The sequence below is a fragment of the Antechinus flavipes genome, chromosome 3, assembly GCF_016432865.1.
Source record: "Antechinus flavipes isolate AdamAnt ecotype Samford, QLD, Australia chromosome 3, AdamAnt_v2, whole genome shotgun sequence".
NCBI classification, from domain to species: Eukaryota; Metazoa; Chordata; class Mammalia; order Dasyuromorphia; family Dasyuridae; genus Antechinus; species Antechinus flavipes.
This window is the reverse complement of record NC_067400.1, coordinates 314230360-314302448: the sequence shown is the minus strand read 5'-3', so window position 1 is coordinate 314302448 and position 72089 is coordinate 314230360. Positions and strand designations below refer to the sequence as shown.

The 72089-nt window shown below is 35.1% G+C and overlaps 1 protein-coding gene across 1 annotated transcript; it reads right to left on the bottom strand.

Moving 5' to 3' along the window:
• Positions 1 to 12981: 12981 nt before the first annotated feature.
• Positions 12982 to 66647, bottom strand: PLA1A (phospholipase A1 member A). The gene is made up of 11 exons (XM_051985334.1): positions 66400 to 66647; positions 58027 to 58228; positions 45521 to 45698; positions 45195 to 45303; positions 43404 to 43505; positions 37197 to 37286; positions 33039 to 33206; positions 27312 to 27401; positions 25385 to 25493; positions 15743 to 15907; positions 12982 to 13459 (listed from the first exon to the last, which is right to left on the bottom strand). Exons 1-11 carry the CDS (start codon positions 66485 to 66487, stop codon positions 13375 to 13377), a joined length of 1386 nt encoding a protein of 461 aa, XP_051841294.1. The 5' UTR covers positions 66488 to 66647; the 3' UTR covers positions 12982 to 13374.
• Between the last annotated feature and the right edge of the window lie 5442 nt (positions 66648 to 72089).

The window sequence follows — 72089 nt, the reverse complement described above, 5'->3', positions numbered from 1 at the left end:
TTCCTCTCTTTAATATTCATTGTATAATAAATTTAACCTAAATATATGTCTGCCTATATTTGTCTGCTAATTATCACTATTATAAAAAAAAAAAAAGAGGCAGTGTCATGACTGCCTCTAGTCTCTGCCATCCCTTTTACTCTCTAGGCATCTAGCTGGTATTGTTTATAGAGAGCCAGATTTAGAGTTAGGAAGATAAAAGTTCAAGCCTTGTATCAGATAGAGTACTAGCTATGTGGTTTCTCAGTGCTTCAGTTTTCTCATCTACTAAATGGAGATGATTATAATAATACCTACCTCCCAGGGTTATTGTGAGGATCAAATGTGATATCTATGTAAAGTATTTTGCCAATTTTTAACTCCATATGTTAGGTATTACTATTACTGTCTGAAACCTTTGCTATCAACTTAAAAGACTTTTACTGCTCTCATCTTTCCTTTCCTCTTCTTTTATTCTTTTCTCCTTTCTTGTTCCTAGTGTCTTCTCTCCTTTCTCTGTCATTTTTTCCACATTTCTTGGTTTTGGCCCTACCTTTTAGAGCAAACAGAAGCTAACAATAGCATTTTTCTCAACCTGGTCAGCAAAATTACATCACTTCTCCCATAATTTTATGCATCTTGTACTTTTCTCCATTTCCCCATCACTCCTATTTTGTGGTCATGCAGTGGTTTGTAGGGTTATTTCCAGTTTCCAGATGGTCAAGGGTCTGATCATCTTTTGATTCACAGTTTCTACTAATTTCTCTTGTTTTCTTGGTTTTCCATCTTCACAAAGGAGATATATGTTTCCCTTCAGTCTGTTATTCCCTGAGATCTCCACAGTCCATTACTTTTTTGGAAGTATGTTGGAATTATGGAAATATGTTTAAAAGGATTACTCATGTTTAACCTATATCAGACTGCTTGCTGTCTTGAGGAGGAAGAAGATAAACCCCAAAACCCCAGATTCTGGAATAAGAACAAACTATCTGACAAAAATTGCTCTGGAAATTGGAAAATAGTATGGCAGAAACTAGGCATTGACCAACTCCTAACACCCTAAACCAAGATAATGCTTGATGCATAGTATGTATTTAATAAATGCTTATTAATTGATATGAAGAAGAAAAAAGTAATGGACTATGAAGATCCCAGGGAGTAATAGACTAAAAGGAAGTATACATCTCTTTTGTGGAAGAGGAAAACTGAGAAAACAAGAGAAGTTAGTAGAAACTGTAAATCAAAAGAAGATGCTCAGACCCTTGACCATCTAGAACCTGGAAATAACCATACAAACCACTGTATGATCATAGAGTAGGAGTGGTGGGGGAAATAGTGGAGAAAAGCCCAAGATGCGTAAAATTATGGGAGAAGTAATGTAATTTTGCTAACCAGGTGGGAAAAATGGTATTGTTAGTTTCTGTTTGCTCTAAAAGGCAGTGCCTTAATAAGTGATGTTATGGAATATTATTGTTCTATAAGAAACTATCAGCAGGATGATTTCAAAGAGGCCTGGAGAGACTTACATGGATTGATGCTAAGTGAAATGAATAGAACCAAGAGATCACTGAACAGTGCAACAAGATTATATGAAGATCAATTCTGATAGACGTGGCTCTTTTCAACAATGAGATGATTCAGGCCAGTTCCAATGATTTTGTGATGTAGAGAGCCATCTACACCCAGAGAAAGGATTGTGGGAACTGAGTGTGGATCACAACATAGCATTTTGTTTTCTTTCTCATTTTTTTTCCTTTTTGATCAGATTTTTCTTGTACAGCATGATAATTGTATAGATATAATATTATAAATAAATTGTATACATATATTGGATTTAATTATATATTTTAACATTTTTTAAAAAAAGATACAGTAGTCAATGACCATAGTAATCTAGTATTTGATAAAATTTGGAACAAAAACTCACAAAAAATGAATGTTGAAATAAAATAAGGGGTTTGAAATGAAAAATAAAAGAACAGGATCAGAAAGAGTTAAGCCCAGAAAACAGAGAGTTGTGAAAAATTTATAGGTAGTTACGGTTTCCTATTGTAATATGAGTTCAAAAGCCCATTGGACTCTTCACACTGGCGGAAATCAATGCTCACATTGCTGTAAGGGGAGAGTTGGAGTTAGCAGGCATGGGAGAGAGGAGATGTTCAGTCTCTTTGACTTTTTTGGAGTCTCTGGAGTCTCTTTGATTTGTTCACCTGCTTTTAGTACTTCTGGATTCCATTTTCTTTCCTCTCCTCCCTCCCTTTACAGTATTTTACTTACAGTAAATTATTTTAAATATTTTATTTTTCTAATTATATGTAAGGATAGTTTTCAACATTTACTTTTATAAAATTTTTATTTCCATTTTTTCCTCCTTTCCCTCCCCCTCAAGACTGTAAGCAATCTAATATAGGTATACATGTGTCCATATTAGTCATGTTGTGAAAGAAGAATCAGAACAAAAGGGGAAAACCAAGAGAAAGAAAAAAAGCAACAAAAAAGTGAAAATAAAGTGCTTCAATCAGCATTTAGACTTCATAGTTTTTTCTCCAGATGTGGATACCATTTTCCATTATGAGTCTTAAATCATTGTGTTGCTAAGAAAAATAAAGTGTATCAACGTTGATCATCACACAATGTTACTTTTACTGTGTACAATGTTCTATTGATTCTGCTTACTTCACTCAGCATCATATCATGTAATGTTTTTAGATTTTTCTGAAATTGGCCTGTTTCTCATTTCTTTTCTTAAAAAAAAACCCAACAGTATTTTATTTTTCCAAATATATGCAAAGATAGTTTTCAACATTTGCCTTTGCAAAACCTTATGTTCCAAAATTTTCTTCCCCTTTTCCCCCTCTCCAATTCCCAAGACAGCAAACAATCTGATATAGATTTAATGTGCTATTCTTCTAAATATATATCCATATTTGTCATGTTGAGCAAAAAAAAAAAAAATCAGATCAAAAGAGGAAAAAACATGAGAAAGGAAAAACCCAAGAAAACAAATAACAAAAAGTGAAAATACTGGGCTTTGATCCACATTCAATCTCCATAGTCCTCTCTTAGGATGTGGATGACTCTTTCCATTACATTTGTTGAAATTGCCTTAAATCACCTCATTGTTGAAAAGAGCCAAGTCCATCACAGCTGAATATCACATAACATTGTACAATATTCTCTTGGTTCTAGTCACTTCATTAGTACCATTTTCATCTTAGTTTTCCCAGGCTTTTCAGAAATCAGACTGTTCATCATTTCTTATAGAATAATAATATTCCATTACCTTCATATACCATAACTTATTCAGCCATTCTCCAACTAATGATATCCACTTAATTTCCAGTTCCCTGCCACCACAAAAAGAGCCGTACAAACATTTTTGAACAGGTGGGTCCTTTTCCCTCCTTTACAATTTGTCTGGGATACAAATTGTAGTGAGACTGCTGGATCAAAGGGTATGCACAATTTGATAACCCTTTAGGTATAGTTCCAAACCGCTTCAGAATGGTTGGATCATTTCACAACTCCACCAATAATCTATTAGCGTCCCAATTTTCCCACACCCCCTACAACATTGATCATTATCTTTTTCAGACATTTAAATTAATCTGATAGTTATGTAGTAGTACTTCAGAATTATCTTAATTTGCATTTCCCTGATCAATAGTGATTTAGAGCGTGTTTTATATGATTAGAAATGGCTTAATAGCTTCATCTGAAAATTGTCTGTTAATATCTTTTGACCATTTATCAATTGGAAAATGCCTTGTATTCTTATAAATTTGAGTCAACTCTATATATTTTAGAAATGAGTCCTTTATCAAAACCCTTGGATGTAAAATTTCCTCCCCAGTTTTTTGCTTCCCTTCTAATCTTGTCTACATTGATTTTGTTTGTATAAAAACTTTTTAACTTGATATTATCAAAGTTATCCATTTTGCATTTCATAATGTATTCTATTTCTTCTTTGGCCTTAAATTCCTATTCACCACAGAATTGAGAGATAGACTATCCTTTGTTCTTCTAATTTGCTTATAGTATCACCCTTTATATGTAGTCATGAACCCATTTCAACCTTATCTTGGTATATGGTGTTAGGTGAGTCCATTCCTATTATCTGCCATATTAATTTCTAATTTTCCCAGCAGTTTTTGTCAAATAGATAGTTCTTATCCAAAAATCTGGGATCTTTGGGTTTGTCAAATACTAGATTTCTATAGTCATTGACTATTTCATCTGTGAACCTAACCTATTCCACTGTTCGACTACTCTGTTTCTTAGCCTGTACTAAATGGTTCTGATGACCACTGCTTTATAATATAATTTTAAGTCTAGCATAGCTAGGCAACTTTCATTTGCATTTTTTTCATTAATTCCCTTGAAATTCTTGACCATTTGTACTTCCAGATGAACTTTATTATTATTATTTTCTAGATCTGTAAAATAATTTCTAGGGAGTTTGATTTGTATGTCACTGAATAAGTAGATTAATTTAGGTGGTATTGTCATTTTATTATATTAGTTCAGCCTCCCCATGAGCACATGATATTTTTCTAGTTGATTAGATCTGACTTTATTTGAGTATAAAGTGTTTTGTAATAGTGTTTATATAATTCTTGACTTTGTCTTGGCAGGTAGATTCCCAAATATGTTATATTATTAATGGTTATTTTAAATGGAATTTCTCTTTGTATCTCTTGATGCTGGATTTTGTTGGTAATGTATAAAAATGCTGATGATTTATGTGGATTTATTTTATATCCTGCAACTTTGTTAAAGTTGTGAATTGTTTCAAGTAGTTTTTAGTTGATTCTCTAGGATTTTTGTCAGTATACCATCATATCATCTGCAAAGAGTAATAATTTGGTTTCCTCATGTCCTACTCTAATTTCTTTCATTTCTTTTTCTTCTCTTATGCTAAAGCTAACATTTTTAATACTATATTGAATATTAATAGTGATAGTGGGCAACCTTGTTTCACCCCTGATCTTGTTGGGAATGGTTCTAGTTTGTCCCCATTACATATGATGCTTGTTGATGGTTTTTAAAAGATGCTACTGATCAGTTTAAGGAAAACTCTATTTGTTCCTATGTTCTCTAGTATTTTTAATAGTAATGAGTGTTGGAATTTTTCAAATGCTTTTTCTGCATCTTTTGAGATAATCTTATGATTTCTGTTTAGTTTGATTATTGACATAGTCAATTATGCTAATTTTTTTCTTAATATTGGATCAGCCCAGCATTTCTGATATAAATACTACTTGGTCATTGTCTATTATCCTGGTGGTAAATTGCTGTAATCTCTTTGCTAATATTTTAAGATTTTTTGCATCAATGTTCATTAGGGAAATTGGTTTATAATTTTCTTTCTCTTTTTTTGACCCTATCTAGTTTAGGTATTAGCATCATATCTATGTCATAAAACGAATTTGGTAGGACTCCTTTCCCAATGTTTTCAAATAGTTTGCATAGTATTGGAATTAATTGTTCTTTAAATGTTTGGTAGAATTCACATGTAAATCCATCTGACTCTAGATATTTTTTCTTAGGAGGTTGATTAGTAATTTGTTCAATTTCTTTGTCTAAAATGGGACTATTTAAGTAATTTATCTCTTCTGTTAATCTGGGCAATCTCTATTTTTGTAAGTATTTATCCATTTCATGTAGATTATCAGATTTATTGGCACAGAACTGGTCAAAATAGCTCTTAATTATTGCTCTAATTTCCTCTTCATTGGTCAAAAATTCATCCTTTTCATTTTTGATACTAACAATTTTATTTATTTAGCTTATTTCCTTTTCCCAATCAAATTAACTAAAGGTTTATCTATTTCCCCACCATAAAACCAACTTTTGTTTATTAATTCAATAGTTTTCTTACTTTCAATTTTATTAATCTCCCCTTTTATTTTCAGAATTCCAAATTATATATATATATATTGTATTGATATTACTTCATTACCTATGGTATCCTTTAGCAAAATGTAGTTTCCTTCCTTATTTCTTTTGGTTAGACCTATTTTTGCTTTTGCTTGATCTGAGATCAGGATCACTAACACTAATTTTTTAATTTCAGCTAAAGCATAATAGTTTCTGCTCCAGCCTTTTACCTTTACTCTGTACACATCACTTTAAATTTCTTTTAAACAACATATTGTAGAAATTTGGATTTTAATCCAATCTGCTATCTGCTTCTATTTTATGGGAGAATTCATCCCATTCACATTCACAGTTAAAATTGCTAACTTTCTATTTCCCACCATCTTATTTTTCCAAAGTTATACTTTTTCCTTTCCTTTTCCCCTTTCCCTGAAATGAGACTTTTTTCAGAAACACTAGCTGTAAAGATTTTTTCCTCAGCTTTCTGCTTCCCTTCTAATCTTGGCTGCATTGGTTTGGTTTGTATAAAAACCTTTTTAACTGAATAGTATAAAAATTATCCATTTTACATTTCATAATATACTCTATTTCTTCTTTGGCCATAAATTCCTTCCTTCTCCACAGATCTGAGAAGCAGACTATCCCTTATTCTTTGAATTTGCTTACAGAATCACCTTTTATGTTTAAATCATGGAATCATTTCAACCTTATCTTAATATAAGATATTATATTTTGATCAACACCTAGTTTCTGCCACACTATTTTCCAGTTTTCCCAGCAATTTTTGCCAAATAGTGAGTTCTTATTCTAAAAGCTGAAATCTGCATTTATCAGGCACTAAATTACTATAGTTATTGACCTTGTGTCTTGTGAACTTAACCTATTCCACTGATAACTATTCTATTTCTTAGCTATTACCAAATGATTTTGATAACTGCTGTTTTATAATATAGTTTAAGGTGATAATTTAAATCTGGTACTTCTAGGACCCCTTCCTTTGAAATTTTTTCATTTCTTCCCTTGACATTCTCGATCTTTTGTTCTTTCAGATGAATTTTGTTATTGTTTTTTCTAGCCCTATAAAATAATCTTTAGCAGTTTGGTTGGCATGGTACTAAATTAACAAATTGATTTAGGTAAAATTGTCATTTTTATTATATTAGCTTGGCCTACTTATAAGCAATTGAGAATTTTTCCCCAATTATTTAAGTCTCATTTTATTTGTGTGAAAATTATTTTGTAATTGTGCTTATGTAATTCCTGAAATTGTCTTGGTAGATAGATCCCCAAATATTTTATATTGTCTATAGTTATTTTAAATGGAATTTCTCTTTCTTTCTCTTACTGCTGAACTTGTCAGTAACATATAGAAATGCTCATGATTTATGTGAATTTATTGTATATTCTGAAACTTTGTTAAAGTTGTTAATTATTTCAAATAGTTTTTTAGTTGATTCTCTAAAATTCTCTAAGTATATTATCATGTCATCTGCAAAAATTTTATTTCCTCATTGCCTAGTCAAATTCCATTTTCTTTTCATATTAAAGCTAACATTTCTAATATTTCATTGAATAATAGTGGTGATAATGAGAATTCTTGCTTCACCCCTTATCTTACTAGGAAGATACTAGCTTATCCCCTTTATATATAAAAGAAGAGGAAATATAAACCATTTGGAAAAAATAGGTGAAGGAGCCTTGCCAAATTATATTATTACACAAATATAGTGCTGATACCTATACCAGGAAAAGCCAAAATATAAAAATAAAATTACATACAAATCTCTCTAATGAATATTGATAAAAATTGTAAATAAAATACTATCAAAGAGATTATCCTTAAGAACTGCTTTGGCTCTCATAGATTTTGATATGTCATCTCATTGTTGTTATTCTCTTGGATGAAATTGTTGATTGTTTGTGATTTGTTGTTTGACACACTCATTCTTTAGGATTAGATTGTTTAATTTTGCTTTTTTTTCATAATAGTTTTTCATCTTCAAAACACATGCAAAGACAGTTTTCAATACCCACCCCTGCAAAACCCTGTGCTCCAAATTTCTTTTCCCTCTACTTCCCTCATCTCTTCCCCCAGACAGTAATCAATCTGATACATGCCAAACACATGCAACTTCTCCACACATACCTCCATGTCTCCCACATATAAAAACAAACAAACAAATAGACCAAAAATCCCAGACCAAAAAGGAAAAAATGAGAGAGTGGAAAAAAAAATCAAGCAAACAACAAAATAGGTGAAAATGCTACACTATAATTCACATTCAGTCCCTACAGTCCTCCTTCTGGATGCAGATGGCTCTCTCCATCACAAGTCAATAATCTAGAATCACCTCATTGTTGAAAAGAACCATGTTCATCAGAGTTGATCATTACATATAGATTAATTTTCAAATAGTTTTTAATCTATCATTACATATAGATTAATTTTTAAATAGTTTTTAGTTTATCTTTCTATAGCCCTTTATTGCATGTAATTTTTATTTAACAAGCCATCAAAGTTTCTTTTTTAAAAAAAGTTATTTAAATATTTTATTTCCTCTTCTATTAATCTGAGTGATTTGTAGTTTTGTAATATGTAAATATTATTTCTATTCATCTATTTTGCTTAGGTTGTCAGATTTGTTGGCATTCAATTGGGAAAAATAGCTCCTAATTATTGTTTTAATTTTTTCTTCATTGGTGATGAAATCACTCTTTTCATTTGTGGTATTGATAATTTGAGTTTTCTTCTTTCTTTTTAAAATCTAATTAACCAAAGGTATATTTATTTTATTGACGTTGTTGGTTTTTTTTCTTATAAAACCAGCTTGGTTTCTTAAAAATATTATTAATTCAATAGTTTTCTTACTTTCAATTTTATTAATTTCCTCTAATTTTCAGAATTTCTAATTAGATATTTAATTAGGGGTTTTTAATTTCTTTTTTCCCCTAGCTTTTTATAGTTGTATACCCAATTTATTTATTTCCTTCTCTGTTTTGTTCATATAAGCATTTAACGATATAAGATTTCCCCTAAGAACAGCTTTGACTGTTTTTGCTACATTGTTTTATTATTATCATTCTCTTGAATGAAATTTTTGATTGTTTCTGATTTGTTACTTGACCCACTCATTCTTTAAGATTCTGTTTTAAAATTTCCAATTAGCTTTTATTATCTCTCCCTGACCCTTTATTACATGTAATTTTTATTGCATTAGGATCTGAAAAGAAAGCATTTAATATTTCTGCCTTTCTGCATTTTATAATGACATTTTTCTACCCTAATAATGGCCAATTTTTGTGTAGATACTATGTATTGAGAAAAGATATATTCTTTTGTATGACATTCAATTTTCTCAAGTCCATCATATCTAACTTTTCAAAAAATTCTATTTACCTCCTTAACTTCAGTTTTGTTTATTTTGATTTATCTAGTTCTGAGACAGGGGAATTGAAGTCTCCCATTAGTATAATTCTGCTGTCTTATTTCTTCCTATAATGCTTAACTTCTCTAAAAATTTGGATGCCATATCATTTTGTGCATATATGTTTATTGATATTAATTGTATTGCTATTAATTCATCTATGGTAATTTCCTTCCTCTCTTTTAATTAGATCTATTTTTGCTTCTCCTTTGCCTGAGATCAGGATTGCTATCCCTGCATTTTTTTTTTTAACTTCAGCTGAAGCATAATATATTCTGCTCCAGTCTTTTACCTTTAGTCTGTATGTAGAATCATTCTGTTTCAAATGTGGACAGTTCATCCCATTCACATCACAGTTATGGTTACCAATTGTGTATTTCCCTCCATCCTATTTTTGCCACTGTTTATACTTTTTTCTCTTTTCATCTTGTTCTTTCTCACCAGTATTTTGCTTTCTGACTCACCCCACCCTGAGTCTGCCCTCCTTACTACCACCTTCTTTTCTCCCCCCCTTTCCCCTACTCCTTCTTCTCTCTCTTGTACCTATCCACTTCCTTTTCTTTCCCCTTTCCCCTCTTACTTTCCTATAGGATAAAATGAATTTCTATAGCTACCTGAGTGAAATTGATGTGTCCTGAAGTCCTTGCAAGCTATCTTAAGCTGGAAAATTGTTTCACTCTGTTTCTTTCTAGGTTCTGCTACTTCAGAATCTGTTTAGGGGCTTAATTTAAGGTTGTTTCTGAGGGAAAATTGGGGAGAGGTCAGGCAGCTTCCTGATTTTTCTCCACCATCTTAGATCTCTCTCTAGTATCCACTTTCAAGAGGGAATGCTAATTCCTCTTCAGGTTGCTGAAGAGAGAATAAGACTCTGGGAAGAAGCTGATATGACAGAAGCAGGCAGTATCTATCATCTTACTATTCCCAGATTGCTACACTTGAGACTTTGGGGAATTTTCCTTTTCATGTGATCTGGGATTCTCTTTTGAATGGGATGTGACTCAATTCAAATCACTCCTAATGGTAGAGCTCCTTCACTGAATTGTCTGATATATATTTTCCTTTGTATACTTTCTCTCATTTTTATTTCACTTTTGAATTGACTTCCCCTTAGAAAGGTTTCTGCTGAATAACAGGTATAATTTTAGGTAGAATCCCGAAGAGATGGAGTCATGTGGATTTTTGTTACTTACTTTGTGTGTTCATTACAAAATCAGTATTTGGAGGGAAGGGAGTCAGACCTTAGCTATAAAGTCTGGGACCCTCATGTCCCATAGATGAATAGTAAGCAGCTGGTGAGTAGCATGACAGAGTGGGAGATCTATCCTTTTTGTGTCATGAAACCCTTTGACAATTATGATCCCCTTCTTATAATGATGTTTTTAAATGCATAAAATACTCAGCAATACCACTACTAGTTCTAATTCCAAAGATGATTAGGGAAAAAAGAAAGGAAGCTATATGTTCTAAAATATTTATAGGAGATCTTTTTGTAGTGACAACTGGAAATTGTGGGGATGATCATCAATTAGGGAATTCCTGAACAAGTTATGGTATACAATCATGATGCAATGCTAGTGTGCTATAAGAACTGATGAGCTCAGTAAAGCATAAGGCTGAAGCTGGATGGCTTCCTCTTCTTGAGTTCAAATCTGATCTCAGACATTAGCTATATGCCCCTGGATAAGTCACTTAAATTTGTTTGACTTCGTTTCCTCATTTGTAAAGTGAGCTGGAGAAGGACATGGCAAATCACTTCAGGATCTTTGCCAAGAAAACCTTAAACTGGTTCACAAAGAGTCAGATACAACTGAAAAACAACTTAATAAGAACAAAATGAAATGTAATGGGGATAAATTATAATTAGTTTCAAAAATTCAACTATAATAATACAGGGATGAAGGAAACAGGACTTTTCATGAGGAAGAGACATAAGAATTTTAGTTAATCAAAAGTTTAATGAAGAACTGGGTAATATAGAAAACACTATAGAATCAGAAGAGCTGAGTTCAAATTCTAGCTTTCCCATTTGTCTACCTGTGTAATCTAGAACATGTCACTTAACTCCTCTGTGTCTCTGTTTCCATATTGGTAAAAGGAAGAATTTTAACTAGATGATCTGTCTAGCTCTAAATTTTGTAAGCCAATAAAATTTAATAGCATGATATAGCTGCAACAATAAATGCCATCTCAGGTTTCACTAATTGAAATTAGCATTCAGTTCAACAAATTACATATGTAATATTATAAGTATGTATATGTATATATTCAAATATTATTTGAGGTCTAAATAGAACATTCTGAAAGGAATAATAGCAAATTACAGTGTATCTGGAGGAGTACATATGAGGAACAGTAGAAGGAACTGGGGATTTTTATCATGGAGAAAAGACATAGAAGGAATATGAGAGCTGTCTTCAACCATTTGAAAGAATGACAACTAAAAGCAAGCTAACTTATTCTTTGTAACTCTAGAGGGCAAAACTAAGATCATGAGAGGAAGGCACTGGACAGCAAATTTCTACTTGATAGGAAAGAGAATTTTTTTTTTAACAATTAGAACTATTGAAAAATGGAGAAGGTGCTGTTATGAGGCAATGAGTTTACAATTCATGAAAACATTTGAAAGCAAATGCCAGTTCATGGGATTTTAGAAGTGGAAGAAAACTGTCATTTAGTCCAATACCCTTACTTTTCTTTAATTTTTCTTTATTGATACATTTTAATTTTCATTGACAAGTATATTTATATACATAAACAATAACAAAAGAAATAAAATGCAAAAATGTATGAAATAAAAAATTGATTGCAAATGATTGTACATGTAACTATACTCTTCTGTTATTAACTGATTTCAATTCCCTTTTATGTGTTGTCTTCCCTCATCAGAATGTAAGATCCTGGAGGGTAGGAACTATCTTTCTTTTTGCTTGTATTCATACCCCCAGGGCTTAGTATAGTGCCTGGCATATAATGTGCATATGAACTTTTATATGGGAGCAACAAAGTCATCCTCTATCTTTAACATGAATTTGCCCTTTTCAATTTATATGCTTTTAGTTCTGCTTTTGTCATTACGCATCACTTCATATACCTTCCCATGTTTCTTTGAAATTTTTATATTTGTCCTTTTTTTTCTCTGTATACTCAGGGTAACACAATTTCATTAAAACAAAACAATCTGACTATTCTGTGGAATTTGTGAACTTCCCCTTAGAAATGTTTCTGCTGAATAACAGATATAATTCTAGGTAGAAGACCGAAGAGATGGGGTCATATCTGCCTAAAATATTAATAAGAAAAAGATAACGCTAGAAAACATACTAATTCAATGCTGATTGAACAGTGCATTGGTACAACTATTCTGAAAACTTTTTTTAAAGAATTATACAAGTTTCTAAATTGTTCATACCCTTTAATCCAATCTGTCAACAAGCATGTATTAAGCTTTGACTATGGGTCAAAAGCTGTAATCTCATTACTGAAATTTATATCCCACATAACAATAGTAACAGAAAGAACAATGCCCAACCTATCAAAATATTCATAGCAGCATTATTTAAAATAGTTAAAAGCTGGGAACAAATTGTGTTCAATGACTTAGAAATGGTTGGAAATGAGAATTACTGTCTGACTGTAAATAATGATGAATATAAAAAAAATTAGAGAAACAGATACAGAATGAGGAAAGCAAAACCAATGGAACAAAATACATAATGACTTTAATAATTCAAATAAAGATAACCTAAAAGGCAAAGAAATTCGAGTCAATTGCAGTGGTCAGTGTTGGTCCCAGATGATATGTTTCCTTTCAATTAAGAAGGAGGAAAGCTTGAAAAATTGTGTGTACTATTAAGCACAACAACTCTTAGATGGCTTTGTTTAATTACTGCTTTTTAATAAAAAAGATCCAGGGCAGGAGAGGGCATTGTTATTGGTAACTAATTGGCACATATGTCTAGACAAAACGCATTAATAAAAATCTGCTGACAGTTTTGTGCTACTTAGTAGATGACAAAGAGATATTATACTTAGTCTGATAAAAACAATCTGGATCAAATCACTTGTTCCCCTCCAAATTTCAGGGATTATGCTATGCACATGGTATTTCCAGGTTTACAAAAGCATTTACATTTCTTTTCAAGCTCATTGGTTCGAAACGGCACCACATCTTCGTACTACAAGGGAAGAACAGCAAGAAGTTAAGAGTGCTAATTGTGTCCTACCGTAGGTGATCAACTGGGCAAAATGGGTAATAGTGAGCCAAGCAAGATTAGAGATATGTAGGATTGTGCTGTGCCTGTTTTAATGCAATTTTGAGATTAAAATTTATAATCTCAAGAGTTAAAAGAGGGTTATGGGGCAGCTATGTGGCACAGTGGATAGAGCACCAGCCTTGAAGTCAGGAGGACCTGAGTTCAAATCTGTCCTCAGACACTTAACACATCCCAGCTATGTGACCCTGGGAAGTCTCTTAATCCCAGTTGCCTCAGGGGGAAAAAAAGGAGGGTGGGTGGGTTTACAAGATCAGTTCTTTAACATGTAAACTATTAAATCCTTACAATAGCATGGCAACATGGACAGAGTGCTGAACTTGGAGTGAAAGAGACTAGAATTCAAATCTTGCTTTTGATGTTTCCCAGGTGTGATCGCATATAAATCACCTCATTTCTCTAAAGCCTCAGCGTTCTCATCTGGAAAATAGAACAGCTGCATTTATAAGTCTCTAAGGTCCCTTCCAGTTCTCAATCTTTACCTCACAGGTAAAATTTTGAAGCTCAGATGAAATAAAGTAGGCAAAGTAATTTGCCTACTTTACAATACCATTCTGACTGTGTTTTTGTTACTATTGCTATTTTTATTATTCAGACCATTGAAAACCAATCACTAGGGAAACTAGATGAGAGGTAATGGAGATTAAATTCTGAATTTGAAGACTTAATTCCATCTTTGACACATTATCTGTATGACCTTGAAAAAATCATTTTACTTTTCAAAATTTCCATTTCCTCTTATGTTTTTAGTTTTAGTTATTGTTTAACCATTGGAATGGCACTCTAAAGAATATTACCTGCCATCTAAGACAGGAATGGGGGGAAGGAAAGAGAAAAAAAAATCAACATAAGGTTTTGCAAGGGTGAAAACTATGCATATATTTTGAAAATTAAAATTAAAGATTTATACAAAGTAAAAAAAAAAAAACACTTTCTCTTTTTAGCAATGGTTTCTGGCCATCTGAGATCAGGAGTAGTGCTTCATTTAGGAATGAATCCCTCACCATGAGGTTCTTATTCCCAAGTCAATAACAATAATCATAATAGCTCATAATTACCTGGATAGCACTTTATGATTATATGTCATCTCATTCAAGCTTCAAAACAACCCAGGGAGGATGTTGCTATTTTTAATTCCCATTATGATTATATGTCATCTCATTCAAGCTTCAAAACAACCCAGGGAGGATGTTGCTATTTTTAATTCCCATTTTACAGGTGAGAAAACTGAGGCAAGAGCTGAACTTCCCCAAGAAAGCTATTCTAAGGCCAGGTTTGAACTGAGGTTTTCTCTGACTCTAGTTTGCCATTACATCCACTCTTCCAAGCTTTACATGTTCTCAATGCAAAAAAATCCCATAAGATCTTCTTCTGTCACAATGCCCATGTTGTTGGTCTATCTTTGATCAGTCTCATTTTTGGAAAGGGAAGGATAACAATGAAAGTCAACATGCCTGAAAGTGATAAGCCTCCTAGCATCAATGGGTCACTAGAACCTTAGAAGTCCTCTGCCTCTTGGACAGGAACAAACATGTCTCTAGCCTACTCATCAGAGATTCAGTGCTATTCCATGTGTCTTATAGGATGTTCTATTTTCAGTAGGACTAAAGTATTTGTTTGATGAACAGTCAGTAGCTTCCTACCTCAAATTAGCTACTTTTTCCTTTTTTCTCTTTCTTCCTTCCTAATTGGCAATCATTAATTCAGAAGCAGCCTCCATGCTACTAAAATGTCAGCTTAACAATTATTTCTAACCCAGTATGAAACAAACAAATATTAGAGAAATGTAAATAGAGTATAAAGAGGAACGACTACAGGGCTGACTCAGAGGAATACTTCCAGCTTTGAGTGGCAAGCTACGAGAACCTAGTAACAAACAGGGCAGGGAAGTCCTAATCACCACTTACTCATACAAATATATTTCCATATGGGAAAGTGGTGACTGAATGGTATCTTGTCATATCAAATTTCACGAGACTGTATTGGTTCCATGACTCAGAAGTCTTAAAAGTTCAGGATGGCATGCCAGGGCAGACCCAGCTAGTCAAAATTAAAATAGGTTTTGGCCAGGACAAGTCCATTTGTTGGCCCTGGTTTGTTTTGGAGAGATTTTGATATTAGGAGTGCTATAGTCAGGTAGAATAGATAGATGACTGTGCTTGACAATGGCCACTGAAGGGTGTTTACCTGTGGTTAGCAGGCAAAGGGATGACGCAGAATGTCCCAGTGATGGAACTCATGTCTTTTTTCCAAATTTGGTTGGAGGAAAGAACCTTCAGGATCACTTGATTTATATGGCAATGTGGGGTCGAGTGGGCTATCAGTCCTTTGCCAATCAACTGGTTTTTCGGTCTGTAAGGAGACACAAGAGTTTAGTCCTAGAGAATTTATTGTCCAGGCTACTTGTTGGGCACTTACATACTTCCATATTATATTTCAAGGACCTTCTATTTCATCAGTAGAAATGACCTTTCCAGGAAGGCTGGAACTCTTCTAATCTTTAGAAAAATGGTCTCCAAAGTAGGGGACATGGCTGTGACTTGACCAACCAATCAGAGTGGAAAGACAGGTCATTCCCTCTTCACAATATTTGCTTGGTTTTACTACTTGGTTTTATCTACAACACAACTACACCTATGTCCAGTACCCACATTCTACCCCCTCTCTCCATTGTTCAAATGCCCAACCTCTTCCTTGGGAAATGGGGTAAAGTGGGGGAAGAGCAAGGAGCAGGAAATTGGATCCTAGATTTAGGGATGGAAAAGACCTGAAGCTACCGGTGCATTCCCCACATTTTATAGGTAAGAAAACTGAGGGTCAAAGAAGTTTGGGCATTGACATGCAGTCCCAGGTATAATAAAGGACAGAAGTGGGATTGGACATCACATCCTTTAAGTACAAAAAGTCTTTCCACTGTACTATGCTGACTTTTTGGTCATAACTGAAAATAATAAGCTAACCACCACCCAGGCATGCATCGCAGAAGGGTTCTTAAGAAACCCACACCCTCATATCCACCTCCTCCCTCCATCTCACTTTATGAGTGTCTAAGGTACCCCTCAGAAAGTTAGTGAACCACAGGATCGCACTAATTTGAGTCCCTCCTCTCCCTTTTCATTTTGGTTGAGACAGAATGAGGCACAAGTATTGAGCAAGAAGGGATGAGTTAGTGAGGTCATTTTATTATTCCGCCTACTCCCAAACCACTCTTCTTCCAAACTTCCCTATTTCTGTTGAGGTCATTATCCGTCTTCTAAGTCACCCAGGCTCACAATCTTAGTATCATCTTATCTCCTCAATCTCTTCCATTCCCCAGTTTGAATTATATCTCCACAACATGTCCCACATTTGTCTCTTTTTCTCCACCCAAATTGGAACTCTCATTAGTCTTGTCTCAAGTAACTTTCTTCTCAAATCCGTCCTCCATACAGATGTTAAAGTAATTTTACTAAAGTACAGATCTGACCACATCACTATTTTTCCCCCTCCCCAGGTAAATTATAGTGGCCCTATTTGACTCTAGGGTCAAATATTATTACATCTTTATCTCAAACTTTGAACATGTTTCTTTTTGATGTAAATTGTATATGTCTAATTACTAGTACAATAGTTGCATATATAATTTACAAAACGTAAATATACATATATTGCATACTCATAATATTGTTACATTTTTAGGACTACATAATTAAATAAATTTACACACCACTCTTTTTGGAGACTGTCTTCAGTCTGCCCCCCCAAAATAAATAAACACTTGTAATCAACTTTCTAGTTTTGAACTTTTTAAAATTTACCAGCTAATAGAAACATTGACCCTTATCACTTTATGCCTCTACTAAAGCAATAACCTGCTGGTGAGTCTGCTGGCCACAAGTCCTTCCCCACTCCAGTCCATCCTCCACTCAGATCACTTTAGCATCTTGCATATTGTACATGCATATATACAAGATTGATTTTGCATATAATTTGTACATAGTTGTTTGTACAACACAGATTATGACTATTAGCCCTTAATCTACAACATCTTTTTATGATATTCACTTTCTCAACTGTATGCTCCTTTAAGTCAGGGACTGTTGTTTTCCTTTTTTTGTATCCCCAGTGCTTAACAATAGTCTGGCACAGAGTAGGAACTAAGTAAATATTTAATGAGGGCAGATAGATATTGAAGTGGATAGAGTCTGACCCTGGAATCAGAAAGATTCATTTTTGTGAGTTCAAATCCAACCTCAGACACCTATTAGCTGTATGATGATCTTGGGCAAATCACTTAACTATTCCTCATTTTCCTCATCTATAAAATGAACTGAAGAAGGAAATGACAAACCACTCCAGTGTCTCTGTCAAGAAACCCCCGAAAGGGATAGCAAAGAATCAGAATTGATTAAACAACAACAAATGTTTAACGACTTAGAATTGACAATCAGACACCCCAAACCTCTCCAACTTAGTGGGACCTGCTGGAATGTGGATTTCTTTTGAGAGCCTAAGACTACCTCTACCCCATAATGAATCCTTATAGCAAATCTAAAATGGAAGACATCAGATATTACCTGATACTTTTAAATAACTCCTCATTTAATATGTATATCAACCTAAAATGGAACACATGAGATATTACCTGGTATTTTTAATAACCCCTCATTTAACATGGATATCTTAGCTCTTCAGCTATCTAGCTCTCCAACAAAGATGGATGATTTCTCTTTTTTATTGAATCCTTTTCTTTTTATATTGCATGTATTTCTGAATCATTTCCTTCTCCCTTCTCTGCTCAGCAAGTCACTGGATGACCTCTCATCTGGGATGTTCAATAGGAGAATTCATGCAGCAGGGAAGGATTAGTCTCAAATTTGCTTTTTAAGTTTATTACATGCATCAATTATATACTGCTCACATATAGATTTGTTTCTGTCACTAAAAAAGTTTTCAGCGGATTCTGATATCCATCTGAATAAATAAATATTAATAATTCAAACTAATATATATTTTAAAAATAACAATGTGCTTTGCTTTGCAGATCTTAAGTCATTTGAACTTGACCACAACACAGTGAGTGGGCTATGAAAAGAAATAGATAGATAGATAGATGAATAGATAGAGACATACATAAATATAGATAAACACACATATATAGATATATCTATAGACATCTAGATATATCTACATATATTAGGAAGTTCAGCAACTTGTTAAAGGTCCAGTTTGAAGAAGCTAGAACCCATTCTCCTGACTTCAGGTCCAGGTTCTACAAACTATATAACTACCTCAAAGCAAAGAGACAAAATGGGATAGAGAGAGGAAGGCATTGAAAGCACAGGTGCTCATCAAGTCGCAGATCTTTAGATTAAATAGTCTTTGAGGTTCCTTTCCAGTTCTGAAATGCTATAATGCTTTCTATGGTACTAGACCATGAAATCCTAGAAGGCAGACACTATACCTTATTCTTCTTCAGACTTGTCATTGAGATAGCAAAGTTCTTTGCATACAATGAGTACTCAATAAAAAATTTATGTTATGTTGAGAGAAAGGAGAGAGGAAGGAAACAAAAGCAGAGATGGGATTTGGGAGAGAATGAGAGAGAATAGGAGAAAAAAAGAAGGGGAGAAAGTGAGAAGGAGGAAAAGGAGAAAGAAAACTTTAGCAAAAAGGGGTTCTCCTAATTCTTGACATTTTCATCACTTGGGGAAAAATACCTAGTTGGATTCTTAATAAGCAAAAATGAGATAGGAAGAAAGCTTCACTTCCAGGTTCAATTACCTAGAAATGGAAAAGTTTATTTTAAAATTCTTAGTTCAAGAAATTTAGTAAGAAGATTATTCTTTCTTAGGAGTTTGGAATTGTCTTGATTTTGTTGTTGTTGAGTGTCTGGGTTTTGGTTTAGTTTGAGAAGTTGTTGTTTGTTTGTTTGGGGTTTTTTTGATCATGAGAATTGTGACAAAGACATTTAAGACTTGCCTTTTTCAGACCTTAAATGGTAGCATTTACATCTATTAAGTATGTCAAATAGCAGTCTCCAAGAGTTTTGTCCCCCACCCTTAGATTTTGAAGAATAAGGATATGTACACATGATCTTTCAAACTAAGAGGAAAGTTTGAATATAGATCTAAATACCCTCTTTTTATATTCTGTTCTTACAGAGCTGGGTTTCATTTTCCCCATCTTCCTTGCCTTGAAGCCCAAATTTACAAGAATATTACCTACCGTTGGCAGAGTAGCGTGACAGAAAGAAAGATTATGAGCTACCAAATTAGAACCAGATTGTTCAGGGACAAGGAGATTAAAAAAAAGAGATATGAAACTCCAGATAAAAAAATTTGATCTTTGATTTCATGCTATAGGGAACTCCTAGGTGAAGAAATTCCCTCTCCCAATGCAGGTCAGCATCTTTTCTGCAATTTAGAATCTTCTTGAGTTGCTTGGCTTGCCCAGAATCACACAGCCAATGTATGACCTTCAAAGGAAGGATTTCTTGACTTCAAGGCTACTCAATCCACAACATCTTTTTATGAAACTCAAGGAAAAGGAAAAGAATAAAGGATCAGAAGAAAACTGAGATGGATAGTTAGAAATAGTTCAGTAAGAAATAGAAAGCCTCATATAGGATATAGAGAAAGGCTGGGAACTATGAATCTTGACTAGAGGGAACACAGTGTGGTTACATTGGCTCCTTCCTTGCCAAACTTCTGATGACACTCTTTTTCTTTTATTTCCCTCTTAATAGTATTTTTCAATTACATGAAAAAATAGCTTTTAATATTCATTTTTGTAAGATTTTGAGTTCTAAATTTTTCTTCCTCTCTCCCTTCCCCTTCCACTACACAAGACAGTAAGCAATCACATTAAACATATTAGTCTTATTGTGGAAGAAGAAACAGAACAAGAGGGAAAAACCATAAGAAAGAAAAAACAAAAAACAAATTTAAAAAGTGAAAATACTATGCTTCATTCTGCATTTAGACTCCACAATATCTCTAGACATGAATGGAATTTTCCATCACAAGTCTTTTGGAATTGGATAATGCTCTTTTTTTTTCAACCCACTGTGAGTCCTGATGTTAGTAAAGAGAGAGAGGAATAGAGACAGGCATTTGTATTTGAGTGCCCCTGACGATGCCTGATGTATTAGATTAAGAGGGAATGGAGAAGCATTAATAAAAATAATGTTGAAAGGGAGAGGAAGATTTGCCTGACTTAAGTTCTCTTTCCATTTTCACCTTGATCAGGATTAGAGCAACTTTATTCTCAGGTACAAGAGTTAATTAAACTGATTTCTTCTCTGTGAGGAAAACACTGAGTCACCAAAAATAACATGGTGTGGTGGAAAGAACAATGAATTTGGAATCAGAATGTTCATGTTCATTTGCCAATGCTGTGTGACTTTAGCTAAGTTAATCAACTCTCTGGATTTCAATTTTCCTACTCTTACTTTCTGAAAACTAGATATAAGCCAAGTCTCACACCAAATACAAAAGCTCAAACTGATAAATAATTTAGATATAAAGGATAATATCATAAGCTAATTAGTGGAGAAGGGAAGAAATTACCTGCTTTCACCTATTTCTAGATAGGGGAAGTATTCCTGACTAAAGAAGAAATAGATTGATTAGAGATAAAATGGATAATTTTGATAACATTAAAAAAAGTTTTGCACAAATAAAACCTATGCAGCTAAAAATTTAAAAGAAAATCAACTGGAAAAAATCTTTGGAGCAAGTTTCTTTGATAGAGATATCATTTTAAAGGAAATCTGACTCAATATGAAAGTGAGTCAAATGAATAAGAATAAGCCATTCTCTAGGTGACAAATAGTCAAAGAATACAAATAGGATGTTTTGGGAGAAAAATCAAAATCACATGAAAAAATGCTCTAAATTACTAATAATCAGATAAATGCAAGTTAAAATAACTCTCTGAGGCATCATTTTATACCCATCAGATTGGCTAAGTTGACAAAAAAGAGTGAGTTAGTTTAGACATTCAGGAAAGCAATTTGGAATGATTTTTAAAAGCTATTAAACTGTGGATACCTTTTATCCCAGCAATACCACTGTTAGGTTTATATCCAAAAAGATCAAAGAAAGAGGAAAAGGACCCATATGTACAAAACTATTTGTAGCAACAATTTTTGTGGTAGCAAAGAATAGGAAATTCAAGGGATATCCATTAATTGGGAATGGCTGAACAAGTTATAACTTATGAATAATAATGAAATACTATTATAGTATAAGAAGTGATGAAAATAGTAGTTTCAGAAAAACCTGGAAAGATTTGTATGAATTGGTATAAAATAAAGTTGGCAGAACCAGGAGAACAATCTACATAGAAACAATAAGATTATAAAGTAATATATTGTAAAAATAAACAATTTTGAAAGACTTAAAAACTCTGATTACTATAATGACCCATTATAGTTCCAGACTCATGATGAAACATGCTATCCATCTCCAGATAGAAAGCTGATAGACTCAGAACACAATTGAAGTCTATTTCTTCTTTTTTTCTTTTTTTTTTTAGACATGATTAAGGGGGAATTTATGTTGCATGACAATACATATTTGTAATGTGTTTGCCTTCTCAATGGGTGGCAGAGAGGGAGAGGAGAGGGAGAGTATTCAGAATTGAGAGAAAAAAAAATTAATATAAGACTATTGATAATAATAATAAAATAAAGAACTAAACCAGATGCTCTTTCAGGATCCCTCCAGTTCTTTATCTGCCAATTAATCAAAAAAGAATTTGTAAAGAATCTATTATCTGCCAGGCATTGTATTTGGTCCTGGAGATAAAAGACAGATTTGAAAAAGTTCCTGTCCTCAAAAAGTTTATTTATACTTTATCAAGGGGGTCAACATGTACTTACCTAAATGCATACAAAACAGATTCAAGGTGATTTGAGGGGAAGTCATTAGAAGGTGGTGCTTGAGGTATTTTTAAAAGAGCTTAAGTTGTTAAAGATTTTAAGAAATGGAGTTGTTAACAATCAACAGGCTTTATTAAATGCTTACTATGTGCTGGACACTATGTTAATTACTAGGTATGCAAAGAAAAACAATATATGATCCCTGCTGTTGTCTAATGGTGAGGAGGTGAGGAAGAAATGTGTTCCAGGCATGAGGACACATCCAGAAGAAAGACATAGAGAAAAAATTAGATTCTAACTATTTAAAAATGATTTTTATGCTAAAATATCTTTAAAATATCAAAGAAAGAAAGATTAGATCCATTGCAAAAATAGGTTAATGTGGGCTGCAAAATTTTAGATCTTACAAAAGAAGAAAGATAATAAGGTAAGTATATAGAGTGTTGGACGGGAGTTAAAGGACCTGGGTTCACATTATGTTGAATCCTGACTAGCTCTGTGACCCTAAACAAATTGTTTAAACTCCCTTGGTCTCGGCTTCTTCATCTAAAATCTAGCTCTAAATCTACAATTTAAAGAAGTTGTTCAATGCTAATAGCATGGAAGAAGAAGAAGAGATTTGAGTCAGCTAGTAACTTTATTACTTGTGTAACTTATTCCTTGTTATTGTTCAGTCATTTCAGTCATGTTCAGCTCTTTATGATCTCATCTGGGATTTTCTTCACAAAGATATGGAATGGTTTGCCATTTCCTTCTCGAGCTCATTTTACAGATGAGGAAACTGAGGTAAACAGGGCTAAATTACTTGTCCAGAGTCACACAGCTATTTAAATTCACAAAAATGAGTTTTCCTGACTCTGAAGTACCCATGGCACCACTTAGCTACTCAGGAAAGGTATGAAGACATAAATTCCCCTCATCCTAATAACTGAGGACCTTGCCTCATTCTTTTTAAAGAAAATAGAAGCCCAATCTGGAACTATGCCCAAAAAGTTATCAAACTGTGCATACCCTTTGATCCAGCAGTGCTACTACTGGGCTTATATCCCAAAGAGATACTAAAGAAGGGAAAGGGACCGGTATGTGCCAAAATGTTTGTGGCAGCCCTGTTTGTAGTGGCTAGAAGCTGGAAAATGAAAGGATGCCCATCAATTGGAGAATGGCTGGGTAAATTGTGGTATATGAATGTTATGGAATATTATTGTTCTGTAAGAAATGACCAGCAGGATGAATACAGAGAGGACTGGCGAGACTTACATGAACTGATGCTAAGTGAAATGAGCAGAACCAGGAGATCATTATACACTTCGACAATGATATTGTATGAGGATGTATTCTGATGGAAGTGGATTTCTTTGACAAAGAGACCTAACTCAGTTTCAACTGATCAAGGATGGACAGAAGTAGCTACACCCAAAGAAAGAACACTGGGAAACAAATGTGAACTATCTGCATTTTTGTTTTTCTTCCCGGGTTATCTTTACCTTCTGAATCCAATTCTCCCTGTACAACAAGAGAACTGTTCAGTTCTGCAAACATATATTGTATATAGGATATACTGCGACATATCTAACATATATAGGACTGCTTGCCATCTAGGGGAGGGGGTAGAGGGAGGGAGGGGAAAAATTGGAACAGAAACGAGTGCAAGGGATAATGTTGTAAAAAAATTTACCCTGGCATGGATTCTGTCAATAAAAAGTTGTTTTTAAATAAAATTAATAATAATAATAATAATAATAATAAAAGAAAATAGAAGCCAATCACCCTGAGCTCCCTTTTCTTCCCTTCTCTAAATCTTATAACCCCTTAACATCACCCCTAATTCTCTCCTTTAAATTCTGCTCACCTTTATCATTTATAATCCCTAACATCTTTTAAACCTCAACCCAAATGTCACTTTCTACAACAGTAATGTCAAAATCTAATATAAACAGGGTCATTGAACCACACACAATGATCCCTGTAGCCACATATTAACTTAGAAAACCACATATTAACAAAAGCTATATTCTATTGTATTTTTATTTATTTTGTTAAATATTTCCCAATTAATTTTACTAAGAGTTTAGCACCTTTAGTCTACAATAAATGAAACCTTTCCTGATGTCCTCCAATTAATCAACTTCCCCCCAAAATTATTTTATAAATTTGCATATATATGCAGCTGGATTGGAAGCTTTTCAAGACAAAAACTATTTTCACTTTTGCCTTTATACCTTCAGTGTCTAACACAGTTCCTGGAAGACTGTAAGTACTCAATACTCAATAAGTGCTTGTTTTTAAAATAATCCAACTCATTCATTGCACTGAGGAGGAAAGTAAAGTCTGAACAAGTTAATGACTTGATTAAAGTCTTAAAGAGAGTAAGTAATGGTCCTTAGAGTCAATCTAGCAATGAAATATCTTCATTGCACCCCCAATGGTTGTCATAAGTGAAAGACTTTGTAAAGCTCACTTCTCTATTTGAATGTGACAGTCAGGCACATTGATGTTTGGGACTAATAGTCCCAGTTCTGCTGCTTTCTCCCTGCACGGTCCTGATCAAAACATTTGATCCCTCAGGGACTCAGTTTTCTCATCGATAAAATGAATAGCTTTGACTGCATGACCTCAGAGTTCCCTTCCATTTCTAAGTAAGTGATAGAAAGCAGAGAGGTTTTTGAGAGTGGAATGGTACCATGTGTCAGGAAAACTTGTATTCTTGCTAATTATTCAATTACTTTATAAGGAAAGTGCATTAATGTCCCTTTCCTAGCCTGAGATGCCAGGATGAATGAATGAATGAAAAAATATTGTGTAAACACTTACTATATGCCAGGGATTAAAATAGGCACTGGGGTTACAAAGAAAAAGACAGTTCTAGACCTCCAGTGATTTATAGTGTGAGACTCACATATAGACATCCAAGAAAAAGAACAGGAGTAACCTAGATGGGAAGGGAAAGGCCCCAGATTACTTACATGGTGATCTTAATGGAAGTTGTGAGATTACTGCTATGCAGAGTGACTTCAATCTCGGTTTTCTTGTTTCTCTGCTTCAGTAAAAGAAACTCCACGAGACTATAATAGACTAAGAAAGCAAAACATATCAGAGAACTGAGGAAAGTGAATGGTAGTGATGGGAGATTAGGAACATGAAACTATCTATTTGTATTATCCAAAATCGTGATGATGTCTTCAGAGCTGGGATGAGGGGTAGAGAAGGTGGACAGTTGCCAAAAAATACAAGATCCAGGGAGGCTACAATGAGGGATGCTTGGGAATGGAGTCATAGGAACCCAGAGATAGACCTGGAAGGTTCCCTAATGACCAACATTTTATAGCTGAAGGGATCCAGATCTTGGGAAATTAAATATACAGGTTGTAAGCATCACAGGTAAAATTTGAACCTAGATCCTCTAAATGCACATCCAGTGTTAATTCTAAAACCTTCCTTCAGTTGATTATTTTCTATTTATCCTGTGTATAATTTGCTTTACATATATTTATTTGCATGTTATCTCTCCAGGCAGAGACTATCTTGTCTTTTTTTTTTTTTTTTTTTTTTTTTTTGTCACCTTAATGCTTAGCACAGTGCCTGGCACATTGATTAATTTCTTTTGGTTTACAGATATTTATGATAAGTAGGGTTATATATTAGAGTGAAGGCTTACAGCCTCCAATGGTCAATTAAGTAACACTTAAGGAGACCTACTTTTCAAATCTATAAAGATTTGTGCTTTGATTGCATATGTTTAACCTACGTTGGATTGCTCGCTGTCTTGGGGAGAGAAGTGGAAAAGGGAGAGGAGTGAATGGGGGAGAGAGGGAAAAAATTTTGGAATATAAGGTTTTGCAAAAGTAAATGATGAAAACTATCTTTGTATGTATTTGGAAAAGTAAAAAATATATATATATTAAGATTTGTGCTTTGTCCCATGTGTGAGTTTACCCACTGATTACTCAGTCACATTACATAATTCCCCCATTGATGCATAATATAGAATGAAGAGGGAAGTCTGTCACATCTCATACAACTCTATTCTTCCCCTAGTACAGGAGGAAATAGATGTCTAGGAAGAGCATGAGAGCCTGTGTAGCCATGGGCTTGACTTGAAATATAGATTTATATTATGTAAATGAATAATAAATAGAGATTATAGATTTAAAAATGAAAGCGACTTTAAATTTAAAGATCATCTAGTCCACCTTGTTTTTATCACCTTGTTTTACATATGAGGAAACTGAGGCTCAGAGAAGGGAAGTGACTTGCCTAGACATAGAAAATCATGGAAAAGCAGCAGAAGGCAGCTAGGTGCTCAGCGGAGAGAGCTGGTCCTGGAATCAGGGAGACCTCAGACACTAGATATGTAATCCTGAGCAAGTCAACTAATTCCAATTGCCTTGCCCCGCCCTCAAATAAGTTAATTAAAATTAAAAATAGTAAGTAGCAGAAGTGAGATTTCAATGAAGGCCCTGTGACTGCTGAGTTGGTCCTCATGTGGCATTGTCTAATGGTCAGAGCCAGAACTTGAAATCAAACATATTGACTCCAAATTTCCTCCATAGTAGGCTATTGAGGACCACCACAGTGGAAAGAATCTGGAATGAGGAAGATCCATATTCATGAGTTCAAATCTGACCTCAGATGCTTCTTAGATGTGACCTTGGACAAATCACTTAGCCCCAATTGCCTCAGTTTCCTCATCTGTAAAATGAGCTAAAGAAGGAAATGGCAAATCTCTCTAGTATCTTTGCCAAGAAAATCCCCCAAATGGGATCACTAAGAGTTGGACGTGACCGAAAACAACAGAAGCTGCTTTCAATATTAGAATTCTCAAATGAGGTGGGTGTCCTTTTTCCTTTTTGTTGTTACTTTTTTTTATTTTGGGAGGAAGTTGCCACTCACGACAGTATGGAGCCTTGGAAGTGGTCAGTAGGTACACTTTCACTTCTTTGGGAAGCTTTTCCATATTGATCCCTCCTTGTTCCAGTAAACCTAGAAGAAAAGAAACAGGAACAGCTGAGCTTGTGAAGGTCTGAGCAAGAATCGAGAGTCTTCTGGTTTCTTTTTTGTCATAATTGTTCATTGCAGCAACCCAGCAAACAGCCATATTTACTCTCAGGAGATACTGATCTCCCTTTCTCAGCCAGAGAGTAAAATAAATAAATAAATAAATAATTATAAGACTTTTTTTTTTTTTTAATGTTGCTGAGCTGCTACTAAAGAAGCTTCTTTCCAAGACAGGAGTCTTGGCCATGGCAGTTACAAACAAATACAGCAAATCAGTACATTAGGCTACATGTTGATTTAGAAAACCACAAATTACCATTATCTATATTTGTATTTTTATTTATTTTGTTAAATATTTCGAAATTAGATTTTAATCTGGTTTTTAATTTTAATTTTAAAATTAGATTAATTTTAATCTAATCTAGTTTAGGCTGCACTCTGGAATTATTCTGCCCATATGTCTGACACTTTTATACTATCCTATGCTGCCTCTATAATGTAAGCATATCTAAGCCAAAGAGCCCACAAGAAACATATTCTACACCAAGAGTTTCTCCATACTAAGAAAATCATAGGATCAACTGTGATGGACTTGGCTCTTTGTCAACAATGAGGTGATTCAGGCCAATTCCAAGGAGAGAGCCATTTGCATCCAGAGAGAGGACTGTGGGGACTGAGTGTGGATCACAACATAGTATTTGCACCTTTTTTGTTGTTATGCACTTTTTTCTCTCTCATATTTCTTCCTTTTTGATCTGATATTTTTTATCAGTATTATTGATGTGGGGATATATTTGGAGGAATTGCATGTGTTTGGCTTTTGTTGAATTGTTTGCTGTTTGGGGAAGAAGAACAGGGAGAGGGGAGTGGGAAGGGGGAAGGAAGGAGAAAAATATGGAACACAAGGTTTTGCAAGGATGAATGTTGAAAACTATCTTTGTGTGTGTTCTGAAAAATAAAGAGCTGTTATTTTAAAATAAATAAATAATAAAAAACAAACAAAATATAAAATAAAAATAAAACAAATAAATAAAATAAATAAAAATTAAAATTAAAAACTAAAAACAAACAAAAAAAAAAAAATTATAGACCCTTCAAATATTTATGTATTTTCACATAACACTGCCAGGTTCAGGTGATACTTTCTTTCAGGCTAATCTTCCAGATACCCTAGGACACAACAACACTGCCTTCTGTCTCCAGAAATAGGAGCTGTGCTGAGGACAGGATGAGCAAACCTTGAACCTTGTAAGCAGCTGCCCTCATCAGCGAGACTTCCAAACCACTGATTTTCTGCTTAGATGAATCCCTCCCCTTCCCTACTATCCCCTATATGTTTTCTCCATCCCAAAGGTATTAAACCTTTATCTTTAGAAAAATAAGTTTTCTTCCCCAACCAGAGTTGTTTACATCTATTTCAATCCACATGGTCCTACTTCATCTCTTCCTGAATAGCACATTCAGGCCTAGATTTAGGCCTGGAATCATGGAGACCTGAACTCAAATATGGATTAGCTGTATGATTCCCGAGCAAGTCACTTAACTTCTGTCTGTCAGTAAAGTCAGTGACCTCATCTATAAAATGGGGATAATAGTACCTACCTCACAGAATTGTTATAAGGCCCAAATGAACCAACATTTGTTGTTTAGCAGTGTCTCTCATCTCATGCTCCCTTTATTTCCTGACAATCACAAAGACTGGATCCTTCCATGTCATTGCTTTTTGAGCTACTCTTTCCAGCACTGGCCCATTGAAGGAGTTGGAATATTCTACAATCTTCATTCAGAAATTTCTCCCTTGAAGTTTGCTCTATCTAAATTTGTCACCTAATCCAGATCTTGGCACCCATTATTTACTGACTCCCAAAACAGTTTCTTTTCTTTCTCAGTAGGTTCAATGCCTCTTATCTGACAGTCCCCTTCTCTACCCCAACTCCTATTCTCATATTATGGGATTTCAAAAAATATATTGATGTTCCCTCAAATACATTGAATTCCCAGTTCCTCAGTCTACTCAATCCCATGACCTCCTCCTCCACTCAACCTCAGTTACTTACAAGCAGCGTAATCACACCCTTAACCTTGTCATTAACCACAAATTGTTCCACTTCCTATGTTCAAGAACTCTAAAATTTTATTATCTAATCATAGTTTTTAATCATTGCATCTTTATGCATCACTACTCTCAAATATTTTATGTATCTTCATGATGATTTCTAGTTCCTCTATTTCTATATTTCTTTCTCTGTGTGTGTTCTCTATCTTCTCTTTTTCTGTTTTCTCTCTTTGTTCTCTCCCCCCCTCTCTTCCCTCTAACTATCTATCTGTCTCTGTCTCATTTTTTAACCTTTTCCTGTCTTCTGACCTCTTTCCTGTTGTCTACAAACACTGTGAAGTCTTCACTTCCTAAAAAAACCCTCACTTGATCTGATGATTCCTGCTTACTCTCCTCCCTTATCTATTCTTCTTGGCCAAGCTTTACTTTACTGTCCTTTCATTCTATTAAAAACCCTCTAAAATCCGGCTTCTGACTTCATCATTCACATAAAACTGCTCCTTCCAAAGTTAACAAAGATCTTTTCATTGTCAAACACAATGACTTTTCTCATTTCTCAGATCTATATGCAACCTTTAAGATTGTTGATCACCTTCTGCATATTTTCTCAAATACTGAAGTTTGGAATATTGAGAACTGTCAAACTCTTCCTTGTTGGTCTATTTTGATGTATCTTCATTCATGTCACATGTAGAAACTCCCCAGTGCTCTGTCTTGGATATGTGAGTGTGTGTGTGTGTGTGTGTGTGTGTGTGTGATATGTGAGTGTGTGTGTGTGTGTGTGTGTGTGTATACTTTTACCATCTCCTCTGGGTTCAATTTTCATGTTTAGATAGATGATTCTCAGATCTAAATATCCAACCCTAATCTCTCTCTTGAGTTCCAGGGCAACATTACCAATTGCCTATAGGGCATTTTGAACTGGATGAAATTTAGACAACTCAGACTTAACATGTCCAAAATACAATTATTTGTTCCTTTCCCTCAAACCCACCCCTCTTACAAACTTTTCTTTTACTGTGGAGGAAACCCCCATTATTCAGTTACCCAGGTTCATAACCTCATTGTCACCACACTAATTCCACAATCAGTTGCCAAACTGCATAATTTCTTTTTCCACAGAATCTCTGGAATGTAACATCTCTTTAGTCACACAACAACTCAGGGCTCTTTTCTAGGTGAATATGGGCAAGCCTTTTTTAGCCTCAGTTTCCTTATCTGCCAAATGGGGGTTATAATTCCTGGAGTACCTATCTCATAGGGTTGTTGTAAGTGCCTTTTTCCAATGGCACTTACAAACTGAGTTCTTTCTCCAAATGCTGGCTGATACTGCTCTGCATTTAAAGCTATCTATGAATTCCCACTTCAAAAATAATAATGAACCAATTCCCACCAAGGTACTTACCTTTCAGTCAATCAGCAAATATAATTAACTCAAAGAAAAGACATTTACAAGATGATTAGTAAGAACAACTATGAGATACTTCCCCAAATTATCCCCAAACACATTCTCCTACAGATATACACAGTATCAGTGGGAAAATTGGGCCTATATACAGCATGCTGTTAGTGAGATATAACATGGAAGGAACATGTGCAGTCAAGGCAGCTAACTTGTCCCCTTCACCCTAAAGAGCCTTGAGATACTTTTTTTTTCCCTCTTGGTATCCTCAATTGCTCCCTCCTGGGCTTCCTGAGATTTCTCTTGGTCTCAGTTCAACTTATGATTTAAAGATCTATTTTTTTTTTTAACTGAAGCAATTGGGGGTAAGTGACTTGCCCAGGGTCACACAGCTAGGAAGTGTTATATGTCTGAAGCCAGATTTGAACTCAGATCCTCCTGACTTCAGGGCAGGTGCTCTATCCACTGAGCCACCTAGCTGCTCCCTAATCCTTTCTTGAATCCATGGTAGCTCTCTTTTTGTCTACCAGGGTTTACATTCATTTAAGAGCTTCTTTCACTTACCTCGACTTTTTCCTTCCTCTGTACTAGATATGCTATTTCTTACTGGGCAAGTAGTTCTGTAGAAGACATCTTCCCTAAGAGGGGAGAATAGACAGAAACTTCTTCCTCCTTTCTGATAGAAGATCAGGAGTTTCATTTCATAAAGTAGTTTACTTCCTTGAACTACTGGAGAACTGGCAATCCTACCTTTTTAAAAGCCAATCTACAGCGAGCCAAGGGCAAAATATTTCTATAATTCTATCTGGGAAATTACTTCATCCTCTGTAAAGGAATAATAAGACAGAGACACCCCTTCACATTGTCTTTACTATATTAACATCTCTTCTCTGTTATCTATTCTTTGCCCAGCTAGTAAGCGTCTGAGACTGAATTCAGTGCCCAGAACTCTGATCACTGCAACATCTTGTGATTGCATTAGCTAGGCTGGGGAAGGTAAGGGGAATCATCTCCTTTCACTATATAGAAATGTGGTTTCTAAAGCTTAAGATTCCATAGAAATGAGTTGCTATCATCACTTATCTGTTGTGAGAATCAAAAGATCAAAATAATTAGAGCTGGAAGATAATTTAGAAGTCATCTATTTCAGTGTCAAACTCAAATAGAGGTGTATTCATGCAGGCTGAATATTGACTTAGAAAACTGCAAGTTGATAAATTACTTATATGTATGTGTGTGCATGTATGTATGTATATACATATTCATTTGTGTTGGTATATATTTATTACAACATAACATGTATTATATATCATAGTATACATTATTTTATTATAATATATTATAAATCATGCTATATATTATTATATCATGTTATATATTATTATAATATAATATATGATTATGTTATATATTATCATATCATAAAATACATTTTATATTATAAAATATTTTTGTCATGTTATATATTATATCACATATTATATGCTGGTATGTATTTTCATATTATATATATTATATATCATATTATGATATAATATAATGTGTATTATATCATAAAACAGATTTTATATCATATTATATATTATGATGTCATAATATATCTTTTAATCTAATTCTGCCTTTAAGGGAGTTTGATACTTTATTTTACTTTATTTTACAGCTAAATCCCCAAACTAAGAGAAGTTAAATGACTTGGTCCAAGCTCACAAAGTAAATACATATCAGGGTTGCAATTTGAAGCCAAATTGTCTGATTTCAAATCTATCAGTCCTCTGAGTCAAAGTGCTATTCTTGATTGCTATTATGTTCTAGCACCTCTGATACAATAGTGGTAGAATGAATGAACAAGTAAATAAGTGAATCAAAGAGGTGATGCTATGACATGCAAGTGAATTGGCTTTCAGTGAGAGAGGGCTGTTCACTTTCCCTCCGAGAGCCATCTGAGTCCAATAGAAGACATGGATCAGGATGATTGGAAATGCCCCTGGCTGAATCAGAGGAGGGTAGGGAGGTGAACACAGACTATAACTCTATGAATTAGAATTGGTTCAGAATTTCTTTTGTTGTTTACTGTTTTCCTTTGAGGAAAAGATTGCTTTTGACCACAAGGGATCTGAACTTAGAGTTGGGCTTGAACTTTCCCCAGCAGAGGTGAAGACTTTACCGATTCTGGGACAGGAATGCCGAAAAGGGTTAGCACAATCCAGACAATCTCCTGAAAGGAAATCCTTGAAGCTGGTACAAGGAAAGGCTATGAGTGGACAGGAATTCTCCAATGCACTGATGTAGAGATGAACGGCTCTCATGTGGTCACAAATCAGATAGTTGTAACCTGAGCAGAAACATAAAAATGAGGTAAGAGAAGAAGGCAGATGGAAATTCCCCCTCTCTACTGACTACCAGTAACTATCCTTCATCTTTGACAGATTATAAGTATTTGGGACTTCCCCCACTGAAATACTACTTTGAATGTTAAGCAATATGGCTTATACTGGATCTGATCCCACACGACAGAGTAGCCTGCTCTTCAGAACAGGTAAACAGATGACTTCACCAAGGAGAGAAAGAGAGGGAATAAACATTTATTAAGTTATTTTTAATTAATTAATTTGTATTTATTAAAACTTTGTGCTAAGAATGTTTTTATCTCATTGATCTCCTTCTGTGAAGTAGGTGCTGTTATTATTTCCATTTTACAGTTGAGGAAACTGAGGCAAACAGAGGTTAAAATGTTTGCCCAGGTCTACAAAGTTAGTCAGTGCCTGAAGCACGATCTGAATTTAGGGTTTTTTTGAAATTCCAAACCTGGTTCTTTATTTGCTTGGTTACCTAGCTGCCTAAAATGGTTGAAATTTCTATATTCTAACCTGCATGCTTCCACTTGAGAAGGTCAACCACTGGTTTCTCACCCTGTGCTCCTTGTATTATTATTTTTTTTGTGGAGGGTGGTCTGGGTAAGAGGCAGAGACTGGACTTACATCAGGATCTCAGGGTGAGGAACTTCTATCAATATGAACACGTATCCCAGCCATTTATGGTTTTAGGTGTTTCTGGGACTCTGAGAGATTAAAAGGTGCAATTGAACAAATTACACCCATTTAGAGACCAACTTCTTATCAGATAGGTTAAACTGCCTCTTGTTTTGCAAAGAAAATAAACGTGGTAAACTCTGGGAGAACCTTCAGAGAAAATGAAAATGAGACATTCATTCTTAACTCCTGACTGGTATCACCTCTAATAATAGTAAGATGCTAGACTAGGAATAGTTTTTGGAGATCATCTTTAAGAATTCTGACTTTATAGATGCTGAAACTCAAGCCTGAGGAAACTGGGAGATTTGCCCAAAAGCAAATCCTGGTTCCTTGACTTCAAATCCAATGATACAAACTCACTACACTATGTAAATGGCCTACATAATAGTCTTCTTACTGAGCCAGCAAAACCTTTCTCTACTAGGGTTTTGGCTACTGACTAAGCCACACTTGCAATATCCAAGTAAAATAGTTCTTGACATTGTACACAGCACAACAAGAAGATAGGATGATCAGTTCTAATGGACAGGACTCTTTTCAACAATGAGGTGATTCAGGCCAGTTCTAAAGGTCTTGTGATGAAGAAAGCCATCAACACCCAGAGAGAGGATTGTGGGAACTGAATGTGGACCACAACATAGCATTCTCACTCTTTTTGTTTGCTTACATTTTGCTTTTTTTTTTTTTTTTTTTTAACCATTTTTTCCCTTTTTTGATCTGATTTTTCTTGTGCAGCATGATAATTGTAGAAATATGTATAGAAGAATTGCACATGTTTAACATACATTGGATTATTTGCCATCTAGAGGAGGGAGTGGGGAGAAGGGAGGGAAAAAATTTGGAACACAAGGTTTTGCAAGGGTGAGTATATTTTGAAATATGTTTTGCATATGTTTGAAAATAAAAAGCTTTAATTAAAAAAAAAAACCCAAAAGATGGTTTTTCAGTTGCCTGACAGTTGGGGTGGGGAAGCAAGAAATATTTATGTGGTTGACTAAGGTAAACATAAAAATATACTCAATGGGAGACGTTTTTGTGGAGGCACCACAGGGGTTGGCAGGGTACCCAAGGTGGGTTAAAAGGCGAGCAGGAAAAGGTGGGGCTGTTATTTAGTTCTATCTGATTCCCCATTTGGGGTTTTCTTGGCAGAGATATGGCAGTGGTTTGCCATTTTCTTTTCCAGCTCATTTTCCAGATGAGGAAACTGAGGCATACAGGGTTAAGTGAGTGACATGGCCAAGGTGACATAGCTTGTAAATGTTTGAGACCAGATTTGAACTCAGGAAGGTATGAATTTTCCTGACCTTAGGCTCAGCACTCTGTTCATTTACCACCTAGCTGCCCTTTGTTAAGGATTCTGGAGTGCTTCACCATTTTCTTCTGTAGTAGATTAAAGGAAACAGAAGTGTGCCCAGGGTCACAAAATTAGTAAGTATCTGAGCTGGATTTGAACTCAGATCTTCTTGATTCCAGACCCAGCCTTCTATCCATTAAGCCATCTAGCTGCCTCCTTTGCTTCTGATATATACCAGTTATGTAAACATAGGTAAGCATGAGTACTTGACCTGTATGTCTCAGAAGACTCCGTAATATTATTCCTTATAAATAATTTGCTGATTTGAATCAGTAAAAGGAATTCTACATAAGGATAGGGTTCCTTTCACCCCTTTACCAATGAAATTAGAGGTCTAGACTTCCATCCTAAAAAAATAGTTGAATTATGCTCATGGCTAAGGATTCTTAATATGTAGGGAATAAACTATATATATTACATTAATATCAATTAGTAATAGATTGATGACAGATAGAGTTATCTCAAGCTGTGCCTTCTGGACTTTTCTACTTCTTGGAGAAAGTGCTAAGGAGAGAGCAGCTGCCTGCTCATCTAGTTGGAAATTCTATACCACTTTCTTAAAATGACTCTGTTTGTCACCCTGAAAAAATCTCCTCAAGTCTCCCACAGAGTTCATTTTTATGTTCATCTTAGTCATCCACATAGATATTTCTCACTTCCCCACCCCACAACCCAACTATTAGGCCACTGAGAGCCATCGTACTTGGATGTTGTAAATGTGACCCAAGAGGAGAGAGGTGTTTCTAGCTTTAGGTGATTAGTTAAAGAGTGGTTGGGATTCTTCAGAACTATCGTGGGTACTCTAGATTGTAGCCCAGACTCAAAAATATCTAGTTTTAGTTCTGTTACCCAGGATCAGGCACCTGTTCAATATCCCCTATATTCTTCCTTGTTCAAAATATCATTTTAAACTATGTCTAAAAGGCTAAAAAAAATCTATCTATATCCTTTGATCCAGCAATACCACTACTAGGCCTGTATCCTAAAGAGATCAAAGGAATAAGTCTTATATATACAAAAATATTTATAGTAGCTTTTTTTTTAATCCTGGAAAAAAATTGGAAGTTAAAGGGGTGCCCATCAATTGGGGAAAGACTGAACAAGTTGTGATATATGATTGTATAAGAAATGATGAGCAGGAAGATGTCAGAAAAACCTGGAAAGACTTACATGAACTGATTCAAAGTGAAATGAATAGAAACAGGAGATCATTATAACAGTAACAGCAATATTGCATAATGATCAGCTATGAATGACTTAGCTATTCTCAGCAATACAGCACTATAAGACAATTCCAAAGGATTTAAAGTAACATGCTTCAAAGAAAAAACTAAAAAAGTCTAAATGCATATTGAAGCATATTTTTTTTACTTGTTCTATTTCCCCTCCCCGTTTTTTGATCAATTTTCTCTTTTGCAATATGGCTAATATGGAAATATGTTTTGTATGATTATACTTGTATAATTGAAATAAAAATGATTGTTTTCTAAAAGAGTGGAGAGGGTTGGTAGGGAATTTGGAACTCAAAATTTATTTTTAAAAGTATCAAAAATTGTTTTTACATCTAAATGAAAAAAATTCTTTAAAAAAATCATCCTAAGTATATTAGACAATTTTAAAAGAAATTGTAGTCAGCCCTTGTGACCTAGAGGAGCTTATTTCAGTGGAAAACAGTGCTTATCAGTTATTTCTTGAGTTAAGAGAAAATATAAGGACTTCCTTTCTTAATAATCTGATTGTTGAAAGAGCACTGGCTTTGGAATCAGGAAATCCAGCTTCAAATCCCACCTCTGATTCTCATTACTTGTATGATTTGGGGCAAATTGTTTAATCTACCTGGGTCTCAGTTTCCTTATGTGTAAGATGAGGGAGCTGTACCTGATAGCCTCTGTCATTCTTTCTCATTCTTAATCTATGATGTCACATGTTAATATACCTGCATGAATAAACGAGGGACATCCTGGCTGGTCTTGGCCACCATTGACAAAGTAGTCCACATGTCCTACTGGAATCCGGATACCCAAATCTGAAAGAAATCATTAATTTATTAGCATCTTTGGGGCCCAAAGGAGCTTGTGTTTCCCCTGAGAGTTGGGGAAAACAAACTTTAAATGAGTCTATTGCCAAACTTGAAAGTATACTGGGCAGATTATATATGAGACATTAATTCTGGGAACAGAAGACCTGGTCCCAACCCTGCCTGATCTATGTGATCTTGAACAAGACATCCTTTATTTTCTCATTTATAAAATGAGTAGTTTGGACAAGATAGCCTTTGATGTCCTTTCTAGCTCTAGGTCTATGATCATATAGCAGAGTTCCATATTTTGAAGAACTTCACTTTTTGTAATTAAAAAAATATATTTCCTGAAGTTATGCTGGAACAAGCTCTTGAGAAAAGATTGTTAAATTTTCAAAGGGAGTATTTATATCTAGAAATTGGCACAAGCTATAAATTGTGGCTTCATGTTTTGTTTTGCTAATTATCTAGACTTAAGTAGGTGATGGAGAGGTCACATGAGAAACAATATGGAGGACTAGGCATTTTCTCTTGTCCCCCATGTTCTCTCAAACTTTTCCAAAAGAGAAACTGTGCACCAAAAATAAACTTTAGTTGACTCCATGTCCTAGGACACCTTTAATTCAAAAAAAAGGCAAAGAAAAACATTAAGAGAAACTTACTGATCCTGAACTTACTCAATACATCTTCTCTACCTTCCAAACTATGGTGATGGGTATCAACACTGCACTATCAGACCCAAGGACCTGACACATGGGTGAAGGCTTAGAGATAAACTGAGCCCCACATTCCAGTCCCTCTTCCCTCTTTCTACTGTTATCAAGATCTTTGCTCCAAGCTATTGAAGTTTGCTTAGGCATCACCAGAAAGCCAGTGTCACAGATGGCACCCCTTCATGCTGGGGAATAAAATCCCCTAGCACCTGTGGTGCAAACTCTGAATTGCCAGTGTGGAGGTGAACAACCCTATGGAACCACCAACATAAGATCTCTCTGAACTGCCAAAAGGAAGCATGAAGGGACAGCAGAACCAGACACTGTGTGTAAGTAGGTTTTATGCAGCCCTCCAGTAAGACTGAGAAAAAGGACAACTTCTAGCTAAGAACATTTCTGATCACCCAAGTCATTTGGGAAAGGGACCAAGTCATATTGTCCAGTACGAAAGTGTCTGAGACATTTTGATATGCAGCTGCCCTTAAAGGGGAAAGAATCAGAAAGTGAGTGACAGGAAAGAATTTCAAGATTCAAAGGATTTCAAGAAGAAGAAAACTCAAAAGACTTGAACATAAGCACAGAAATAAATAAGGAAGACATTTACAACATAAGGAAATATGTCTTCTATAACTAGTAAATATTTTTAAGTATCTATAAATAAATAAATACTGCAAAAAAAAAAGGGAAAACAATCCAACACTTGATGAGACAGACAGAGGACACTGTAGAATATGAGAATAACATGATATCACAATAAACTGTTTCTGAGTATTCCGAAAGTAAAATGAGAATTATAAGGGCAGTATTTATGTCTTACACATCAAAAATAATGAACAAAATAGAAAAACGAGGTCCATAATGACAAATCTTACCAAAGAAATGAAAGAGAAATATAGATTGAGAATAAAAATAAACAGAAATGAAGGACAATCCAGAAGAGGAGGCAAAAACAAAAATATTAAAACAAAATATTCTTTCTATTCAAGGAAAACAATGTTATTAAGGATGTGGTATACAGATCCAATCTAAGGAACACCAGCCCCTCAAAGGAATATGACAGAACCACTAAAATAATAATCTTAATATCATAATGCAGGAAAAAATAGAGAAGGATTTCCTAGAACTTCTGAATATAAAAACTGAAATATCAATTTTAAAAATTCACAGATTATTTCAGGGGGAAAAAACAAAAATTGCAATCTCCAATTTATTGGAGCATTTATCCCCCTCCTCCCCATTTTTGATCAATTTTCTCTTTTTCATCATGGCTAATATGGAAGTATGTTTTGCATGACTGTACCTATATAATTTATATCAAAATGCTTGCCTTCTAAAGGAGTAGGGAGGATTAGTAGGAAACTTGGAACTCAAAATTTATTTTTAAAAATATCAAAATTGTTTTTATATGTAAATGAGAAAAAATAGAATAAAAACATAATTTGAATTTAAATTTAAATCTTAAATTTAACAATTCATTTTTGAAACCACAAGTTCTGCAAGTCATCAGGAGAAAGATCCTCAGTAACAACAAAGTGGAAGCAGAGAGAGCAGTAACAAATTTCTGTCTCGTGTAGATGCTTATTCTGATTCATGACTCCTATAATTATCTGATCTCTCTTCAGATAATGATGAGATTATCTGATCTCATCAGAAATGTGATCATCTCTCCATATTTCTCTTATAGTTGAAATTTTCAAGGCATTCATTCTGGGTACTTTTAGAGTACACAAGGAGACAAAGACCTGAGGAGGTAACAGTGAAGATGTAGGACAAAGGCATTACCATAACGGGGCAACATCGTATCTACTAGTGAATCAATGTTTTGTTTGTTTGTTTGTTTTTGTGAGAATATATAACAACATGGAAGAAGACATAAAATTGCTCAGCAGAGGTATAGAGAGGAACATGTGATATGCCTTCTTAAAATCTAATGAGAGGAAGGTGACTTTTAATGTCTCAAAAAGAGCTTACAGAATAATGGAAAGAGTAAGAAGGAGGAATTGAAATGTGGGGGAAAAGAAGGAGATCTTGTTTTGGCAGTGGGAATTCCACTGATGATTGCTCCTATAGATGAAGAAAAATGGTTTGTAAGGGAGATGGGAACCTTATATTAGATATGGATTTGGAATTTTGTGCTTGAAAAGCCCACTTGTCATACATTAGGAAAGGGGAAATTGGAATTCCTAGGGGCAATTATCCCCAGAGTGGGCAAGCATGGACCTAGAGAGAAGAACTAAGGAAAATGGAGGAAGAAAGGAAACCAGTGAAGGATACAGATGACTTTTTATTTTTATTTTTTTGGGAAGGCAGTTGGGGTTAAATAACTTAGCTAAGGTCACACAGCAGTTACTGTAAAGTGTCTGAGACCAGATGTAAATCCAGGTCTTCAGGAAGGGCTCTGTCATAGGGAAGTGTCCTCGTTGATACCTCAAATAACTGGTATTGTTCTGGAAATGAGGGGTGGTGGAAAAGGAGTATATACAAGATTGATGTTACCAGACAGTGGCAGAAACTGCCTAGAGAAGAGTATCCAAAATGAATACTTTGAAAATTTCAACTATAAGAGAAATATGGAGAGATCAGATAATCTCATCATTAAATGAAGAGAGAGATCAGATAATTATAGGAATCATGAATCAGAAAAAATGTCTACACTAGACAGAAAGAAAGGATAGACAATGAAGACATTAAAAACTCCTTTTTTATAAAGGGATAGAAAAAAGAAAAGGAGAGGAAGGGGAAATTTTATCTAGCTGAGAGGAAGAAAAGAAAAGAACTAATTTTTCAGATTAAAAGCAGAAGAGAAAAAAACTAATAAGCAAAATGCCAAAGACATAGGGGAAATGAATGAGAAAAGGGGATCAAAGATGAAAGGAAAAGAGCCAGTAGAAACAGTCACCTTAAAGGTAAAATATCTAAAGGAACATTATACAGTATTTGCAGCATAAGAGGGAAAAATCATAACCTAAAAAAACCCCAATATTAGAAACAGATGGAAGAAAATATAAACCCCTCATAACTTTAAATGTGAATGAATTAAACAATCCAATAAATTGAAAAAGAGTGACAAATTGGATAAAGGGGAAAAAAATCTCAATCTGTTGCTTACATTAAACAAAAAAGATATACACAAAATAAAGCTGAAGGAATGGGAAAAAGTTTACTATACACCAAGTAAATGCAAGAAAGCAAGATTTATAATCATGCTATCTGACAAAGCGAAAACAAACATTTATAAACTAAAAAGGGATAAAGAATAAAATGACATTTTACTGAAAAGAACCACAGACAATAAACCAATATTAATAATAAACATATACTCCAAATACCTTAGCATCTAAATTTATAAAGAAAATATTATCTATCTACAAGACATAAACAATAACACAATGACAGCTTACTTAAATATTCTTTTCTGTTTTGTATAGAAAGTTAAATAAAATGGAAAATATGGAACTGAACAAATTCCTGAAAAAATTAGAGTTAAAAGATTTCTACCATCTTCTAAATGAGACAGCAAAAGAATATATATTTCTCAAAATTGCATAGAAAAATTTTTTAAATTTATCTGTTTATGCCCCAAACCCTACAAAGTGTAAGTATACAGGAACCTTTTTAAAAATATCACAAATATCTAAAAGTATGCATCATATGCAATGGAGATGGTCTAGAACCTTTTCCAACAAATATGGAAATGAAACAAAGATGTCCACTCTTCCCATTATTGTTTGATATAGTTTTAGAAATGCTAGCAATTTCAATAAGATTAGAAAAAAATTAAAGAGATAAATAGGTAAAGCTGATACAAAACTATCCCCACTTGCTGATATCATGGTTTACTTGTAATATTCTAGGAAATCAGCTAAGATATCAATTGAGACAATAGCTTTAGTAAAGTTTCAGGCTACAAAATAGACCCTCAAAAATGAGCATCATTTCTATATAATAATAACAAAACTAAAGAGGAAATAATAGAAAAAGAAATTTCATTTCACATAACAATGCAAAGCATAAAATATCTGAGGATTAATCTATCAAATCACATAAAAGAATTGTGTAGATTTGATTGCAAATTGCTCAATAAAAAAAAAGAAAAATAGCTGAAAATATTCAGTGTTTATAGCTGAGTTATGCCAATATAATAAAAATGACAGTATTGCCACAATTAATTTGCATTTTTAATACTACATCAATCAAAATACTCAGAGACTACTTTATAAAATTTTATAAAATAATAACAAAATTAATTGAAAAAACAAAAGATCTAGAATATCAAGGACAAGATGAAAAAAAAAGTAGGGATGAAGGGATAATAGCACTTCCAGGTCTCAAACTATTTTATAAAGCTTGCTCTTGTTCAGTTGTGTCCAACTCTATGGGAAGATACTGAAATGGTTTGCCATTTCTTTCTTCAGTGTGCCTTTATCTTACAGATGAAAAACTGAGGCAAATGGGGGTATGTGACTTCCTCAGGGTCATATATCTAAGTATCTGTATCTGAGATCAGATTTGAATTCAAATCTTTTCTGACTCCAGGTTTGGCGCTCTATCTACTACACCAAGAGAAATAGATTACATATTTCTTACAGTTATGATTGGGAAGGATATATTTAATCAACAAAAGACAGAGGCAATTATAAGATAAAATAGATAACTGATTACTTAACATTGAAAAGCTCTTGCACAATAAACATTAATGGATTTAGGATAAAAAGGGAAATGGCAGAAAGGGGAAAAAACTTTGAATTAAATTTCTCTGATGAGGGTTTGGTATCTAAGATATATAAACAATTAATAAATGTATAGAAGGCTAATAATAGATGTTCTCCAATAGATAAGCAAAGGTTACAAACAATTCTCCAAAGAATAATTACAAAATATTCACTGTTATTGGAAATGCTCCAAATCACTAACAGTAAGAGGAATGCAAATTTAAAATAACCCAAATGTTTCATCTTACAACTCAAAATTGGCAAAAATAGTAATAGTCAATGTTGGAAGAATTATGGAATGATCATTGCACCAATTCATTTTTTGGTGTTGCCATTTTGGAAAGGAATTTGGAATTATTCAAATAAAGTGACTATAAACCCCTTTGAACTAGAGATTCCATTACTGCATTGATAAGAAGAAAGTTCTTATATGCACCAAAATAATTACAGCAGCAATTTTGGGGATACTTAATAATTAGAATGGGTAGCTAGGTGGCACAGTAGATAGAGCATAGGACATACAGTCAACAAAACTCCTCTCCCTAAGTTTATATCTGCCTCACACACTTACTAGCTGTGTGACTCAAGGCAAGCCATTTAAGCCTGTTTGCCTCAGTTTCCTCATCTATAAAATGAGTTAAAGGAAATGGCAAAAAAACACTATACCTGGGACCAGAAGGAAAGAGTTCACAACTTACTGTCTGTATCTGTGTGAATGGCTTCCACAAATAAAGCATCCCCAGGATCCAGTCGTTCTTCAAGGCTAGCCTTGGTGTACTCTGGCCCTGCAGGATCCAGACCTACAAAAGAAAGCACTGATTTTAGGAACATCTCCTGCCACAAGTGAATGGTCATCTGGAAACTATTGTTGTAGCTTCTAGATCTATGCATGTTGGGTCCAAGAAACTGAATTTTGCTTTCTTGAAGATCGCAGTTTTCTGATGAAGATCCAGCAAGGATCGCTGAGAGGATAGCTATAACAAGGGTGGGGAAACAAGGGTACTATCTAGGGCAAAAGATTTAAAGGGGATCATTCATTATCCTGGAGATGTTTCCTTTACTTCTTATCCCACCTAGCAAAGTGTCCCATTAGACCACACCCCAAGGAAGCTTATTGCCTTCAGAGCCCACTGAAAAATAGCTAATGACTGTTTGAGAGAGAACTAGTTTAGAGCTAAAATTATTTGAAATACTCTCCCTTCCCTTTTTTATGAAAATTAATTTGGGGCTATTGTTGGCTCCTCTTTATATAATTAGAATGACAAACCACCACTGAATGAGAATGTCACATTTTATGTAATCCTTTTAAGATTTGCAAAGCATTTTTCTTGCAACAGCCCTGGAATATAGAGTACCAAGTATTAATTTCTCCATTTTATAGATAAAGAAACTGAAATTCATAGAGACTGTAACAAAGCTAGCTAGTAAGTACCAGAGCCAAGGACTCAAAACCAGATCCTCTGACTACATGTTCAGTTGTTTACTATTATATTATAGAATTTAGAGTGAAAAGGATTCCATTATTTTACTAAAAAGTAAACTGAGGCCAGAGAATTTAAGGAACTTGATTATAGAATATAAGTGTTTTCAGGGCAAGAAAACCAGATCATTTTAAAAAAAAAAACCTTAGTATTCCCGCTGACACCTTGCACATTTTGTTGTTGTTGATTGTTTACAATTACTCTCTTTGATCCCATTTGAGGTTTTCTTGGCAAAGATATTGCAGTAGTTTGCCATTTCCTTTTCCGGCTCATTTAACAGAAAAAGAAACTGAGGTAAACAGAGTTAAGTGACTGATCTAGGTATTTGAGGCCAGATTGGATTTAGGAAGGTGAGTTTTTCCTGTTTCCAAGCCCAGAACTCTATCCACTAGGCCACCTAGCTGCCTTACCTTGAGCATAGTGGGCACTTAATAAATATTTGAATAATTAAATGATTTGGGGTTGCACAGGTCACATGTGTCAGAGCCCTGATTCTAATGCAGATTCTTAGACTGTTTTTTTCTTTTTTTACCAAAACAATTTTTTTTTCAATTTAGAAAACTCCCAGTGAAAAATCTCTCTACTAGTATAGATCAACATCTCTGCAACCTAAAATCTCAGAAGGTTGCCTGAGACACCAAGAGATCAAATAATTTGCCCTGAGTCATCACATCACTAGACTCCAAGGCCAGGCCACTACTAAGTCTTACTGGTTTGTGTTGCTATAAAACACAATAACATTGTTTTAAAAGGAAGTGTTTATTTAAAATTAAAAATATGCTTTTATAATCTCTTCTCCTTATCTTAGCTATATTCAGGGCTATTAATACTGTTTGTCAAGATGGCAAGAAACATTTATTAAAGCATTTATTAAATATCTACCAAGTTCTGCACTAAGCAATGATGTTACCAAGAAAGATAAAAATCCCTGTTCTCAAGGAGGTTACAATCTAATGGGACTGTTTCTAAACTCTAAATGAATGATCGAAAGCCAAGATAGAATGTTACCTGTTATCCTTCCTAGCTGGCCTTTATAAAAATTTCCCACCATTCCTCCAACGTGTGCTCCAAGGCTGACCCCAATGATGTGGATAGATGACTTTGATATACCAAGCACCTGGAATGAGATATCTAGAATGAGCTGCCCAAGTCAAGACAAGTCTTAACTCAACAGAGATCCCAAGGACTACTTCATCTAGTCTATGCCTTTGGAGATAAAAACTCTTCAACCAAACACTAGGAAGGCTTCATCATCTGAAGTGTTAACACTCCCAATCCCTGCCCTATACACTCCCACCTCATCCCATACACAAGCAATCCTGTTTGGTTCTTACCAGTAGATTTTTGATGAATTGGGAGATTTCCAGACCAAGTTTTATCACATTGTCCACAGCTGAGTAATAAACACCCGTGGATCCATAAACCCAGTCTACTGCAATCACGTTCACATTTGCCACATGTAGAAGAGTATGGATGAATTTATCAATCCAAGATGGCTTTGTTCCTAAAAACCTATAGGAGGTGACAGAAAGAAATAAAAGAAATACCTTCTTTCTAAACTGAGTCCCATTACAAGGTCCCAAACCAAGCAAGAGAACCCAGATAAAGAAAAAAAATAGAAGATTAGTATAAAGTATAGCAGTGCTTGGCTATATTTGAACTCATGAAGATAAATCTTCCTGATTCCAGGCCTAGCACTCTATTCTCTCTGCTGTCTAGTTGTCCTTTCTCAGGAGGAATTCAGTATAAATGCCAAGTAAATGAATTTGTAGTTTATTGCTGATAAAAATTCAAATTTCTCTTAGTTATCCCTTATTTGATTTCAGGTTCCATGATCCATCCACTACACCATGTAGATAAGTGTTAGGCACTAGCAAGGTAATGCAGTGGGTAAAGTCAGGGGACTTGAGTAAAAATTCGGTCTCAAACACTTATAAGAGTGTGACTCTGGGCAAGTCACTTAACCCTGTTTGCCTCACTCACTTTCCTCATCTGTAAGATGAGCTGGAGGAAAAAAAAAAAAAGGCAAGACCTTCCAGTATCTTTGCTAAAAAAAAATCCCTAAATTGGGTCTTGAAAAATCAGACTAAAACAATAATCACTCATCTAGCAAATAAGCCCTTTTTGGTCTCCAGGCTTCTTATACATTATCCTTCTTCACACACTCTATTGTCCAATTGGCATTCTTGCTGTCCACACAAAGCACACTCTCTCCCACTTTTGTACTAACCATTGCCCATACTATCGTCCTCTCCATCTATAAGAGTTCTGTAGCTCATTTCCAAACTCAATTCAAGAGCTACATTTTACATGAAGCTTTTCCTGATCTCCCCAGTTGCAAGTGCCTTGATCAAATGAGAAATTTGTAAAATGCATCACATAGTGTCTGACATATAGTGGGCCTTTAATAAAAGCTTGTTTCCTTTCCTTCAAAAAACTTTGTATTTATTTTGTATATTGTAAGAAACAAAATATCTTATCAAGAACTCCACTGCCTCACTAATGAATTCAGAAAAGATTTATTTTACATTCTTTCAAGAAAGAATGCCTAGGTGAGGTAGACACAACTTCAAAAGTCCAAAAGCAGAATTTTATTTCCTATCCTGAAGAACATTCTCCATTAATTGGATGTTCCAGAAGTTACACAACCTGAATTCCCATCCTTTATTAGACAATATAGTCCCTGCCTTCAAGGAACTTGCATTCTTTTGGAGGTAGATAACTAACTTTCATCCTTGATTATTCTTTGATAGCCTTGTGGGTTTCAATTTTCTAATTTAAGTTTCATTTCCTTAATTTAATTTTCATAACTGTGGAAACCAAATAAATTCCCATTCATTTCTCACAATTTCTCTCTTTTTTTCCCTTTTTAATAATTTGGTTTCCACATCCTTTTCTAACCCCTCAAATTTGGCTAATATTTTTTACATTTCACTTCACAGATCTCCTTATACTCTACTTCTCCTCCCCACAACCCCACACTTTTCCTATCCCTGCTTACACTTAGCTTTAATTCTGCTCCTTAATTTGTCTTACTATTACTTAACCTCCTCCTACCACCCATGGATCGCTCCCTTGTCTTCTTCCCTCACTCGTTGCTTCCTCATCCATCCATTCCTACCCTCTTATTTCTTTGTAGATTTTGGAAGGTGCTATACCTTTCATGATATATGTGTAGTGTTGCCTATTTAATCCATTCCTGATGTGAGTAGGTTTTCAGAACAAAAGTCCTCCTCCTCCTTCTAATGCCTGTGTCTATTCTTCCTCTGCACCTCAGTTGAATAAGATGATTTATTATTTTTAACAACTCTATCCCAAACTTTCTTTTGAGTTAATTTATTGTTGATGTCAAACTTAAACATATGGTATATATTTCCTATATTAAATAAAACCATAAACAATTTGTCCATGCTAAGTTTCTAGAAATTCATCTTTCATATTTCCTCTTATATGTTAAATTTTTTATTAAGTTCGAGTTTGGTTAATAGGAAGTCCTGAAAATCTGCAAGTTCATTGATGTTCAATATTATAAATAATTTTGCTGGATATGATATTTTTGACTCCGAGTCTAGTTCTTTTGATTGTTGGTAGATATGATTTCAGGACCTGTGATCTTTTATTGTTCAGACTCTTTACAGAGTATTTTACCAATTCTATCCAGAAATTGCCTTAAGTCCTTGACTTGATTCCAAATCTTCTTAAGAGATCTATACCTATTACTTCTATTCCCAACTTATTCTTTGATCTGCATTTTCTAAATGTCCATCCCTTGTAGCAAACCACATTATTCCAAATCGCATATGCAATTCCATAAAATCTTCTTTCTCTATCAGGACATACATACCTATTGTAACTACTTATCTACAGCTAGTCAAGTCTCTACATTCTATAATTTGGCAAATATGAAATTGAATTGTTTGTGGGATATCATTTTTCAGTAATATTAACCCAAATCTTAACCCAATATCTCCATCCTAAGTCCCAGACACTACTGTAGTAGGAAAGTAGCATTAATACTTTTATAACCTCTCCCTTCACAAGATTAATGAACTTCTTACAGAGAAACCATTTAGACACTGGGTATTTGGGGTCCATTCACTAACCAGTTCCAGTTCATTCCCAAAGCAATAGGGTCCAAAATCCTTTGGGGTGTGGAGCAATGATCTCATCTTCTGAAACCACTTCCTGCTTAGAATGGACATTGAGCTGGTTTATCCTACAGAGTCCCATTTAGAGGGGTTTGAAGTTATTGAAGATCCAGTGGGTTGAGTCAGATCACTGAAGCTGGTCAATATAGCTATCTAGTGCTGGTCACTTGAAGGTAAATTACTAGAGGAAAACAAATCAGAGAGAGAGAGAGAGAGAGAGAGAGAGAGAGAGAGAGAGAGAGAGAGAGAGAGAGAGAGAAGAGAGAGAGAGAGAGAGAGAGAGAGAGAGAGAGAGAGAGAGAGAGAGAGAGAGAGAGAGAGAGAGAGAGAGAGAGAGAGAGAGAAGAAGGGAGAAAAGGAGAGGGAAAAGGAGAGAGAGACAGAGAAAGCACACAAAGAGCAGAAAGCACACAAAGAGCAGAATACTCATTTTTGGAAGGTATGCTTATATCTTTTCTAAAGATGCTATAAATACCTGGTTAAGCATCATCTCTTTTAATAAGGACTATATTATATCCCAAAAGCAATTTTGAGAAAGGGGGAAATCCCATCAGAATAACAGAAGTATTCACAAAATACTTCCTTAACAGGTCTCATTTACCTGTAAAAAGTAGGATATTGGGATAAATTAACCCAAATTTCTACATGAGGCATATGTATGAGTCCTCTCTGCAGTGAGTTTTTTTTTTTCTTTTCTAGATAAGTATTCCTCTTCTGAGTTTTCACTGACTTGGCTTCTGGGATTAGAAGTCAGCCTGAGAGTATTTAAAAATCACTGATTTCTTTTGCCAGAATCTGTTGTAGGATGGTTTAGGAGAGGCCAATCAATATACATTGGCTGCAGCTTTTCATATCAAATAAATTATTTATAGGAAAACATGTTTGTGCCACAGGACACATACAGAACAAACATGTTATTCCCACATTAGTAACAAACTTAAATAAAATTGACTTTTCCATTGATGTAAAATATTCTAAAACTCGAATACATTAAAATCTTCTTCTCTAGACCATACTTCAGTTTTAGGTTCATTAATCAGTATCACAGACAGTTGTTCAATTGTTCTTACATTATTTTGAAGGACCTTATTTCATACTGACATATATATCTAGCAACAGATAGATGACTAGGCCAAATATTCATTTACCTAATTATCTAAGTTATAATGACTACATATTTTCAGATTGAAAACTGAAAAATATTATATATTTGAATTGTGTTTACAACTTCTATTAACCACTTTCTCTGATTATAGATTTCCTATAAGAAGAAAAAGGAGGGGCATGATTATAATAGCATCAAAAGTGATGACTTCAGCCTGAGGGCACATGATATTAGCTGATACCCAATCCTGTAGCAACTATCCCACCTTATAGACACCATCTAGGAATCCATCTGAGTAACAGTGGTATTTCTCTCAAATGGTGGGTTACTAACTTAATAATTCATCAGATAATCATTCCCAAATTCAAAACTCAAAACAATATCAGTTATAATCCCAAGAGATTTCATCTTGATAGCAAATTTCACTAATCAGAGGTTTTAGATCCTAATCTATACCATTTGCCTGCAGAGAATAACCAAAACTAGATACAGAACTTTCAGGTAGAAATTTTGCTCTAGGTACTTCAAGAATCATATTGGAAGAGGAAGGAATTTATGATCAAAGAAGAATTAGAGCTCGTTGTTGATCACAAAATTGAAAATTTTGATTATATCAAATTGAAAAGTTTTTGTACAAACAAAACTAATGCAGACAAGATTAGAAGGGATGCGATAAACTGGGAAAACATTTTCACAGTCAAAAGTTCTGATAAAGGCCTCATTTCCAAAATATATAGAAAATTGACTCTAATTTATAAGAAATCAAGCCATTCTCCAATTGATAAATTGTCAAAGGATATGAACAGACAATTCTCAGATGAAGAAATTGAAACTATTTCTAGCCATATGAAAAAATGCTCCAAGTCATCAGAGAAATGCAAATTAAAACAACTCTGAGATACCACTATACACCTGTCAAATTGGCTAGAATGACAGGGAAAGTTAATGATGAATGTTGGAGGGGATGTGAGAAAACAGGGACACCAATACATTGTTGGCGGAATTGTGAATACATCCAACCATTCTGGAGTGTGATTTAGAACTATGTTCCAAAATTATCAAACTGTGCAAACCCTTTGATCTAGCAGTGTTACTACTGGGCTTATATCCCAAAGAGATTTTAAAGAAGGGAAAGAGATCTGTATATACAAGAATGTTTGTGGCAGCACTCTTTGTAGTAGCCAGAAACTGGAAACTGAGTGGATGCCCATCAATTGGAGAATGGCTGAATAAATTGTGGTATATGAATATTATGGAATATTATTGCTCTGTAAGAAATGACCAGCAGGATGATTTCAGAAAGGCCTGGAGAAACTTACATGAACTTATGCTGAGTAAAACGAGCAGGACCAGGAGATCATTATATACTTTAACAACAATACTATATGATGATCAATTCTGATCTATGTGGCCCTCTTCAACAATGAGATGAACCAAATCAGTTCCAGTAGAACAGTAATGAATTGAACTAGCTTCACCCAGCGAAAGAACTCTGGGAGATGACTATGAACCACTACATAGAATACCCAATCCCTCTATTTTTGTCCGCCTGCATTTTTGATGTCCTTCACAGGCTAATTGTATACCATTTCAAAGTCCAATTCTTTTTGTACAGTAAAATAACTGTATGGACATGTATACATATATTGTATCTAACTTATACTTTAACATATTTAACATGTATTGGTCAACCTGCCATCTGGGGGAGGGGGTGAGAGAAAGGAGGGGAAAAGTTGGAACAAAAGGTTTTGCAACCATCAATGCTGAAAAATTACCCATGCATATAACTTGTAAATTAAAAGCTATATAATAATAAAAAAATAGCCAATTTTAAACTCATTCCTTGCAGAGGACTTAATATGCCATGCCAAGGGAACTCTCTCTTCCTGGCATAGCAGCAAACCTTTGCCCACCAAAATGATATTCTCTTTCAGCATAATCCTCTCTCTCCTAAGACTTTATACCTTTCTGTCGAGATTTCTCTACTAGAAACTTTATTTCTCTGTCAGACCCTGCCACTAAAGAATTCAGTCTTTCTATTCATGAAGAGCAAAGGCTGACTTCTAAATACCAATAATAAACTTCTTTTTAGCTTTTTGCCTTCGTAAATTCCTTTATGAAGGATCTCTGCGCCTCCAGAAAGGGGGTTCCCACAACTCCCTAAGTTGTGCCAAATCCTAAGGGGATTCAGGGGAGCTAAACCTCTTCATTTGGTTCCCTGAATCCCAAACCTCATCATTTAACTCCCTGACCACTAGGAATCCTGATCTCATCATTTTGGTTCCTTGAATCTAATCTCATCATTTGGTTCCCTGACTGGGAACCCCAAAATCTAGATCTCATCAAGTTTCTTAGCAAACTTGTTTCTATCCAACAATAAACTTTCATTTTTGCCATTAACATTTTTGCCAATTAATATTAATAATAATTGCCAAATAATAATTTGTCATTAATATTTTGGGATAAGTGAATTCTTTCACTTTAAACCTGCAGGCTGACCAAAGGGGATTTTAATAATTCTCTGACTGCCACTAACCTCATCAGTATATGATATCAAACTTTTGGGGTCCCCTTTTCCAACTTTAACATTGGTGGCCCATCGGGGAGAGTCTGGCCTGGCTTGATTCCCTCCTTGTCAAGGTAAGCCCTCCATTTCCCCCCCACAATCCTATAGTGGAATACCCCAAAAAAGGCTTGTCTGAGTCATGAACTCCACACTCAACAAGTTTTCCTTGATTGAGGACACCCAGACTGGGAAACAATTTCAGCAAAGTTCCTACTTTACTACTTTTTCGCCTTTTCTGAGGATACCAGAGAAGCAGAAGCACTATAAGATGGCTTTTGGCAAAGTTTTGTGGCTTTTGGCAAAGATGGGACAGTCCTCTTTGATGTCATTTTGTCTGTGTCTGTGCTCTGTGTAGAATATCTGTGTTGTGTTTGTTCTGTGAGCTAGATTTTGTTATCTAGAAAGATTTAAAATGCAACCAGTAAGAAAAAAATGTATGCTGTAGTTACAAAGCTGGGGAAATTTCTTTAATTCCAAGAATTTATCCCATTCTAGAAGAAAGGGGGAAAACAAACCAGGTAAATAGCAACTTTTTGCTAACCCTTCCTTGATTCCTATTTTGTCTGGAGTCCTCTTCTGTTCCTTTGGGAAAGCACCCCAGAAGGTGCCCTTTCTACTCCACTCCCCAGTGTGGTTCTGAGTGTATCTCCATTGTGGGGATTGCTAATTAGATTAACATAGCCCAAGTCCCTCTATTTGCTAACCCCTCTCATTTTAGATCAGATTAAAACTCAAATTCTGCCTCACCTGTAGAACCCCACACAACCTTGCCCAAACACCTTCCCAAACCAGTTTTTGGGGAGTGGGAGTACGGTCCAATGGTCAGCATTCCTTGTGCCCTGGCACCTAAAACTACCATTGAAGGGAGATCCTGGCACCAGTCACTTCAGCTTTCAGCAGGTTCTGGCCAGGAACTGCCTGGGAGGAATTTAGGTACCTCTGGCACCACTTAGCATGGCAATGTGAGGTGAGAACGCCAGTCAGCCTCTGCATTTGGTAAAACCACCATTCTCTGTCTCAATTGTGGATATATATTAGTTATGTAATTTATGGCAAATTATTTCATCTCTGCTCAGTTTTCTGATTTGTCAAGAGAAATGATAGTTGTTTTGAGGACCACATGATTGCAAATGTTTAGCATAAAATGTGCTATATGAATGTTAAATGCTTTATTGGATATAATTACTTCATATTTGATAATTTTATGGATTTTTAAAAAATGTGACCACAGATACATGATTTCTATGTGTATGTAAAGTAATTTTAAAGGATTATTTAATTATACCTAATTAAAGCCCACTAAAGGGATCTATTTGCTCTGAAAATGTTAACAGAAGAGTTTGGGACTACTTTAAAAACTCTAGTTATCTATACTCAGACTTCTTAGCTTCCTGTCAATAAAAATTGGCACCTTAACCCTTTTCCTGGCTCACAAAAGAAATAATTTTAGTGAAATGAAAAATAACCAAATTGCAATTCAGTTTATCTAGGACATTTAATCAGAATCTAGGGAATCTCATTAACTAACATTGTCAATTTAAAAATCTGTTTTATCCCGATTTTAAGAATTGTTTTGTTTTCTCCCTAAAACAAAAGGGAATGTTAGTTAAGGGAATAGAAATTATAGCGAAAACTATTTGGCTATTATTTAGGAAAATTCTAAAATTGTCAACTAAGTTATTTGGAGTTATTGATAATGTTAAGCCTATCAGTTCACCTCCAAGCATGAGTTGTAAACTCCTTTCACCCTTCACAGAATAGGAGGAAGTATCAAACAGCATAGCACATGAAAACACTAATAGTTGGGGATGGCAATAGAAGATTCTATCTACTCCAATTGACCTGACTTGAGGAACATTCCTCTTGACAACCTAGATGGTAAATGATTTACAGATGGGTCCAGTTTTCTTGGAAGTGGGGAAAGGAAAGAGAGTGAACATCTATACAGGCTCCAAATATGCTTTTCATATTTTGCATACTCATGAAGCTATATGGAAAGAAAGGGGACTTTTGACAGCAAAAAATTCTCCTATTAAATATGCAAGGGAAATAGGCTTACAGATTTAGCACATTACTGCTACCCATTTGCCCCTGAGCATATTATTTTTAACTCCCCAGCTCCCCAACTCACACTTTTATAGCTCCCAGGAACAAATTCTTTGCTAAAGAAAGGGGATACAGTTTTCTCCTTCTGGGAGGTTTCAGGCCAACTTCTAATCACAGAAGCAAGTTAGTGGGAATTTCTCTTTTGCCTGCCCAGCTCTTTGCAGATCCACAATGACCTAGCCTTCACTTCTCACTTTAAAACACAAATAACTTAAGATTAGCTTTCTTGCTTGCTTGCTATTTTTCACTTTTTCCAGGTGTACCTTTAATAACACTCCAAGGATGAGAACTTAGCTCTTACTATTTTCTCTCCAACTCTCTTGGTATCACTCTGTGGGCCCAGACAATGGGGAGATAACTCCTCAGTCTTTAGTCAGGCTAGGGAACTCTGTAGGTAATGGGGGCATTCAGGACTGTTGGGTGTGCCCTCAGCATCCTCAAGGCAGCCCACATATTCAACTTGATGCATTTTTGCATATTTTCAAAATCCCTATTCCCAAATATCACCATCCCCACCCTGGATGTCATTCCATTTGTACTAGCCATCCCTCCAGAGGAATAACTTTAACCTGATTATCCTGTTTTCTTGCCATAAAGGATCTCTTTCCCACATAATAATTGTAGGATATTCATTCCAAAATTATTCTGGCAACTCACTCACAATGTTTCTACACCATCTTCCTTGAACTCTCTTCATTACATCCTGAGACTTAATAGGTCATTATAATGTCAATTATAATCATCCTTGGGGACAACTTAACTAGCAAGGTACTACAAAACTTGACTTCAGGTACCATCTGTGTAACTAAGGGATATGCTTTTCTTTGTAAAATGGGTTTTCCATTCTACTTTGATGTTTCTGATGGACCTATGATGGTGCTTGCACCCCAGGTCATCTGAGTGCTCCTTTCACTGTATATAATGCCTTCAGACACTATCCCCATCCTTTCATAGACACGAAAGCAAGAATTTTGGGGAAAACATTCTTTAATATTTATCCTAGGAAAAGCTATTTGTATGAGAGGCATTCATGAGAAACATTTTCTTTCTTATCATTTCTATCCCTACTGGCTCTTTAATTAAATTCTGCTCCATACTTTGCCTTGCTATTGTTAATCTCTCCCCACCAAGTATTCCTCCCTTGCTTCTTCCCTCACCTTTTGCTTCCCTATTTATCCATCACTTTACCCCTTATTTCTTCATAGATTTTGGAGGATGATATTCCCTTCATGGTATATATGTAGTATTGCCTATTGAACCCATTCCAGATGTGAGTAGGTTTTCAGAAATATGAGTTCTCCTCTGCTCTCCCCCTCAATGGTTCTGTGTCTATTCTTCCTCTGTACGCATTTGAATAACCTAGTTACTATTTTTATCTTAACTTTGCCATTCTTTCTTTTGAGCTGTCCTATTGTTGACGTGAAAATTAAACATAAAATATACATTTCCCATGTAAAAAAAACATAAACAATCGGGCCATGTTTAAATAGTTTGTCCATGTTGAGTTTCATAAAACTGATCTTTGATACTGGCTTTTATATGTTAAATTTTCTGTTAAGTTTGGGTTTGATAGAAAGTCTTGAAAATCTGCAGATTTGTTGAAGGTCCATTTTTTTTCTCATGCAAAATTACAGATAAATTTTCTAGATATGATATTTTTGGCCACAGGCCTATTTCTTTTGATTTTTAGTAGATATGATTCCAGGACCTGCAATCTTTTATTGTGGCTGCTGCTAAGTCTTGTACAATTTAAATTGTAGCTCTAGTATATTTGAATTTTTTTCTTGTGTCTTATAAAATTTTCTTTTTGATCTGGGCATCTTGAAATTTGGCAATAACATCCCTGTGTGTTTTCCACAAAGGATCTCATTGAGTAGTGATAAGCAGATTTTTTTTATTTCTACTTTTCTCTCATGTTCTATCACTCAAGCACAATTTTTTTGGATTATTTCCTACATTGTTGTTTCAAGAATCTCTTTTTGGTCACAAATTTCTGCAGCCCAATTATTCTTATGTTTTCTCTTCTTGATCTGTCCTTCAGATCTCTCTTTTTTCTTATAAGATATTTCACATTCTATTTTATTTTCTCATTCTTTATAATTTGGTTTGTCATTTCTTGGTTTCTCATAGATTCACTGGCTTCTCCTTGCCCAATTCTAATTTTCAAAGAATTATTTTCATCTTTGAGACTCTACTTCCTTTTCTAATTGGCTAAATCTTTTTTCATAATTTTCTTATTTTCCTTGGATTTTTTTTATTTTAGTTTTTCCTCAATGTCTCTCTTTTTATTTTTAAATTCTTTTTTGAATTCTTCTATAAATTCTCTCTGGCTAGAGAGCCATTTCACATTACTCTTTGGGGTAGAATTTTTGTTTTGTTTTGTTTGTTTTTGTTATTTTATTTTATTTTATTTATTTATTTATTTTTACTAAAGTGTCCTGTGAAGATGAATTCCTGTCTTCCCTGTCCCATAATATATTTCAATAGTAGGATTCTTTCTTCTTTGCTGATTCTTTTTTTTAATGAGAGGTATTAGTGTAAACATCTTGTCTTCAGCTCTCCTTTCTGACCAGGAAGCCCAAACCAAGAGTTCCACTCTCCTGCAATTACCCGAAGCCAGCAGCATCCCTGCCCACCCTGCCTCTGCACTCACTGAGTGCTGGTTCTCTCTCACCCAGGGTCATGTCAGCAATACAGATAGGCTTGGTACTCCCAATCAGCCCAGATTCACTTCTTCTTCCCTGACTCAGATCCTACTGGACAAATAGTCCTGGAGGTGAAAGTCTCTGTATGATAGATAGATTAATTCCCACTCCAGAGTCTTTTTTTCAGATCTTTTTGGGTTGTTTTGGGAGGATCCTTCTTCAGTCCTAAGTCTTTTTGATTTTTTACCAGTCTACGTTCACCCTGAGACAAATTTGTTTTCTTTGTGGGGGAAATTGGGAGAGTTTGAAGTTTACTTCAACCTACAGAATCTTCTCCTCCATTAATCATTCTAAAAGATGCATTTCATTTATTTTCTCTTGAAAAGGTCGGTTGTTAGACATTTACCAGCATACTCCTATGCTGGTCTGTAAATATTGCTTGAGCTCTCTAGGATAATGAGAATGAAATCCACAGAATAAGTAATCAGAAAACTTATTGGAACTCATAGTCAGAAAAGGCCATCTACAGAAGATAGATCTTTAGTTGAACCTTAAAGTAAGTCAGGGAAGCTAAGAGGTAAACATGAATGAAGGAAATAAAGTCAAGTGTAAAAAGACTGGGATGGTGGGAAGGGAATAGATTAAGAAAGGCTTTAAAACTCAAATGAAAGAATTTATATTTATGTTATAAATATATTTTTATATTATTTAATGGGAAACCACTGAAGTTTATTGAGTTTTCAGTGGAAGGAGGTGGTGATGATAGTATTATAGTCAGACCTAAAAAATTATTTTGGAAAATTACTTTGGCAGATGATTGGATGGAGGGGATTTTTGAGATTATTTTATACAATACCCCCACTTTATAGTTGGGGAAACTGAAGTCCAGAAAGGTTATGTTATATGTAACTTTTCAGTATGGTAAAACTATATGTATGTGTGTAAAGCACTGTTAAAATCTTGAATATTTAAATAGATAATCAGCCAATCCATTCTCTCTTCTCTACCTTTTTCCCATAGTACTTTCATGGTACTATTGAGCACATTAGTACTTATTATCAAGAAACAATGTGGGTCTAAATATGTATTTTTTTTTTTTAGCTGAGGTAATTGGGGTTAAGTGACTTGCCCAGGGTCACACAGCTAGGAAGTATTAAGTGTCTGAGACCAAATTTGAACTCAGGTCCTCCTGATCTCAGGGCTGATGCTCTATCCATTGCACCACCTAACTGCCCCTAAATGTTCATTCTTTAAAGAGCTCTATTCTTACCTGAATCCATGGATAATTAACTTGGTTTCCAGAGAAGTGTTAAATCCAGAATTCTGAAGGTCACTACTTTCTCTTACTAGCTTTCCACAACCAGGATCCAAAGGAGTGAAGAGGAGGAACTGGACTTTGAGGTTAGTGCCCCATAGAAAATTGGCATTCTGATAGTCAGTGCATTTCTGTTGTACAAGGGGAAGCTCATGACCTATGAGCAAGAAATTTAAAAGCTATTTATTCATGTTTTAGGAGACAAAGAATAAAGAATTATATGTTTGAGGTTTACGTTTTCTTTTAAAATTTGTAAATATTATGAATTTGACAAGCATAAACAAAGAGACATTTCTCTATGCAAAAAGGAATGTGAAGTATATATTTTTAAAATACATAAAATAAATGCAACATATTAATTCCAAAGTTATCCGGCTTATCTGTGTCTCTCTCTGAACTTTTTTCCTTCCTTATTTAAAAAAAATTTTTTTTTGGAGGGCATTTTTCTTTCTTTTCTATTTTTGATTTTTTGGCATCTCTCTCACTCCTTCCCTTCAGCCCTCAGAAAAGCCTTCCTTTATAACTTATGTGTTATAGTTAAGCAAAATAATCCACAGTCATTTCATTCTGCTTCACTGACAAGTACATCTATTTAGTCCAACCCTCTTATTTTACAGATGAAAAAGCTAAAATGCAGAGATTAAGTGACTTGTACTTTTTTTTTCTCCATTGATTATTGATACTTCACTTTTTTTTCTTTTGAAAACTGCCTGGTTTTGTTGAAGTGTTATTTTTTTATTCCTTTTGTATTATTTGTTGCAAAAGAGCTTAATCGAGCAAGAGAGAGATATACTCAGAAATAAAGGGATAAAAACAAAAGATACCAATAAAAATTTTAAAAATAAAGTAGCCAATCATGAGTTGGTAGTTTTAGGATAGGAAAGAGGAGAGAAAGAATGCAACAGGGGGGGAATTAGGAACCATGTGGAATAGAAAAGGTAAGGATTTAAAAAAAAAATCAGTTGTAATGAGAACTGCATGTCCAAATGCTGTAGTTAGAGAGGAAATGTTGAACAAAGGCATAATGTCTAATAGCTGGGGCCAGGGTGTGGTCATGCTGATGGGTGGCTGATGTGAAGGCAAGATAGCATTCTTCATAGTTAAAAAGAGAAACAAAAAAAAATTAATTCAGAGTCTAAAGACTTATGTTTGAATAACCAGTTCTACTAACTACTTGGGTATCCTTAGACAAGTCTGCCAAAGACTGTTTCCTCATCTAGAAAATAAGGGCACTGGATTAGAAAATACTGAAAACTCCCTCTAGTTCTAATGTTCTGTGACTCTTTAATACAAAAGATCACAATATAGATCACAGTATCATAGACTTAGAGTTGGGAAGATAACACAATTCTTTAACGGAAAAGGGGTTTCAACGGAAATAATCTGATTCCTAACCCAACACTCATTCCATTATACCACAATGCCTCACTAAAATATGTGTTGCATGTGCCAATCAAAATCCAATCAATAAACATTTATTAAGTGCCTACTATGTGCCAGCTAGGTGACTCAAGTAGATAGGGCAAAGGGTTGGAGTCAGAAGATTGAGTTCAAATCTGGCAATAGACATTAGCTGTTTGACCCTATTTGCTTCATTTTCTTCATCTGTAAAATAAGGTGGAGAAAAAAATGAAAATCATTTCAGTACCTTTACCAAGAAAACCAAATGGGGTCACAAAGAGTTAGGTGTGACTGAAAAATGACTGAACAATAACAACAAAAATATTTGCCACACACTATGACAAGAATAGGGGACCTTCAACCCAACAGGGTCTGGATCTGTATCCCAAGGAAATCATAAAGGATGGAAAAAGACCCACATGTGCAAAAATGTTTATAGCAGCTCTTTTTGAGGTAGGAAAAAATTGGAAAATGTTGATTTACATTCAGTCTCCATAGTTCTCTCTTTAGTTGCTGATGGTATTTTCTATCCAAAGTTTATTGGGATTGCTTTGGATCACTGAACCATTGAGAAGAACCAAGTCTTTAATAGTTAATCATCTCACATTCTTGCTGTTACTGTGTACAATATATTCCTGGTTCTGCTTGTTTTGCCCAGCATCAGTTTATGTAAATCTTTCCAGGTCTTTCTAAAATCAGCTTGTTCATCATTTTTTATAGAACATTAATATTCCATTACCTTAATATTTCACAACTTTTTTAGTTATTTCCCAATTGATGGGCATCTATTCATTTTTAAATTTTTTTTGTTATCACAAAAAGAACTGCTACAAACATTTTTTATACATGTGGGTCCTTTTTCCTCTTCATGTTTCCTTGGGATACAGACCCAGTAATGGCACTATTGGGTCAAATGATCTGCACAGTTTTATAGCCCTTTGGGCATAGTTCCAGATTGCTCTCCAGAAGGGTTGGATCATTTCACAACTCCACCAACAATGCATTAGTGTCCCAATTTTCCCACATCATCTCCAACATTTATCATTGTCTTTTCCTGTCATCTTAGCCACTATAAGAAATGTGAGGTGGTACTTCAGAGTTGTTTTAATTTGTATTCTCTAATCAATAGTGATTTTTTTATATGACTATAAATGGCTCTAATTTTGTCATCTGAAAATCATCTGTTTATAAACTCTGACCATTTACCAATTGGGAAATGACTTGGATTCTTATAAATTTGACGCAGTTCTTTATATAGTTTAGAAATTAGACCTTTATCAGAAATACTGTCTGCAAAGATTTTTTTCCCAGATCTGTACTTCCCTTTTAATGTTACAGAAAATATTCTTAACATCTAGTAGCAAAAAACTGCAAATAAAGTAGGTGCCCATCAACAAGGGAATATCTCTTTTAATTTTTTTTTCAGCTCTGAATTCTGTCCCTCTCACTTCCCTTTTCTTCCACATTGAAAAAAGCAAGCACAAAACTTATTACAAACACACACACACACACACACACACACACACACACACACACACACATACACACTTAAGCAAAGAGCAGCTAGGTAGTATAGTGGGTAGAGTACCAGGTCTCCATCAAGAAGACTTCTCTTCCTGAGTTCAAATCCAGCTTCAGACTCTACTAGCTGGGTGACCTTGGGCATGCCACTTAATCCTGCTTACCTCAGTTTTTTCATCTGTAAAATAACCTGGAGAAGGAAATGACTAACCACTCCAGTATCTTTGCCAAGAAAACCCAAATGGGTTCACAAAGAGTCAGATACAATTGAAATGATTCAATAATAATGACAATTATATAAAGAGCATGGTGATAGATAAGAGACCACATTTGATAAGCTTTTTGAGTAGACCAGATTCCCTTATCTGATTAGTGACAGATAACTAACTATAAATCAGAAATGTAAAACCTATGAAGATACTTTAGTCTCATTCTAAAGTGAGAAATGAGAAATGAGAAATATACATTTGTCTCCTAAAGTTAGAAATGAGAAAAGGTGGTTCCTTGTGTTTTTAACTCCTATTCATTGTTGGAGTAATATTTGTTTTGTGCAGCCATTAAATAGCTGGTATAAAGTAGATCCAGATCCCTTTTCCCAACATGTACACACATATCACTGCCTGCCTTGTATGTGCTAAATTGTTCTTTTCCCTCCAAAGAATCTGTTTATAATATTTATTTTATTAAAGTATTTTTTATTTCTTGCTATAAAATGCCATGAAGTAATTTTTGGCTGAGTTCTTCTGCTCCTCTCTTTAAGAGCTCCATAGCATATTTTCATGCAGAATATTTCACAGGACCTGATTTTTTACAACACATACACACACACACACACATACAGACACACACACACACATACACGCCACACACTCTAATTATAAATTTCTATATAATGAAAAAAACTTGTACATGTACAGCATGCCAACTTCTTCAAGTGTCACATTAGCCCAAATACTTAATGAATTATTAATAACTGATTTTTAAAAGAAAAAAAGTAAAGGTTCTGAAAAACAGAAAATTAAGTGTCTTTTCCTTCTACTGGGACAGGATGTCTACACTGTCAAATGCCATCAGAGTATATAATATTGGTGCTCAGTTTTTTCTCTGTCACAAGAGAAGATTTGATACATTGGACACAGGACAAAAGGTTATGATCTCCAAAAATCACTATGATATAAAGACAAAAGATATCAGTAACTGATTTAGTAAAAAGTCATTAAAAATATTTATAAATTCCTATTTCCAAGCCAATAGCAATTTATTTAGGGGCACAAGAACCAAGGGTCCTTAAGTACAAAGGTATACTGGAACTAGCTACACCAGCTTTTGAGCTGATTGTTGAATTTCCAGTATGAGCATTTATACCTTGGAAACTGACAAATGCTGCAAGTCAGGACTTGATTTATTGTTGATTTTTAAACTTAAAGAAACAATGAAGAAATTGTTAATTATACAGATTAAATAATTAAAATTGTGTTGAACATACTTTTTTTTGGTAGAGTCAATTGTTAAATATTTGCCAGCATAACCCTGATGGATCCAATAGATTCTTATATGGGCAAAATTGCTAATATCCCTTGGCACCCCATCTTCAACATTTTTTAAAGACTCATCTCATTTCCAAAGTGATCATACTAGCATTACATACATGGCAACAAAATGATCTGGAGTCTTCAAGACTTTGTAGTTTCTATTTCCTAGTCATATTTATTGACTTGTCCATGCAGCACCAGGATGATTGTAGGAAGTCTTAAGCATTAGGATCCTACATAAAACACAGGATTCCTCAAATCTGGGGACAGACCTCATTTCCAATTCCTGCTCAAGAATAGAAATATAAGAAAGAAGGCCTTGACAATGTTCATTTTCTCATATTGAAAGCTGATGATGGAAACTGCCAATCAATTGGTCAACAAACATTTATCAAGTGCTTATTATGTATCAAATAAGGTGTTAGGCTCTAGTGATACAAAGAAAGACAAAACACAGTCCCTGCCCTCTGGGAGTCTATATTTTAGTATGGGGAAATGATATGCAAACAACAATGTTTATGCAAGAACTATACAGAGTACACAGGAGGTAATCTTGGAGAGAAAAAAAAAGATGGCAGATGGGGAAAGGCCAATTTTTAGGAGGTAGGATTTGAGCTGTGTTTTCAAGGAGGCCAGGGGAACTGGTAGTGAGAATTCAACTCTCCTATACCTTGTCAGCCTAAGTTATATCTGCTCTAGTACTGTAGGCCTTAGCCACGTAGACTTTAAAAGCATGTAGTCATGGATAAGACCAAAATGGGACATTGCAGATTGCAGAGAGAAGCAAATACAAAGTTCAAGAGGGAGAAAACAATGACATCTTCAGAGAAGAAGAGAACAGGGAAAACTCCACAGAGAAAGTGACATGTGAACTGAATTTCTACAGAAGATAAGTATGAAGAATCATGGATGTCTAGGAAGTAAACAGTTTATATGAATATACAGACTAGAAAGAATGCCAATTTAGAGAATTTTTAGTAGGGGAATAGGATGAAAAAAGTTTGGAAAGATAAGTTGCAGCCAGATGATGAGAGCCTTAAATGTTGGAATCTGCCTTTTACTCTAGTCAATAAATAGGTAGCTCCAGAAGGATTTTTATCAGCAAATGACCTGTTCAGAAGTTATGTATGCCCTGGGATGATCTTTTGGCAATTGGATGAAGTATTACTGGGAAAGTGATTGACGAGAACAATCAGAGAGATACATTTGATGAGCAATTGGTGAAGCAGAACTGAAGATCTGATGAACTATTTGAGTTGAATATATAGATCTGAATTCATCTGAGTAGAGATGATAATTAAATGCATGTGAGATGAGATCATCAAGGGAGACAGTATAGAGAAAGAACATTCTTGGAAGTAAACTTTGTTTGCAGGATGGGAGATGGATGATGACCAGCAAAAAAGACTCAGAGGTGGCCTTATGGTTAAGAAGAAAATCAGAAGGAAACATTTTCTTTCATGAAGCTGAGGGAAGAGAGAAGATCCAGGAGAATAACATAATAGTCAAGGAACAAAACTATGGAGATCAAGAAGGGTGAGAACTAAGAAAAGAACATTAGTTTCTTTTAATGTTTAATGAGAAGATCATTAATAACTGATAAAGTGGTTTCAATAGTGAGAAGAGATGAGGATGGGATGGTGAAGAAGAGGTAACAAGTATAGCCAATTCTTTCCTGGAGTTTGACAAAGATTGGACAGACACAAGATGACAGCTTAAAGGAATGGTAACATAAAGTGAATTTTTGTTTCTTTGTTATTAAAAACGAGAAATATTTAATGATTGACAAAGATTTTAGACAATGGAAGTAGGAAGACAAAAATAGAATAGTTTATTCTATCCAGGCTGTGTAGTACTCATACAACATCGTATCTACAAAATAATTACTAAGTAATCTAAAGAGATGTACAGTACTAAATGGAGCTGAGGGGATCAGGAAAGGCTTCACAAGAAGGTGGCACTTGAAATGAGTTTTGAGGCAAGGAGAGAGGGCATTCCAGGACTGACTGTCACTGGAAACATACAAAAGTAAGAAACAGGATGATCTGTATGAGAAACAGCAAGAAGGGCAAATTGGCAGAATTGTAGAGGACAAAAAGTGGGAGTAAGGCATGATAAAAATGGAAAGACAAGTGGAGCCGAGATTATAATAGAAGGTTATATTTTGTCCTAGAAGTAAGAGGGAACCATTTGGAATTTATTGAGTAAAGAGAATGATATGATCAAATTTGAGTTTAGGAAAATCCCATTTGTAGCTGTGTTAGAGGATGCAGACTATGAGAGACTTGATCCACTGAAACCAAATAGAAAGGTTACTACAATAATTCCAAATCCTAATCCAGGTCTCCCCTTTGCTGCTTTTAATCTCTTTGATTTAGATGTCACTCATTTCAGTCCTTGATTATTATATAATATAGGTGCTATCTTCTTGAGAGTTTTGTTGTGATTATGTATATATTGTTTTCTAACTATATATAGTTACATTTATATACATAATTATAGTTAAAGTTTAGTGTGTTGTATGTATGTAAGAGAGAGAAAAAAGTGTGAGTATGTGTGTGAGACAGAGACAACAGAGAGATAGAGAGAGATAGTCAAAGATAGATACACACAAATAAATTGAGAGATTCAGAGACAGAGAAGAGTGCATGTGTGTACATGTATTTGAGAGAAGAGAGTGTGTGAGTATATGTGTGTGGAGACACATACAGAGAGAGAGAGAGAGAGAGAGAGAGAGAGAGAGAGAGAGAGAGAGAGAGAGAGAGAAAGAGAGAGAGAGAGAAAGAGAGAGAGAGAAAGAGAGAGAGAGAGAGAGAGAGAGAGAGAAAGAGAGAGAGAGAGAAGAGAGAGAGAGAGAGAGAGAGAGAGACGGAGGGAGAGCACTATCTAATTCAAACCCCTTGTTAAGTGATAGAGAAACAAAGACAGAGACAGAGAGAAGGGAAGAGAAACAAATAAAGGAAAGAGACAGAGAGAAAGGAGATAGGAGAGGGATAGAGTGAGGGAGAGAGAGGCAGATAGAGACAGACAGACAGTTCACAGTCTTGGAGAGAACAGAGATGATAATGGGCTGGATCTGGGGGACAGAATGATTAAAAAGGAAGATATGATTCTAAGAGAGAAGGTAGCAAATGGTAGTCAATGTAGTACAATGGAAAGAGTTCTAGATCTGGAATCAGAGGAACTGGGTTAAAATTGGGCCATGTCATTTTGTGCACGTGATCTTAGGCCAGTCACTTCACTTCTCTGGGTCTCAATTTCATAATCTATAAAATAAGAGGGTTGGTCTTTCTAGTGCTAGAGTTTTGATCCTATCATCCTAAGCAGATTGGATCAAGTTTCATATCAAGCCAAGAGTCTGGTGTAGATGACTTCCATGTTCTCTTTCAATGCCAGTCTGTGAATCTGAGTAAAGTTGACTTTTAACAAATGAGTCAGCCACCATAGGGGAAGTTGGTGTTTCTAGAGAAACACCATCTTTACTGTCACTCATGTGATTTTCAGGCTTAAAAAAAATCAGGCTGACTAGGGGGAAAAGAATCTTCAGGGACATCCCAGAATTAATACCACATTAATATAATATTGAGAGCCAAAGTCATTGTTTGATAAAAACTCAACAAGAGAGATTCGATTCCTCTCATTTAGATTAAAATCTTACTTAGCTTCCCTTCTCTGGGAAGGTGAGGGACTATGTATCAAATGTGGCTGGTGTGTTGCTTTTGTTAAACTATTTTTTTCTTATTTTCTTTTTAATCTTTATAAAAAAAGATAGTTTGGGGGAGGGAGCAGCGAGAAGGATGGGATGTGTTTGGAAATGAATTTGATGTGTAAACAAAAGATATCAAGAAGAATAAGATTTAAAAAAAAATCTTACCTGAACCATTAGAGAATAACAATATCCCCAAGAAACAGAGGCATCTTCTGAGACTGTTGGTCATGGTGAAGTGGGTCTCCTTTGGCATAGGGATGAATTGAACTCCTTCTTAGTGGAAAAGCCAAACAAACCAGCCCCTGACAGGCACGAATATTTGCTTTTACTATCCTAATCATTAACTGGCCTTATGACTCCCTAAAAGAAAAATGTGGCAATCGACTCAGTCCGTGTTTGCTCAATGGCCAAAGTTTCCCTATTGGAAATAAATGTGCTGGGTACTTTCTGTTGTTTTATTATTTGTTTATTTGTTTTTTTTTTTTAAACCAGAGGATATTTAGACAAATTTTCCTTCCTCTTTGAATCAAATATTTTCAGGAAACAGTTTCCTGTACCTCTCCCACTTCCCATTACAATGTGTCTATAACAATAGAGTTATAACAAAGGTGCCTTCAACTTGGAATGCCGGGAAAATTTTGTAGTAGGTAAATTTTTGCCTTTATGATCTTTCTTGCCCCCCTCCTATAGAATCATTTAGCCCAGTTAAATCCAAACCTTAACTTGGGATTTGTGAACATGATTTTTTTTTTCTTCAAATGCATTATTTTGAGAGCTGTGTTTCAATATAATAGATTTCCTTTGTAATCCCATATATTTTATTTTATGCATTTAAAAACATTATTCTAGAGTGGATTATAGACTTGACCAGAATGCCAGAGGTGTCCATGACATAAAAAAGAGGATAAGAACTCCTCATCTAGTCCAATCTCTTCATTTTATAAAGGAAGAAATTGAAACTCAGCAAGGGAAACATATGCTCTTGACCCTTACCTAAGGAATTACAGCTGCTGAGGAGCAGTACTGGACAGGGATCCTGGTGTTTCCTGCACTCTCCACTGAAACAACTGTCTCCCTAGGCAAGGAGATGACCAGCAGACTTATTAAATCAGGCTATTGTGAAAAATTGTAAATTGGTGTCTCTGATTGATGACAAAATCTCTTTGACCAAAGGGCAAGTCACACATCTTGAATGAATATTGACATTGTGATTACCTTATCACATAGACAATGGCTCTTGAGATGGGTGGATTCATTACAGCTACTCTAGCCTTTCTATATTCATTTCTTCCCTCATAGTGAACCTCAGTCAGAGCCGGATGATGGCAAATGGAGTAACACTGAAGGGGGGTTACCCCTCTGCAGGAGATAGAGAATTGGTTGTGGTTAAAACTTTTAACTAGAACTTTTCATCATCAATAGGCAACACATTTGATTTGTTTGCTGGGCTTTTGAGCCATCCACATTCTCTTGCCTAGTGACCCTATTACTAACAAACGGGCTAGGGCTGCAGTTTGTATCCTAGGGCAATTTTAAGCTTAGTCTAGTTAAATTTCAGTTGGTACAAAGACATAGTTAGGAACATAAATGCAAAAGACTTCAGTTCAGCTCAAAATTCAATTGTATAAGTACAGGAGAAGTCAAGAACTAGCTTAACAACAGTTGATTTGAAAAATGTTTTATTGTTCTTAGGGGACTACAAGTTCAATGTGAATAATAATGTTCTTCATAATCATTCACATTTATATGGTACTCTACAGTTTACAATGTTCGTTCCTCACAAGAATTTGATGAAGCAAATAATGCAAGTATCTTTATCCATCTTTTAGAGATGAGGACACAGCTATCAAGGACACAAAGATATCAAGTACTCTACATGATGTTTAAAGATTAAAAAAAGCAATATGGTTATAGAATCATAACCTAGAAGAGACTTCAGAGGTCATCTAGTCCAATCCTCCTATTTTACAGATGAGAAAACTGAGGCCAAAAAAGGGTTAAGTAATTTGCCCAAAATCATATATAGTAAGTATTATGGGCAATAGATGGCCAGACTTGAACCTAGTTCCTCTGACTCTAGATCCATGGCTCTTTTCATTGCACTATCTACCACTTGGCATCTCATCTCTTAGATTCATCCCTTTGTAACTCAGAACCTCTACTTCTAGGGTCAGCATTCTGTCCAGTATATTACAATGTCTCCAGTGCTACATGTGGATTACTGTGTTTGTTCTGGGGTCAAGATTCTAAGAGGATTGTTGACTAACTACAGCTTATCCAGAATAGGACACCCAATGTAGTGAGGGGTAGAGAGATCAGAACCTATGAAAGGAAATGCAGATGATTAGTCCAGAGAAGAAAAGATTCAAGGGGAAATAGGATAACTGTTTTCAAAGATTTTTGAGGGTGTCTGGACTTCTATTTTTTACCAGCAACCTTCCCACACTGGAGAAACCTGTATCCTGAAGCCCCTTTCTCTCCTGAATGGTGATTCCTTCTCTCAGATATCTATTCAGGGAAGATTCCTAGCTAAATTTCACTTCATTCACACCTTAATTCACTCTCTCAATTTCTGCTTCTCTTATATTTCCTCTCCCCTCATTTACCCTAATTCTTGTAGCTTCTACTTTGCAGCTTTCTTTAATGTGGGGTTCCCCCCCCATAAAATGTAAACTCTTTGAGGAGAGAGTCTACCATATTTACTTGTATTTATATCCCCAGCTTTTAGTACAGTGCCTGAAGTAAGTGCTTCATAAATGCTCTACTCATCCATCATCTGTCTATCTATCATCTGTTTATCCATCTATCAATCTATCTATGTCCACAGAGGAAAATTGGGAACCATGGGGGAAATTATAGTGAAGGAGATCTTGTATGAATATAAGGAAGATTAAAAAACAATACCCAATTATTAGAACTATTACAAACAGATAATTTTTCAGTAATGTTATAGAGAAGCTTCCAGCTTTAGCTGGGAATTTGTTATAGATGACCTCTAAAGTCTTGTCCTAGCTACAATTTTATGAGTTTATATTTTGTAGGTAGTGAACTAAATGGAACTAGGTATGGGGGATTGAGGACTTGTGCCTATAACTAAGCTTTGAAAAGACAGTTTAGTATAGTAGAAAGGATGTTAGATTGAGATCTAAGAAAGCTGGGTCCAGTCCTTTTCTTCCTACTATGTGGTTGTGATCATTTCATCTCTATGGACTTTCATTAAAATGAGCAAGTGGTACTATATAATCTCTAAAGCATCTGTTAGCTTTATTCTATGATCTTGTGTTTATTCCCAGTGATTTCCCCCCTCCCTCAACCCCATCCCATAGATTTTTAAATAGCTGATTTTGTCTGAGTTCTGTTTGGGTAGAATGTGGTAAGGGGAGGAGCTCTGTAGAAGAAAGGAAAGGGGAAAAGCTGTTCATTGCAAGTTGATATCTTTAGAGAAGAAATCCCCCTGCTCTCCCAGATACTGGCAGCTAAAATTTACCTAAGATAAAGGCAGGAATCAGCCTCAGAACAGGCTGTCTGGGGATTGCCCTGACCTGCATTTTATTAGACAGCGATAATAATTAAAAAAAAAAAAAAAAAAAAAAAGGAGAGAACAGAACCTGGAATCTTCAATAGACAGTGTGAAAAGAAGGATACATCACAGACAATATAGGCTGCTTATTGCCTGAGGTCCTCAGGCTCCCTGTCTTTCGGGTCCCTCAACCCAGGTCTATTTCATAGCATTTGAGATCCTTGGAAAAGCTCTAACTTATTTGCAAGTTATAAAATACTTTTCTTCCATATCTAATTTCTCCTTTACTCCTTACTTCAGCCCAGGAATTAAATAAGGCATAACATTGTTATCCTTATCTTATAGATAAGAAAACCACCAGCTATAAATTAAATGGCTTACTCTAAAACACACAGTAGTGCTTTCAGCTCATACATCCAACTTGAAAAACAATGTTCTTTCTGCTATACTATATTGTTTCTCCTGTTTAAAAATGTCCCTTTCCTCCCTCCCACTGATGCCTAAAATTCAACCAAGTGGCTTATTATTTTGATTAAGTAGTTGATCTTGATCTTTTATGTATAATGGACCCCTTTGGCAATCTGGTGAAGTCTAGAGATTCCTTCTCAGCATAATGTTAATATATATATGTGTGTGTATATGTGTGTGTGTGTGTATACACACACACATATACACACACATATATATGTTCATAAACCTCAGGTTAAGATATTGTACTAAAAAAGATGGGGAGAGGAGGGATAAGCAAGTCTCATTTTTTAACCACCCTGTGCAAAGCAGTTTGTCAGATCTTTATGTGACAAAGGAAGCAAATTTTAATCAGGGGAAAGGTGAGTGAGTTCTAGAGAGGAAAAGGAGAAACAGTTAGGAATTGAAGAGAGAGGGGATTGTAATGTTCTCTCTAAAATATAATGTTCTCTGTTGAGGTTTTCTTGGGGTCTCTGGAGGCAGCCTTCGTTTCAGTTCAGTAATCACCACAAGTGCAGCCAGGTGTTAAAGTCCAGATCCTTTATTGTCTCTTTCAAAATCTTGTCTCCTTCACTTGGGGCTTGACTAGTTTTATGGAGGCCTTCTGTAGTCTTGGTTTCAGTGGAGAAGCTAAGGAGGAGAGCCTGACACCAAGGTGATGTGTGATGGTATGAATCTGTCTGAGTCCAAGGTTTTATGCTCCAGCCTTCAGCCTTCAACCTTCTGTCCAATCGTTTCTCTGAATCTTTGAATCTCCCTGATTGAGACTTCTAGCTTATATACTACATACTGAGTACAAACCAATCATTATATCACTAGGAAACCATTATTTATTGTAGGATTAAATCAATGCTAAACTAGATTTAACCATTGTCTCCTCAATTCCACTTAGTACCTTGTTTCAAGTTCTGGCTCAAACCATCTCCTTGTAGGATTAAGTCAATCATATTGAACCATGCTAAATTAGCTAACTATTGTCTCTATCAATTCCACTGATTTAGCACCTTATAAGAATCCTTTGTTTCAGGTTCAGAGTTCTGTCTGGTCCATAACAGGGGATCCTGATTTTACAGAGATGACTGCATAAAGGCACTAATGAAATTGGGTGGAGAGAAGAAAGGTTCCCATGATAGAAAAAGGATGCTGAAAGGAGAGGTGAGAATAAGTTTTGACTACTTTGTTGTTTTGTCTAAATAAATTCTGCCTCCTTTCCCCAGCCTATTTTAACTGTAATTTCCATGCAAGGACACTCCCAAGCTTCTAGACACATTTCCAGTGGAGGCATATGATGGGATGGAGGGAGAGTCTCCCCTTTCCCTACTTTAGAACAAGCACAGATATCTTCTGACGGCTCCTTATTGATCATGGTAACTCTTAATTGGGAGCTATGCCAGAACTCCATGATTATATGGAGGAAAAGGACAATCCCCATTTCTGAGGACAGTCTTTACTGCTGCCCTTCAAATGTCAGAATGACTCACTGAGCTCCATACTCTATCAGTCCTGACCTGAGAATGCACTGCCTCCTGGGGAAATGTGTCTAAAATGAGTACACTTCTCATTTGCCTCTTCTTTCCTTTGGGCCTTGTGTGATCACCAAAGACAACTGGCATCTTTCCTTCTACCTGAGCATCCTGATAGTAAGATATCAGATATTGAGGTTATGGCTACAGCAGCAGAGGGCTTAGCAAAGCAGCTGGGAAGAAAAGGATAACTCATAGAATCAATTAAAGACTGGACTTATGAAGGAAGATACTATCTATCTTCAGAGAAACAGTGGAAGAAGAAATAAGCATAGTTTGGTCTTATATATGCATATGAATATATTTATATATATATGATTATTGATATCTATGTATATGTATGT

Coding starts and splice junctions, on each gene's coding strand:
- PLA1A (XM_051985334.1), bottom strand. CDS start 66,487: ATGCCAAAGGAGACCCACTTCACCATGACCAACAGTCTCAGAAGATGC. Junction 37,287..43,403: donor CATTCACACAGATACAGACA/GTAAGTTGTGAA, acceptor GATTTCTTTCAG/ATTTGGGTATCCGGATTCCA. Junction 27,402..33,038: donor GCATTCCTGTCCCAGAATCG/GTAAAGTCTTCA, acceptor CTTTTCTTCTAG/GTTTACTGGAACAAGGAGGG.